Source organism: Lactuca sativa, chromosome 5, assembly GCF_002870075.4.
Source record: "Lactuca sativa cultivar Salinas chromosome 5, Lsat_Salinas_v11, whole genome shotgun sequence".
NCBI classification, from domain to species: domain Eukaryota; kingdom Viridiplantae; phylum Streptophyta; class Magnoliopsida; order Asterales; family Asteraceae; genus Lactuca; species Lactuca sativa.
In genome coordinates this window covers 220,771,730-220,843,818 of record NC_056627.2, presented here as the reverse complement: position 1 = coordinate 220,843,818, position 72,089 = coordinate 220,771,730, and the positions used below count along the sequence as shown (strand labels likewise).

At 37.7% G+C, this 72,089-nt stretch overlaps 2 protein-coding genes across 2 annotated transcripts; both read right to left on the bottom strand.

The window, feature by feature from the left end:
• Nucleotides 1-30,659: 30,659 nt before the first annotated feature.
• Nucleotides 30,660-32,573, bottom strand: LOC111920903 (putative F-box protein At3g16210). Its single transcript, XM_023916475.3, has one exon. It carries the CDS (start codon nucleotides 31,960-31,962, stop codon nucleotides 30,781-30,783), a length of 1,182 nt encoding a protein of 393 aa, XP_023772243.2. The 5' UTR covers nucleotides 31,963-32,573; the 3' UTR covers nucleotides 30,660-30,780.
• Nucleotides 32,574-42,142: 9,569 nt separating this feature from the next.
• LOC111920793 (putative F-box protein At3g16210) lies at nucleotides 42,143-43,267 on the bottom strand. Its single transcript, XM_023916357.3, has one exon. The coding sequence runs from the start codon at nucleotides 43,265-43,267 to the stop codon at nucleotides 42,143-42,145; it is 1,125 nt and encodes a 374-aa protein (XP_023772125.3).
• Nucleotides 43,268-72,089: the final 28,822 nt, after the last annotated feature.

The following is a 72,089-nucleotide window of genomic DNA, read 5'->3' as shown; positions in this document are numbered from 1 at the left end:
ACAGGTGTACCCTTTTTTTGGAGTGATAAGCAAGAAACCGCGTTCCAGACGTTGAAGAAAGCCTTGTGCAGCGCGCCTGTTCTGTCCCTACCCGAAGGGACAGAGGACTTCGTTGTCTACTGTGATGCGTCTAATCAAGGTTTAGGCTGTGTGCTTATGCAAAGAGGAAAAGTAATTGCTTATGCCTCTAAACAGCTGAAAGCACACGAGGTCAACTATACCACACATGATTTTGAATTAGGAGCCATAGTCTTTGCATTGAAGATTTGGAGGCATTACCTCTACGGAACCAAGTGTACGATCTTCACTGACCATAAGAGCCTGCAGCACATCTTTGATCAGAAAGACTTGAACATGAGGCAACAACGATGGGTAGAACTACTCAGCGATTATGAGTGTGAAATCCGTTACCATCCCGGCAAGGCCAATGTGGTAGTAGATGCCCTTAGCCGAAAGGAGAGTTCGAGCCGAAAGGTGAAGACCTTGACGATGACCATCCATTCCAACTTACCCATACAAATCCGAGAAGCCCAGTTAGAAGCCCTCAAACCCGAGAACGTGTCGATCGAAGCCTTAAGAGGAATGGAAAAGAAACTTGAGATCAGAGGTGACGGAGTCTACTGCTTCATGGATCGAACCTGGATTCCAAAGTGCGGAGGATTCAGGGAGATTTTCATAGAGGAAGCTCACAAAACCAGATACTCTGTTCACCCGTGCTCTGGCAAGATGTACTTGTATCTCAAGAAACAATACTGGTGGCCAAACATGAAAGCTGAGATAGCTATGTTCGTGGGCAAGTGTCTGACTTGCGCCAAAGTTAAAGTTAAGCACCAAAAACCCTCGGGTCTGCTCCATCAGCACGAGATACCTGAATGGAAATGGGAGATGATCACCATGGATTTCATCACCAAACTACCAAAGTGTCCGAGTGGGTACGACACCATTTGGGTAATTGTAAATCGTTTGACAAAGTCCGCTCACTTCATTCCGATTAAAGAATCATTCAAGATGGAAAGACTCGCGCGAATCTACATCCAAGAGGTAGTTCGACTGCACGGTGTACCTGCATCCATTATCTCTGATCGAGATAGCAGGTTTACCTCCAGATTCTGGCAGTCTCTTCAGAAGGCTCTCGGAATCAAACTAGACATGAGCACGGCATATCATCCTTAGACCGATGGAAAAAGTGAGAGAACAATCCAAACCCTAGAGTACATGCTTAGGGCATGTGTCATTGACTTTGGAAAGTCGTGGGACACACATCTACCTTTGATCGAATTCCCGTACAACAATAGTTACCACACCAGCATCAGGGTTGCCCCGTTTGAAGCCCTATACGGTCGTAAGTGCAGATCCCCTCTGTGCTGGACCGAGTTGGGAGACACACAGCTAGCCAAGAGTCGAGTCCCCGACAGTGCTCTCACTGTTCCTGAAATCATCCGCGAAAGCACTGAGAAGATTATCCAAATCCAGGAACGATTGAAAGCTTCACGAGATCGCCAAAAGAGTTACGCTGATAACCGTCGCAAACCTCTGGAATTCCAGGTCGGAGACCGTGTCCTGTTGAAGGTATCGCCCTGGAAAGACACGATATGCTTCGGAAAGCGTGGGGAAATTAACCCGAGGTACATTGGACCCTTTGAGATCCTCGCCAGGATCGGTCCGGTACCCTATAAACTTCGTTTACCCCATGAGCTCAGTAACATTTATCCCGTCTTCCATGTTTCAAATCTCAAGAAGTGCTTATCTAATGAAACCTTAGTGATTCCCTTAGACGATATCAACATCAACGAAAGCCTCAACTTCGTGGAGGAACCGACCGAAATCATGGATCGAGAAGTCAAACGTACAAAGCAAAGCCGTATCCCATTAGTGAAGGTCCACTGGAATGCCAAGCGGGGACCAGAGTTGACTTGGGAGCGTGAAGACTCAATGAAACAGAAGTATCCGCATCTCTTTCCAGATCCATGACTTGTATCTTGTCCTGTATCTTAATTTTGAATTTCGGGACGAGATTCCCTCTAACGGGGGAATAATGTAACAACCCGAAATTTTGTATCGTTACTTGTAACCCTTTTTCGTAATCCAATTCGATCAACCAATCGTCGTTTCCAAATTCGTTTCCGATTTAGCTAATTAATTAAGTCATTAAATTATAATTATCTAAAATGACTTAATGGGTGTCCTAATACATTTAGAAATCATTCTAACACCGGATTTTAGTGATCGGAACATTTCTAGAATCGACCATATCGGGTTACGGCAACTTGGTCGGGTGCGACCAAAAGTCCCGTCTAAAGCCGGTATCGGGTAGAATTTCACTGTGTCCAAATCGCGAACACTATTTAAAGTGTTCTAAGCCTTCATTTGAAGCTTTTGCGTCATCTCACTACTCTCTCTCTCTAACCTCTCTCCTCATCCTAGATTAAGGTCCAAAATCAAAGATTTAAGGCTCCAAATCATAGAGGTAACCTTCCTAACTTGTTATTCAACCTCTTAGGACTTCAAATCCATGTTTAAATTAAGATTTTGGACCTGGAACATGTGTTTACGGCCAAGGAGCATGCTTGGGCCGTAAACATATAAAAATGGGGGTTTTTGAGCAATTTAACCCTTCCAAATCATTGTTGGGACTTAGATACGACTTTATGGCTTACAAACCCGGAATTGGAACACCTTAAACTTGAATTTTGAGGGATTAAAATGAGTTTATGGCCAAGGTATGTTCTTGGGCCGTAAACCCCTCAAACATGGGGAGTAAACTCACTTTTACATGTTAGAATGCCTTATAACTTAACCAATAGCCTTGTGGTAAATCCTAGAACCAACCAAAAAATAGTTTGGGGACCTTAAACATAGCAAAAAAGTTCATTTGAGAGTTTACAGCCATAGAACATGCTCCAGGGCCGTAAACTCCTAATTGTGTGTCATTTGATGCCCTAAAGTCATATAAGGCTTGGAAAATTAACTAGAATCACATGTGATTGCCCTAAACATCACAAATTAAATATGGTTTGAGCATGGGAGAGTTTACATCCATAAACTCCAAGTTTACAGCCATGAACTCCCATATGTGATGTATATGTTGATTCAATTCAATCCATGGCACTAGAAAAATCCATTCTAGCATTCCCCATGTCCATATAAGCCATTTAACACTCAAAATCACCCAAACATGAGTTCACGGCCATGAACTCATGTATGTAGGGTATATATGGCCGCAAACTCCATTAGGGAGTTTACTCTTATGGAGTAAACTCAAATCCCAAGTCCCTCGCATCAACGCAAGTCCGTAGATGTCACCCTGGTCACTCCAAACACTCGTTTTGAGGTCTTTTAGCTCATTGGAGTGTAATCTTCCATCTAATTAGTAATTGTAAATCTAATTAGATATATTTGGATATTATTTCATAATACATAGGAACCTCGCGTGTAATCAAGCCTCGAACCAACGTTTAGCATCCGAAATCGTCACATTTCCTCGTCTGGTGAGTTCATACCCCTACCCTTTTTCACTGTTTTCAGGGGGAACACAAGCAAAGTACAAGGGATTACTTGTACTCAAAAACTGTTTTCATGTGTGTGTTTCACATTTTATATGCTTTTAACACTGATTGTTATAACTGATAACCGTTTGAACATGCAGATCACATAAACATATATTTGTGAAATGGATTTTTAAACTGTTATGTTCTATAGATATTTCACAAATGGTTTTCCACATTTTATCAGTTAAAAGCATGACATTAGAATCATTGAACATAAAACCTGTACACTGTTTTGTCCTCGGTAACACTCCACAGAGATACGCAAGTGGAGGACTATCATATTATTACTAGTAAATTTGTTAGTCCTGCATGATTGGAGACACGTCCTCGGTGAACACTCCATAGAGATACGCGAGTGGAGGACTGCACCCGTAACCAGAATCTCTAGGATAGGGAGTGTGACTTGAGTGTATAGATCTATACGAGGCTAACTACCCCACACCTGGCTGCTAGCTACAACCGAATCGAAATGGTTCAAGGGTGACGAAAGTCATAAGGTGATGTGGACTACTTATTGCCACATCTAGTCTATCGTATGGTTACGGAACTCGCAATTAGGATAACAGAAATTTACTTAATAGTAATAATGAATAAAGTAATACATTTCACAAGATAACCAGGTTTCAGTATACATCTTTCACATTGGTAACCAACAGTCAGGAAAGTATGGGACTTTCCTGGGGAACATTTTACATAACTAGAAAAGGGTAACAAACCAGGTAACTTTACATCTCAGAAGGGTAAACATGTTTTTTAGAATACATCCTTTACAATTGATAACCAACACTCAGGAAGGTATGGGACTTTCCTGGGAATACATTTGTACATAACCAGAACAGTATAACAAACCAGATAACCTAACTATACATTTCCACAAGAATATACGTGTTTTCAATGTACAACTTTACTTTTCATGTTGAGAAACAATAACCAACCTTTTTAAGAAAATATGGGATTTTCTTGGTGTGTGTAACATTTTCAGAAACAGAAAGGAAACTTGAACATTTTCACAAAACAAAACCGCTTATGTTCTCAGGTCAGTGTTAGAACAGGTACCCGAAGATCCTTTTGTCCAAAGATGGAGTGCGCAGAAGACCTGTTTCATTTTGTTTATATATATACTATGTATCACAACTGTACAACTTTGCTTTTGAAACAATTGGAAAACTTTTCAATATGTAATGTAATGGTTTTTTTACTTTACTTACTATGTGCATTGGATTTGATACTCAACGTGGAGTCAACCCCGTAAATGTTTCCGCCTTCGGTTTTCGGGGTGTGACAGTAGGGGTGCATGTTGCATGTGATAGACCTCATATACTTTAAAAGGAAGTATTTGTGTCTTCATTTTATACAGAAATCATCAGCCACTTCCTCTCTTACTCTTCCCTCTCCATTCTTTCTCTTTTATTGGTTTGGAACGCGACACCAATAACCACCACTCCACCACCGTAAACCACCATATCCATCTCCTTTTACCTATATTTTCGATTACCAACCACCACCACCTTATGCCAACTTTGTGTTGATATATTTTTGTGATATTTCCTAGTTTATTATGGGTTTCAATCAAGTCCAAAATAGCCCCGATTTAGATTGTTCCTAGTTCAAGTTTTCTCGAGGTGTTTCTCAAAGATAACCGCACTCACAAATCTAGTTCACAAATCATCCATTAAGGTGAGTGCTAACAACCTCTTTTTATGGTTTTTATATATTCCATGGGGGGAGTACATGTGATCACATATTTCATTTATGCAAAAACACTCTGGAAAAATATACTACAAAATGCTACGATTTTATGTGAAAAATTATGGTCCATTTAAGGCCTGTTTTGCTCATCTTAAACACTATGGTTTGCAAAACTATTTTGTACGCAGATAGTTAAGGTCGATGCCTTTCCAGGGACTACTCGTACTTTTTCATAAATTATTTATACAATTTACTATGATTTGTTTCAAAATTGCGTATTTGTTGCAACCCTTTTCGGACCAATCAGTAAAGGATGATCGTTTTCACCTTAGTTAAGGTTCATATCCAGTCAGGAAAAAACTAAGGACAACATAAACTCAATTTCGAAATGAAATGTATTATCAGAAAACCACTAACCTATAACTCTCACCAACCTTGTGTTGGCGTTCAAAACGACATGTGTTATCTGGAAATCACTAAACAGACATTCAAGACCGATTGGATTAAAGGTGACATAGTTTACTAGTTGTTGTAATATTTGCCTATCATGGGTTTTGGTCTTGTGGTACACATAGTATTTCCCTTTCTCTTTGTCGACCATTGGAGGTGTTTTCTCAACTACATGCACCTTAGCTTCGTTGGCTCCAGGGCTCATCTTTACCAACTCGATGAAATCTGTAAGATGGTTGTTTTGAGGGCTGGTTGTGGTTGGCATGGCTTCCGTCGTGTCTTATATCAAGGTGATCTCGGAGGTTGGGGCTTGCGTGGGAGTTTTCTTCTTCTTGCTTGATGTATGCATTTTGTATGGCTTTTAGGTTGGTTTCATTCATTTCCTCACCCTCGATCTATCGGAGGTATTTCTCAATTCTATAATTGAACTCGTCTCTCAACTCAGGTAGCGTCCTCTACATCTTCTTTTGCAAAAATCCTTGGAGTAGAACTTGTTCGAAGGTGCCAATTACAAGGAACTCTTCATGGCCCGGGACGTTGAGTGTCGCCAAGTTTAATCTATGGTCATATGCCCATATTGACTCTCCTTCTTTTTGCTTACATTCTATTATGGAGTTCTCATCTCCCTTACCTTTCGTCAGTTAAATAAAATTGTTGAGGAAAAGGTGACATAACAGTTCGAAACTCAAGATGATGCCTGGTCACATCGCCTTGAAGCATCTTTTGGCATTTCCTAATAGCATAATCAGGAAATACGTTCAAATGAAGTGGTTGTCCATCGACAGTGATGTCCGTGTCCACTATGAGGTATCGATGTGCTCATTGAAGTCAGTTTTTCCATCATACCTGGGGAAGTTTAGTGTCATCGTCGAGTGTTGGATCTTATTGTAACATCCTGCTATGACGCGAAATCTTCCCACGGGTCACCCATCCTTGGATTGCCCTTGCCCGGGCACGCTTAACTGTAGAGTTCTTATGGGATCGGATGCCCTCACGGCTTTAAAACGCGTTTAGATAGGGAAGGTATCCACACCCCTTATAAGGAATGTTTCGTTCTCCTTTCCAGCCGATGTGGGATCAAGTGCAACCCACAATATGATCATACCTGCTGGAAGCGGTGTTACAAATTGTATCAGAGCTAGGGCATGGGTCGATGTTTTCGACGTGGACAACGGACACTATAATGGAAGGGTGAAGGTGGGTCGCACCTGATCCCACATTGGCTAGGAAGGAGAACAAAACATTCCTTATAAGGGGTGTGGATACCTTCCCTATCAGAACACGTTTTAAAGCCGTGAGGGAAAACATCCTTGGCTAGGAAGGAGAACAAAACATTCCTTATAAGATATTTTGACATATTATGGATAAGAGGGTAGGCCAATTGTTTTTTGAAGGCCAAGATATTTAGGTGGACGAACATCATGTTGTAAGCCAAATGGAGCATACCGGCTTGATGTTGTAGGCCAAAGGGGAAAACAAGCCTTATTTTGATAACCATTATGTGCATGCATTATACGTGTATTGTTGTGTGACATATTTTGGGGTAACTAATAAGCTTTTGATTATAGTTGTAAATTAATTGTTTCAGGTACTTCATCAGATCGTGGGAAGGTGTGGGTGTGATTGTACACTCATAAAAGTGGTTTCATGATTTGAGATTCCATGACACTTTTGTGATAAATCTGCTTTTATGGATTTTGGTTTATGAACAAATGGTTTTGCTTTGAATGTACCTTTATGAAAATGAGTGTTTGTGCTAGTTTAAAAATGATAAATTTATTTTGAAAATTAGGAAGTTACATGCTCACAAAGCATCCACAGGCCATTCACATTGGTCGAGTGAGGAAAATTAGACACATAAACATTAAAAGAAATATCCTCATATTTCTTGTAGTTTGATTGATTTTTATTTCCGCCAATACTTCTCATTTCGACATCATCAATTCGTAATTAATTTATATCTTGCGTTTCGCTTTCTAAAGTATGATCTTATTTCCACATATTAAAAATGAAATAAAATAAATTTGTATGAAGTGAAAATAATTGATTGTTATGAAGAACTTTAAAATGTTCACAAAATTATTCCTTGGATATTATTTGGTACTTATATAAGAGAAACATTGACGTAATTAGAACAAAAGCTTTCAAATCATATAAAGTAAACATCGCTTGAAACATCTAGGGCATTTTGGGTTGGAATCACACAGCATCACATAAAGGTAGCAACTACAACAACTCATTAAAACGAGCTCCGACTCATTCAAATCGAAAGTATAAAGGTTTGACGAGTTATTGTTGAATAGTTGTTAAAAATAGTTGTTGCAATCTCTTTTCACGTTGTTTGCGGGAGCCATTGGGATCTACAAAAGTACAAAGGGTTGATAAGTAGCCAATTCTAATTAGAAATGTGAGGAATTGATTGAAACACTTGCTTTAAATTCCTACTAAGTTGATTTTTATCCAATAAATAATGAAATAAAAGTTAACAATTAATTATAAGCGAAAAAGAATAATGAAGTGATAGTTACCTTATCTAACTTCTGCCTCTTTGCGGAGTTGTAATTGCCATGGAAAACCATTTTAAACTCCAAAAAACTTATATTTGAATCACACTTTCTGATTTCTGATGAAAGGATTGGATTCAATCCACTCAAATATATATGATTGTGAGACCTTTCTTATTCTTATATAAGAGTGAAGATGGTGTGATCATTATGAAAATTGTTGCAATAAAAGCTATGACGTAACAGTTCGTTTATTTATGATAACCATATTTGTGACTTTGTCAATTTCACACATGAAACATTAAATGGGAGTTTATCCATATCAATGGCAATCGTTTATCTTCTATGATATAGATCATTAAGAATTGTTATAAAAAAACTGATAAATGTGACAAAGTCCACATGAATAATGTGAATATATAAAGATGATATCAAAAATTATATGCAGAAAAAGAAAAATATTCATGGCTAACACTATAGACTAGTGAACCTTAAAAAATTGTGTACCCAATAATATATAACATCCCACAATCACCTATTCGATGTGCCGGTAAACCACACACGCTCCATCGAAGTATGATAAACAATGAATCACCATTTGCCACCTTTGCTTAGAACCAATTAGTGTGCCGGTAAACCACACACGCTCCACTAACTTCTTAGCAAGGGTGCAAAGTGTAATTTCATGGGATTGCATCAATTCACTTTTCCTAAAGTAACTAAGATTGGAAATTTTGAAAAAACATGTAGTTACTTTGTATTTCATATTATACTTTTATTGAGGAGACGAGGTTGCCCTATCCTACCCGTTCGGCTAACGGCCCTCCACCGATCAAGCAAGCGGTGGGTGTGAGTGTACACCCATTAAGCGCCATTTTATAGGCCGCAACCTTATACCCACCTTATAGACCGGCTTCGTAAATGAGGCCTACTAACGGTAAGACTAGCATTTTAATTAATTAATTTTATATATATATATATATATATATATATATATATATATATATATTAATCTTGTAATATTATATTAGTATATGGTTGAATTTTAATCTTGTAAAATTCTAGGGTTTGAATTTTAAATTGTCTAAATTAAACTTTTAATCACAAAACATAAATTTCAAAACTTGAGGGAAAGTTTTAAACTTTTCAAAACACAGGGGATAAAATAACAAATAATCCAAATTAACATTTAATCACATAATTATCCATATTTGATTTATTTAATTATTTCTTGCAAAACAATTTACCAATTTAATTAAAATAATTAATCAATTATCATATAAGGAAATTAATATTCAATTAATTGATAAATATCTTCAATTAGGTCAAGAATATACTCAAATATATCTTAAAATCGGATTTATATTGACCTATTAAGATTAAGGTAAGTATCCAAAAGATAAACAGCAAGAAATCCCGAAATTAGCTATTTCTGACGCTCGAACTCGCCGAGTACCACAATGGACTCGCTGAGTTGAGGCCTACTCGCCGAGTCCACTATGGAACTCGCCGAGTTCATCAGGCAGAATCAGAAAATTCGAATTTTGCAAGCAACAAACAAGCAATCAATGCATCAATTCAATAGAAACCAATCAAGGCTCTGATACCACTGATGGGTTTTAGCTATATGAACATTCCTATGTGCACATACAAACCCTAATGCTTGGATCTAGGTTTCTCTCATTGAACATGCATTGAATCCAAGACTTCTAATGACAAATCTAGTATAATAACATAGGAAATCAGATTAAGATCATTACCTTGAATCACTTGCTTGAATCTTCTTGTCCTTGGAGCTTTAGAGTCACAAGTGTCACTCCTCTAATGGCTTACAAACACCAAATAGCAAGAGGATGATTAGAGAGAGAGAGAGGAGGGAGCTAGAAATCGGCCAGGGTTCTTCCAAAGGCAAGAGTTCCGATTTCAATGACCCCTTGGGTCTATTTATACTTGTAAGGCTCCTAGGGGTTCACCCTTAATCCCTAATTGGATAACTTAAGCCCTAAGGAATCCAATTCCCTAATGATAAGCCTTGGACGATTTCAAGGTCTATCCTAAGCCCCAAAACCGTCCCCCTTATCCATAAGGGATTATAGCCCAAAGTACAACTATCATATAATTGACAGTTTATGCCCTTCTATTTAATTAATCTCTTTAAGTCACCAAATTAATTCCTAATTAATTTATGACTTATATTAATCAAATAACAATATTATTATTCCTTATATTATTCTCATAATATATTAATAATATTTCTTCTCTCATTACAAATCATCCTGTCATGTTGCTATGGTGAAGGCAACCCAAAAGGACCATGCTCAGTCGGGTCAAATACTTTCCTAATATAGTTGCAGCCTTAGACACTATTCCAATAGTCTCCCACTTGGATAAGTCTAGTAACTAGATACAAGTACATTCTGATTAGCAATCGTGGCTCTCAAAGACGCTGTGAAACTCTGATCTTATCAATCTTGTCCTTTAGATAAGGGATCGTACAGCCCTCTGTTTAGATATCATGCTGGCAATTCTATGGAACCAATTTGTTCAGCAATTGGTTTCTCGATCTCAGATTTATTCGACATAGAACTTAATCGAACACATCAATTTAGTTCTGACCGGGCCCGGCACATAAGTCAAATCAAATCATCGAGCGGCCGAGATATTGCTTTTACCCTCTTAGGATAAAAGTAACAGATAAACTTCGACTTATATGCATTTACTTATTCATTAATCAACTATACATAATAATGCGTTTTATAACATCAAGTTACTGATGCGGTTTCGCATTATCAATGTACAACCAATTAACAAATAACAAACCATATATCTTGGTTTTAAGACCATATGATATTATCGTCTTGCGATCACCCTTTTTATCACATTCCATAAGGTGATTCCAGCAAGTGCGGGTTTGTTCCAATGCTCAAAACCAGTTCATAAGCACTCATGAACGTTGTAGCAAACTTTTGTATGTATAATACCATTTAGACAATTTACACACCAATTCATGACAATCTTCATTCATACCTACTTCCAACATATGAACGATTGTGGACAATTTGAATAATTCTATTATTCTTAATAAACTCAATTATTTTGGAAGTCAAATCATGCAAAGTGAAACAATAGTTAAACAATTAACATAAGACAGTAACATTACTCATAAATAATACTCCTTTATTTAATCATCAAATGTTAATTACATTTATCTATTACACATTTCTAATACTATCTAATCTATACTAATATCATCCTTCAGCCTAATACTCCTAGCATGCTGCAAGTGCTTAACCCTGCTCAGTCCCTTCATAAGCGGATCTGCTAGGTTATCTTCTGATGATATCCTCTTAACCACGAGTTGTCCTTCTTCTACTCAATGTCTAATAAAGTGATATTTTCTGTCGATATGTCTAGATCTACCATGATCCCTCGGTTCCTTGGTCAAGGCAACCGCTCCTTCATTATCACAGAAAATCTCCATGGGCTCCTTTATGGCAGGTACAACTCCAAGATCACCGATGAAGTTCTTCAACCATATTGCCTCCTTCGACGCTTCGCTCGCTGCAATGTACTCTGATTCGCATGTTGAATCAGCTACGGTTTCCTGCTTGGAACTTTTCCAAGTCACTGCTCCTCCATTCAAGGTAAAGACCCAGCCCGATTGCGAACGGTAGTTGTCCCTGTCGGTCTGAAAGCTGGCGTCACTATACCCTCGCACATTCAAGTCATCACTCCCTCCGAGGACTAAAAACCATTCCTTCGTCCTCCGAAGGTACTTAAGGATATTCTTGACCGTAATCTAATGGGCTCTGCCAGGGTTCCCTTGATATCTACTAACCATGCTCAAAGCAAAGGCTACATCAGGGAGAGTACAAGTCATAGCGTACATGATTGAGCCAACTACGGAAGCGTATGGAACTCGGCTCATTTCTGCTATTTCAGCTTCGGTACTCGGACTTTGAGTCTTACTCAACTTGGCATTACTTTGTATCGGTAATTCTCCCTTCTTCGAGTTTTCCATACTAAAACGTTTCAGTACTTTATCTAAGTAAGTGTTCTGACTAAGTCCTATTAGTCTCTTACTTCGTTCTCTCACTATCCTTATTCCCAGAATATAGGAAGCCTCTACGAGGTCCTTCATAGTGAAGCACTTCCCGAGTAGGACTTAACCTCCTACAGAGTCGGGACGTCGTTTCCTATGAGTAGTATTTCATCGACATACAAAACGAGGAAGCTTACTATACTCCCACTGGCTTTGACATATACACATGATTCATCTTCGCTTCGTACAAATCGAAACTCTTTGACTTTCTCATCAAAGCAAAGATTCCATCTGCGAGACGCTTGCTTAAATCCATAAATGGACTTCTTAAGCTTACACACTCTATTTGGATGCTTCGGATCAACAAAACCCTCTGGCTGAGCCATGTAAACATCCTCAGCCAACTTTCCATTAAGGAAAGCGGTCTGACATCCATTTGCCAAATCTCATAATCATGAAATGCGGCAATCGCTAGCATCACTCTAATAGATTTTATCTTCGCAACTGGTGAGAAGGTCTCATCATAGTCAACTCCGGGAGTTTGAGTAAAGCCTTTCGCAACCAATCGCGCCTTATACGTGTGTACGTTTCCATCCACGTCAGTCTTCTTCTTGAAGATCCATTTGCACCCAATGGTGTAACAACCCGAAGTTTTCCATCGCCGAAAACCCATTCTACCCGTATAACTCGCCATATATCGAAACGTTCCGATGTCGTTTTTGGGTTTAGTTAATTAAATTTATATGATTATTATGATCCAATGAGTGTCCAAACCCTTTAGGAACTCATGAAACAAGCCCAAAAATAATTATTTCATAAGTTTTAGAAACGTCCCCACCGGGTGACGGAAACTTAATCGGGTGCGACCTAAAGCCTCGTTTAAGGCCGGTATCGGGTAGAATTCCACCGTGTCCAAGTTTTGGGAACTATATAAACATGTTAAACCTTTCATTTGAAGCTTTTTCCCTTTCTCTCTACTCTCTCTCTAACCTCTCTCCTAAATCCAAAGTTTAAGGGTCCAAAACTCAATTTTAAGGCCTCAAATCCCTAAGGTACCTTTCTAACTTCATTGTATAGCATATTAGACCTTCAAATTCGGGATTGAATCATAAAATTTGGCCTTGTATGAGAGTTTACGGCCCAGAAAGATGCCTAGGCCGTAAACACTAAGTTTGAAGGGTTTTGAGCCCTTAAACCCCTTCTAGACAAATTTGGGACCTAGATATGACTTAATGACTTCATGAATTGGACTTATAACAATTTAAACATGAATTTTGAAGGCTTTGAAGGAGTTTACGGCCAAGCCTCATGTTTGGGCCGTAAACTCATATAATTGAGGTTTTCATGACCTTAAACCCTTCCAAATCACTAATAAGGCTTAGGTATGAAGTATAGAATATTGGTTTTAGAATTTGGACACCTTAAACATATCATTTGAGGGAAAAAAGAGAGTTTACGGCCAAGCCTCATGCTTGGGCCGTAAACCCTTCATAATGGGGGTGTAAACTCATCTAAAAGTGTCAAAAAGCTCCTATAACACCCCTAAAGCCTTGGATTGAATTTTAGAAGTCCTTACAAACAATTTTTTGGCTTTAAAACATATGGAATCACTCTATAAGAGAGTTTACGGCCATGAGGGGGGTCTCATAGGCCGTAAACTCCAAAAACCCCTCCTAAATTTCAAGAAAATGCATGAAAGGCCTAGGAATAAATTTAGTAATCACATGTGATTTGTTTTAGCATCATTTAATACAACTTTCATGGGTATTAAGGAGTTTACGGCCAGGAGTCCATGCTAGGCCGTAAACTCCCATAAATAAGTCATTTTGATGTTTAAAATCCATTCCAAGCCTTTGAACCAAACCTAGAAAAATTCCCTTAAGTGTTACAAGCCAAGTTGTGCCATAACTCACCCCACCATGAGTTTACGACCGTAAACTCATGGGGAGAGGGTCATTATGGCCGTAAACTCCCTAAGGAGTGTTCCTTTGAAGTCCCAATTCAATATCCTAACTATATGTGTCCCTAAATGTCACCAGGGTCCCTCCAAACACTTGTATCGAGGTGTTTTCGCGACTAGAAACAATTGTCCCTATCAAATAATCAATCTAAGTCCTAATTAGATACAAATTTGTATCTTTACATTATAATTAGGAACCTCGTGTGTTTGCAAGCTCCGGACCAACACTTAGCATCCAAATCGTCACATTTCTCGTCCGGTGAGTTCATACCCCTACGGCCTTTTCCGTGTTTTTCAATGTTTTCAGGGGGGGAATACAAGCAAACTATAACTGTTTTCAAATCATAACATTGATATGTTTCTAATAATATCTGGCAAATTTATAAACACTTTTACTCCTTATGTATTATGCTGAGCATAAGGAATGATTTATCAATTACAACTAAATAGATTTTAGTTAAGAAAATAACCAAACTAATCAAATTATTATGGGAATAATTTGGGGTTCTATATTCCTCTTTATATCATGTACTGATATTTGTATAAAGTTATTAGATAAACTATGTCTGATTCAGTTTATCTCCGTATCATTTGAATGTATTGCCAGATAGTTTCTTTGTATGCATCTATTTTCACTGTATCATGTTTCATAATCTTTGTATGTTTAATATCATATGAGAATCTTGTGAATAGTTTAGTAATAGTTTGTGAGTAGTCACTACCCTTTATGGATGATCAGTAAATCCTCCCCGGAAGTGTAACCAGAGTCTCCTGGAGGGAGAGCGAGGAATTTGTGAATAGATCTATTCGGGACTGACAGTCCCACACCTTAACTGCTAGCTACAGTTAAGCGGGCACGCCTGGGGTGACAAATTCTGGATATCGCCCGACGTCTGACTAACGTCAACGAGGTCTCGTTGTCGTATCAGCATGGTTACCCGACTCACAATATGTATTAATATAAATTTATTCACAGCTTTGATGGTTTTAAATCTATATCTTGTTCGGGATAGTAATCCCATGGTTATGAATCTATATCTTGTTCGGGATAGAAATCCCATGGTTATAAATCTATATCTTGTTCGGGATAGTAATCCCATGGTTTTGGATCTATATCTTGTTCGGGATAGTAATCCCATGGTTTTGAAACTATATCTTGTACGGGATGATAATCCCATGGCTTTATCGATCTATCTTATATCTAGTTTCGGGATAGTGATCCCATGGTTTTTATCAAACTATCTTGTAACTAGTTCGGGATGTTAGTCCCAAGATTTTCAAACTACTTTCTATCTACAGTTCGTGTATATTATGGTATTTCATATCGTATTCGGGATAGTAATCCTATGATTTTCAAATATATAGTTTTGTGTATTAAACTATACTCTGTGTTATTCAATCAATCTTGCATTTAGGAAAATATGGGATTTTCCTGGGGTTAACTTATAACGCGTAACTGAATTGTATTGAAAGATAACTAAACTGATCAATATAAGAAAATATGGGATTTTCTTGGATAACAAACCTTTTCGGAAAACTAAAGGAAATCGATACATTTTCACAAAACAAAACCGCTTATGAACTCACCAGCTTTATGCTGATTTTCAAACTGCTTGTATTCTCAGGTCCGAGTTAGACAGGTACCCGGCGATCTCTTTTTGGTGAAGACGGAGTGCATGGAAGACTCGTCTCGTTTTTTTCATATGATATATGTATAACTTTTGTACAATTTACTTTTGAACCAAATGTAAACTTTCATATATATGTAATGTAATGGTTGTTTACTGTGATTACTATGTACATTGGATTTGATACACAACTTGGAGTCAACCCCAGAAATGTTTCCGCCTTTGATTTTCGGGGTGTGACAAACGGTCTTACGTCCGGGCACATTATCAACCAAATTCCAAACTTGGTTGTCATACATGGATTGGATCTCGCTGTCCATTGCCTCTTTCCATTTCGCAGACTCCGGGCCTACCATGGCTTCCTTATAGCTATTAGGTTCATCTAGATTTATTAATGTACTATCACTAATATACGTGTCCCCTTCGGTAGTAATATGAAAACCATATAACTGGGGTTGAACTCTAACTCTTTCGGAACGTCTAAGAGGTAATGACACGTCAATCGGTTCAACCGGAGTTTCCTCCTCGGGTTGAGTGCCAGCGGTAGAGGTTCCTTCATCAATCGACTCTTGAATCTCTTCAACCTCGATTTGCCTCCCACTGTCTCCTTGGCTTATGAGTTCTCGCTCTCGGAAAACTCCTCTCCTCGCAACAAAGACAACATTGTCCTTCCGTCTATAGAGGGGATATCCAAAGGATTTCTGCGGGTAGCCGATGAAAATACATTGCTCCCTACGAGGTTCGAGCTTGTCGTGAGTATCTCATCTTACGAAAGCCTCGCAACCCAAAACCTTGATATGTGCTAACGAGGGAGCTTTCCCTATCCACATTTCGTGAGGTGTTTTGGCAACCTTCTTAGTAGGGACTCGGTTAAGGATATGGGCGGCAGTCTCTAAGGCATACCCCCAGAACGAGATAGGTAGTGAAGCACGACTCATCATAGAGTGAACCATGTCTAACAAGGTTCGATTACGCCTTTCTGCCACACCATTCAACTGCGATGTCCTAGGTGGCGTCAATTGTGAAACTATTCCACACTCCTTGAGATAATCGTGGAATTCAAGACGTAGGTACTCTCCTCCTCGATCGGATCGAAGCATCTTGATTTTCCTGCCCAATTGATTCTCCACTTCATTCTTGAACTCTTTGAACATTTCAAACGTTTCTGACTTTTGCTTGATTAAATAGATATACCCATATCTACTATAGTCATCAGTAAAAGTCACATAGAAGCGGTTCCCATCCTTTGTGGTTGATCTAAACGGTCCACATACATCGGTATGTATGAGGTACAATAGACCCTCACCCCTTTCACATGTACTAGTGAAGGGTGACTTAGTCATTTTTCCAAGTAAACAAGACTCGCATGTGTCATCTTCCCTAAGGTCGAATGACTCCAACACTCCATCCTTTTGGAGTTGGGCTATGTGCTTCTTGTTGACATGTCCAAGACGACAATGCCACAAGGATGCTCTATCCATACTATTGGAAGAATCAATGCATAAAACATCATTTCCTAGGTTATCGACAATCATAACAGTTTCATAAATTCCATTACATGGTATTGCTTCAAAATATAAGACACCATTTAGATAAGCATAAATAGAAGCATTCTCATTATTAAAAGAAAATCTAAATCCTTGTCTAAAGAAACCATGAAATGAAATGATGTTTCTTGCCTTTTCTGGCGAATAGCAACAATTGTTCAAATCTAAACATAAACCATTCCTAAGCACTAGAGAATACACTCCAATCTTGGTCACAGGCGACGATCTTCAGTTCCCCATGATTAGATTTATTCTTCCATGCTCCACATCCCTATTTCTTTTTAGTCCCTGCAATTCAGAACAAATGTGGTAACCACACCCGGTATCTAGTACCCAAGAAATAGCATGAGATGAATCATTAGATTTAATTGTGTATATACCTGCGAAAGACAGCTTGGGCTTTCCTTCCCTGATGGCTTGCAGGTAGTCTGGGCAGCTTCTATTCCAATGCCCTATTTTGTGGCAATGGTGGCACTCTGCCTCCTTTGGGTTTGGGTTAGGCTTAGCGGGATGAACTTTGGTCCCACTTGAAGAGGAACCATCTCAGTACTTTCCCTTGCGGTGGCTCTTAGACGGAGCCTTCCTCTTCTTACCCATACGTTGACCAATTGCAAAAACAGGAGCAGCTGGTAGATTGGGAGTTGGTGCAACAGACTTGTCCTTAAGGTTGCTCTCAGCAACCCTAAGGAGACCTTGGAGCTTACTTAGGGTGACCTCCTCTTTGTTCATGTGGTAGGTCATCCTAAATTGATTGTAACACGAAGGCAAGGAGTGAAGCACCATGTCGATAGCCAAGTCTTCCCCAAATTCAACATTCAACTTGCGAAGATGATCGACATACCTTTGCATCTTTTGCAGGTGCACGGTTAGAGATTCTCCATGACCCATCTTAGCGGAGATCATGTTAGTGAAGATCTCGTAACGTTCCTGCCTCACGTTTTTGGTGGTATCTCTCCAACAAGTCTTGGTGCATTTCGTACGGATACATGTCCTCGTAGGACTTTTGGAATTCGGCATTCATTGTGGCTATCATGATGCAATGAACCTTCGTTGCATCACATTCATGATTCTCAAAAGCAGTCATTTCAGCCAGAGTAGCGATTTCTGGGTTGATCTTCTCGAGCTTCTCATCGAGGACATACTCCTTGTCCTCGTAGCAAGCAATCGTGCGAATGTATCTTATCCATTCGCTAAAGTTCATCCCATCGAAAGTCATCTTTTGGCAAAGGCTCATCAATGTGAACGAGCTAGCAGCAGCGTTGTTCGCGTTCGACATCTACAAATAGAAAGGACAAAGATAGATTAGAATTTGAATCCCTAATTATCACCCAATAAGAAAAATCAGGGCTAAGATCCAACAACAATATTTACATATTAGAAAAGGGATGCCGTAATCTAACATGCAAACAATTTGAAGGTAAGTGAATGACGATTCACTAATTCTCCACCATGAAAACATAACTTTAAGTTCTAAATGTATTGAGAATTCCTAGGTTTCGAAGAGATTCATTGAAATTTTCAATGGCATGTTTAAATCTCAATATGCCCCTCTCGTTTGTGACTGGGATACCGAGGATCACAAAGTCGATGTGAATTACCATGCAAACTTACACGAAGCCTTCATTGTGACAATCACTTATTCGATGTGCCGGTAACCCACACACGCTCCATCGAACTATGATAAACAATGAATCACCCTTTGCCACCTTTGCTTAGAACCAATTAGTGTGCCGGTAAACCACACACGCTCCACTAACTTCTTAGCACGGGTGCAAAGTGTAATTTCATGGGATTGCATCAATTCACTTTTCCTAAAGTAACTAAGATTGGGAATTTTGAAAAAACATGTAGTTACTTGGTATTTCATATTATACTTTTATTGAGGAGATGAGGTTGCCCTATCCTACCCGTTTGGCTAACGACCCTCCACTGATCAAGCAAGTGGTGGGTGTGAGTGTACACCCATTAAGCGCCATTTTATAGGCCGCAACCTTATACCCACCTTATAGACCGGCTTCGTGAATGAGGCCTACTAACGGTAAGACTAGCATTTTAATTATATATATATATATATATATATATATATATATATATATATTAATCTTGTAATATTATATTAGTATAGGGTTGAATTTTAAACTTGTAAAATTCTAGGGTTTGAAATTTAAATTGTCTAAATTAAACTTTTAATCACAAAACATAAATTTCAAAACTTGAGGGCAATTTTTAAACTTTTCAAAACATAGGGGATCAAATAACAAATAATCCAAATTAACATTTAATCACATAATTATCCATATTTGATTTATTTAATTATTTCTTGCAAAACAATTTACCAATTTAATTAAAATAATTAATCAATTATCATATAAGGAAATTAATATTCAATTAATTGATAAACATCTTCAATTAGGTCAACAATATACTCAAATATATCTTAAAATCGGATTTATATTGACCTATTAAGATTAAGGTCAGTATCCAAAAGATAAACATCCAGAAATCCCGAAATTAGCTAATTCTGACGCTCGAACTCGCCGAGTACCACAATGGACTCGCCGAGTTGAGGCCTACTCGCCGAGTCCACTATGGAACTTGCCGAGTTCATCAGGCAGAATGAGAAAATTCGAATTTTGCAAGCAACAAACAAGCAATCATTGCATCAATTCAATAGAAACCAATACAAAGAAGTAGTGTTTACATTGTAGATAAGTACAATTTCAACTTATATAAATATATACTTTTAAAACCAAAAACAATGTTTTCTCTCTATATATATATAAATGGTTTCCCATCTTATATATAAATGCATTCAGAACGCTCACAACGTTACAATGAGTCCTTATAAAAAAGATGTTTCTAGATCGTGCCCCTCTTGATGCTTTGCAACGTCCCGATTTTGAACCCAAATCTTTCATTATATTTATTAAAATATATTAAAGTGTAATTACATTATGTGGAAACATGTTGCGAATGCACGTGTGTATAGTATAACATTTCCCTTCTCACAAACCAATTATGCTCCTAAAAAACATTTATTAACAAGTAGCTAAGCACGAAGCTTAGTGAGTTCTCCAATATACCATATACCATAATACATATTCATGCATAAAAACAATGTCTCACGATCTAACAACAATATGTGTACTTACGACCTTCACACCATTTCATTAACACATGTATATATTTACTTACGACCTTCACGCAATTTCGTTAAAACAAGTCTATATGTACTTACGATAGGGCTGACATTTCTCGACACAACCCACAACACGACCCACGACACGACACAAAATAAATGGGTTTGGGTTGAATTTTTTTTAACCCGCCAACCCACCAACCCGTTTATTAAACGGGTAATATATGAGTTTCCAAGAAAATATTTTATTTTTAAATGTATTAATGTATCAAGTATTAATATTTAATAAGTATTATATAATCTATACCATTGATTCATAGACCATTCGACTATTTTGTGTAACGCCCGCAAATCCGGGCTAGTCAAATTAGAGGCAATAGGGGCCGAAAAAGACTTTTCGAGAAAAGATTATTTAGAATAAATAATCTTAACCAAGTGGTAGATTATGTCACAAGGTTTCCATACATATAAGGAACGCCGAAATCCGAGTTATAACGAAGAATTATGACCCGTCAAAGTTTCGCGACAAAACCGGCACGATACCGGAAAGCGTAAATGGTGAATTTACGATAGAGCGAGATTTAGCCTTAGCAATCTAAACGAAAGTCGTAGAATATGTTAAACTAAGAACATCGATAAAAAAGAACGCCCAAATCTGACTTCGTATGAAGAAGTTATGATTTTTCAAAGTTTCGGAATAACAGTGTACAGCCCGAAATTCGAATATTAGATCGAGCAGTTTTAAGCCGACACGACCTAAATGAGAATCGAAGATCTCGTTGAGAGTAGAGTAACGAGAAAAAGATGGGCGAAAATGGATGTCGGATGAAGAAGTTATGAGGATTTAACGGAACAATCGTGTCCCGGCCCGTTAATAATATAAAATTTAAAATTGAGCCAAAATTAGCCGACGGAATCTAAACGAAACTTGTAGAGTACGTTCCCACCTTCGTGTGGATATAAAGAACGTCGAAAACGAAGCTCGTACGCGAAAGTTACGAATTTTGAAAGTTTGTACTCGATTTTGCGAGATCTGATACGAATTCGATGACGTGGCGCTTTCCCAGCCGTCCGATGATGATAGCTGAAGTCGCCTTGGATGAGTGACGCGTTGCCCCTCGCTACGCCCAGCGTTCGGTCTCGTACGCGTCGCGTTCGCTTAGCCGTTCTCGGTCCAAAAGAAGCCACGTCGCACCACCGAGCCTTCGCCACCTGGAGGTTTGATCCGAAGCTACGCCCCGTGTAAGGTCCTCGGTACGCCCAGCATACTCTGAGGCTGCGGTCTATAAAAGGGAGGTGAAGCCTCTCGGATTTCTCACACCATCCACTATAAGTTTCTCTCTCTACTTTCTCTCACTAACCCCCAAACCCCCCCTAAGCCCTAGTTAAACCCCTAGCACCCTAAGGAAGCCCCGAGGCTCCCGGAGTCCCGAGAAAAAAGAGTTTTTCGGTTTCGAAACGCTGCTCCAATTAAGTTCCGGTTTTCAATAAAATTCGCTGTAAGTGTGCTACGCTTACGCAATTTTTAATATAGCTTTCAAATAATTATAGGAATGTTATTAAGTCCTTAAAATGATTATTTGGGCTATTATTATGAGTTATATTAAGCATTATTAACGCTTAATAATAGTCAGACTAATTAATTTGTCGCGGTTATCGTTAGACTAAACCCTAGTGGTATTGGTACTAGGTTTTATCGAAGGAATATCATTTTGAGAGTATCGAAGCGTTGTCCGAGTGCTGAGTAACCACCTACTCAGGTGAGTGCATAGTTACTTTCAGCTTACACATACATATGAAGTATCTTATATAAATTACGTGCTATGTGTGCATATTATCTGAATACTTGCTATCTATGCTGGATGAACGTTTTATACATGTTTTCAATGATTTAAACTGTATATGTATTTTATATCTACAAAATGTGTTGGGTAAAACATGGGTAGATGTAGTAGTTGCTGTGTGACAAAATAAAATAATGAGAGGCCTCGTTATAGCTGTTCTTGATGATCTAGTCATCTAGCGGAGTATAGATGACAACCACGGACTATTCTAGACAGTCCAGTGGAACACTAGCAGGCTCGCAACCTGTAGGTGTTTATTCGAACTGTGTGTTTATTTGAACTGTGTGTTTATTCGAACTGTGTGTTCATTCGAACTGTGAGAACTGTGTGCTCACCAGGTACACTCCATCCCAATGATAGTCCTTTGACTAAGTCCCTTGTGTTAGATGTTTTAGGGACGTAATGTGAGGATAACGGGAATGGGTAATTGGGTTGATTGTTTGATGTTTAAAAATAATAATTATATTATTGTGGGTTGAAAACCCTATGTGCTCACCAGGTTTCCTAACCTGACCCACTCAGTTTATTTATATCACAGGTGTTGATATGAAGTGACATTACACTGAGAGATTTAAAGAGATGTAGATCACTAGTGTAAATAATTGTAAGTTTTGTTTATGCTTATGTTTCTGTATTAACGATGACATCTCAAACGTTTTAAAATGAAATAAATACATTTCTTCGAAAATGTTTTAATAACGTATTTACCATGTTTTTCTGGGAACAAATTCCGCAACATTTTTATAAAATGAAGTACTCTGATTTTTATAAATAATAAACAAAATCGGTCTTTTCTGGCCGTGATTTTGGGGATGTTACAGTTGGTGTCAGAGCATTAGTTTAAGCGAACTAGGAATATGGATTTATTTCTAGACTTAAACTTAGAATGCTAAGCGATGATTGTGAGGTGTGAGCACTAGCTTATTTTAGGAATTGTGCCTAAAATGCTTTTATGTGCTAAATGCTTTGTGCATGATATGTTGTTAATTGTTCGGATCTATGGTCTGTTGCCGACCGGATCTGGAAACCTTATGTGTTTAGGATTCTAAACGTACGACTACGATATTAGAACTAGCATGTAAACTTTTCGAAGTGATAAGGATGATTTAACCGTCAATCCTAAGTAAAGATCTAGATTCACCTTATTCAGTGTATAGATCAAGATGGCAAGAACCCGTAGCGGAAACATGAATGAAAATGGGAACAGAAACCAACCCCCAGTGATTGAGCAAATACCGATGATGGAAGCCGCTGTTGAGCCAGTCACAATGGCCGGAGTGCAAGCGATGATCCAAGCGATGTTGGATCGTCAAATGGAGGAAACTAGACGTTTGCTCCAGCAAAATCGAGAGGAAGCGACTATTCAGATCGAACGGCCCGTGTTGAATGAAGGGCAGACTGAGGAGGAGAACTACAGTGGGACCGTTGGTCAAGTCAACCCACCAATAGTTCTACAAAACAACCAAGATGACGAAGTCGAGAGGAAAGGATGCAAGTACAAGGATTATCTGACTTGCAAGCCATTGACTTTCACTGGAAAGGAGGATCCAATCGGGGTCATGGATTGGATCTCGGAGATGGAGTTAGCTTTCATGACATGCGGTTGCAGAGGGAAGCTACATACCACATTTGCAGTGCGTCAGTTTCGAGGAGGCGTTGTATGTTGGTGGAACACCTTGGGGAAGACTCTGAGCCCCAACCAGCCCCTGCAACTGACATGGGCAGAATTTCTGGTGCAATTCAAACGAAGGTACTGCTCAGCTCAAAACCTGCTCGAGCTAGAGAACCAGTTTCTAACCCTGAAGAAGGGAAGCATGTCAATCGATGAATACACAAACAACTTCACAGAGAAGATGGAATTTGCCTTGCGACTTGTTGCGGATAAGCTGACAAAAGTTGACAAGTATGCAAAAGGACTTCCATGGGAGTACGCGGTGCCAGTGCGTCAGGCACCTACCTTGGAGGCAGCTATCTGGGCTGCCAAGTCGGTTGAGGATATGATCAAGGGAAGAGCCGCCAAAAAGACCGAGGTTGGTGAAAAGAGGAAGTTTGAGGGGTCTGCAAAGCCCGATGAGAGAAGCAAGACCAATACCAGGAAGTTTAGAGGAGGGAGCGAAGAAAGATGGTGCGAGAAATGCAAAAAAGAAACACTCTGGAAAATGTGGTGAGGAGTTGACTTGTTTCAAGTGTGGGAAGCATGGGCTTTATTCCAACGAGTGTAAATTCAACAAAAGGGTGTGTTACGAATGTAACGAGGAAGGGCACTTCAAGCAAGATTGCCCAAAGAGAGAAGGGGCTACGAAGCCAAATGTGCCGCCAAAACCAAAGGCAAGAGCATTTCAAATGATCCTTGATGAAGCAGCTGACGATGCAAGGAATCAGGAGTAAGGATGGATATATAGAGATCGAGTTATGAAGAAGCCATATAGATAGTGTCATATGATGTAGCCTGTTAGAGGCATAGTCTAGGGTGAACTTGAACACCCATGTAATAGTTTCAAGAAATAATAAAATCTTCGTTTTGTTATCTGGTGTGTTAAATTGTTGGGTGATTTGCTGCATGGTGACTTGGGAAAACTGCGGGACAATAGTTGGGACGAGTATGAGTAGGTGTGAATGGTAGTAGAGGCCTATACTACCGGAAGCACAGGACTCACACTTGGATCAGGGAAAGTCACAAGGTTACCAAGAAGCTAGTAAATGATTTCGTTTTATTCAAGTATGTCGTTACCATTATTTCAGTAATGACTAAGAAGATTGTTGTTATCCCGACCCTAGTGGTCATATCCCATTGAGTCCGACTACGATGAGTAGGTTACGTGGTTCAGAGAACCAATTTTGATGTAGCGTCCGACTTAAACCAAACGATTGAAATCAAAGCGATCAATAGAAATATCACGCTCGTTGTTAAAGAAGTTGATAGCTAGAAATGCCTAATGTTAAAGTGTGATTATATCACATTAGAACATGAAGGAAGGCGTAGTCTATTTTAGAATTTAACTTTAGGAGACCTAAGTCTAAGTGCTGCAACGTACGATGATAGGTCATTAGAATATGACACATCGATCTATAGTAGTAACAAAAGAACTCATCTTAAGTTTGTACCCAGTAAGGATCGAGATTGTGACTTGAAGGTCATGATTTGGAGTCTAACCTATGGAAGAGAGCAGGTGCACGATCGAGTACTGCTTACAGTCAATGAGTCTAAGAGACAGACTTAAAGGAATATAGAAGTTATAATTATTACCTAGGATGAAGAGATGACGTATGGAGTCACTATATGAGCCCTGTTTCGTTGATGATTCCGGGACGTAATCATCCTAAGGGGGAGATAATTGTAACGCCCGCAAATCCGGGCTAGTCAAATTAGAGGCAATAGGGGCCGAAAACGACTTTTCGAGAAAAGATTGTTTAGAATAAATAATCCTAACCAAGTGGTAGATTATGTCACAAGGTTTTCATACATATAAGGAACGCCGAAATCCGAGTAATAACGAAGAAGTTATGACCCGTCGAAGTTTCGCGACAAAACCGGCACGATACCGGAAAGCGTAAATGGTGAATTTACGATAGAGCGAGATTTAGCCTTAGCAATCTAAACGAAAGTCGTAGAATATGTTAAACTAAGAGCATCGATAAAAAAGAACGCCCAAATCTGACTTCGTATGAAGAAGTTATGATTTTTCAAAGTTTCGGAATAGCAGTATACAGCCCGAAATTCGAATATTAGATCGACCGGTTTTTAGCCGACACGACCTAAACGAGAATCGAAGATCTCATTGAGAGTAGCGTAACGAGAAAAAGATGGGCGAAAACGGATGTCGGATGAAGAAGTTATGAGGATTTAACGGAACAATCGTGTCCCGACCCGTTAATAATATAAAATTTAAAATCGAGCCAAAGTTAGCCGACGGAGTCTAAACGAAACTTGTAGAGTACGTTCCCACCTTCGCGTGGATATAAATAACGTCGAAAATGGAGCTCGTACGCGAAAGTTACGAATTTTTAAAGTTTGTACTCGATTTTGCGAGATCTGATACGAATTCGCTGACGTGGCGCTTTCCCAGCCGTCCGATGATGATCGCTGATGTCGCCTCGGATGAGTGACAAGTTGCCCCTCGCTACGCCCAGCGTTCGGTCTCGTACGCGCCACGTTCGCTTAGCCGTTCTCGGTCCAGAAGAAGCCACGTCGCACCACCGAGCCTTCGCCACCTGGAGGTCTGATCCGAAGCTACGCCCCGTGTAAGGTCCTCGGTACGCCCAGCGTACTCCGAGGCTGCGGTCTATAAAAGGGAGGTGAAGCCTCTCGGATTTCTCACACCTTCCACCATAAGTTTCTCTCTCTACTTTCTCTCACTAACCCCCAAACCCCCCCCCCCCTAAGCCCTAGTTAAACCCCTAGCACCCTAAGGAAGCCCCGAGGCTCCCGGAGTCCCAAGCAAAAAGAGTTTTTCGGTTTCGAAACGCTGCTCCAATTAAGTTCCGGTTTTCAATAAAATTCGCTGTAAGTGTGCTACGCTTACGTAATTTTTAATATAGCTTTCAAATAATTATAGGAATGTTATTAGGTCCTTAAAATAATTATTTGGGCTATTATTATGAGTTATATTAAGCATTATTAACGCTTAATAATAGTCAGACTAATTAATTTGTCGCGGTTATCGTTAGACTAAACCCTAGTGGTATTGGTACTAGGTTTTATCGAAGGAATATCGTTTTGAGAGTATCGAGGCGTTGTCCGAGTGCTGAGTCACCACCTACTCAGGTGAGTGCATAGTTACTTTCAGCTTACACATAGATATGAAGTATCTTATATAAATTACGTGCTATGTGTGCATATTATCTGAATACTTGCTATCTATGCTGGATGAGCGTTTTATACATGTTTTCAATGATTTAAACTGTATATGTACTTTATATCTTCAAAATGTGTTGGGTAAAACATGGGTAGATGCAATAGTTGTTGTGTGACAAAATCAAATAATGAGAGGCCTCGTTATAGCTGTTCTTGATGATCTAGTCATCTAGCGGAGTATAGATCACGACCACGGACTATTCTAGACAGTCCAGTGGAACACTAGCAGGCTCGCAACCTGTAGTTGTTTATTCGAACTGTGTGTTTATTTGAACTGTATGTTTATTCGAACTGTGTGTTCATTGGAACTGTGAGAACTGTGTGCTCACCAGGTACACTCCATCCCAATGATAGTCCTTTGACTAAGTCCCTTGTGTTAGATGTTTTAGGGACATAATGTGAGGATAACGGGAATGGGTAATTAGGTTGATTGTTTGATGTTTAAAAATAATAATTATATTATTGTGGGTTGAAAACCCTATGTGCTCACCAGGTTTCCCAACCTGACCCACTCAGTTTATTTATATCACAGGTGTTGATATAAAGTGACATTACACTGAGAGATTTAAAGAGATGTAGATCACTAGTGTAAATAATTGTAAGTTATGTTTATGCTTATGTTTCTGTATTAACGATGACATCCCAAACGTTTTAAAATGAAATAAATACGTTTCTTCGAAAATGCTTTAATAACGTATTTACCATGTTTTTCTGGGAACAAATTCCGCAACATTTTTATAAAATGAAGTGCTCTGATTTTTATAAAGCATAAACAAAATCGGTCTTTTCTTGCCGTGATTTTGGGGATGTCACATTTTGCTAGTGCAGGCACATTTATACTTTCCACTCTACTTAAGCCCAGAGAGATTATATTATTATTACTTACTCTGCTTGCTCTCTATCCTAACACACATAAATATATATATTATACCACACATGGACAAAGCATACATAGGGCCAGGGGGCTATGGCCCCCCATAATTTTTTTTATATATAGTCCATAAGTATTAAAAAGGTTACATATTATGCCCAAAACTATAAAATTTGACTTTGGCCCCCCTGTTCTTCAATTTTTATACGTATTCTATCCCCCCCCCCCCATAATAACTTCAAGCTCTGTTACTGATACCACACTAGCTCTCTATCCTAACACACAAAATTATATATTGTACCACATGGTATAGTGAGGTAACTCAGCTGGATATTAGTCCGAACATTGACAGTTATCTAGGCAATTCCATTGTTGGTTCAACTGGAGGGTAACGTGCCTAACTAGTACTAACCTATAATATTATAACTTATTAATTAATATGACAATATGGTATTGAAAGCTAGATATTTCTGAAATCCAACATGGTCATTCTAGACACCTCTCCCGTAAGTAGATCCATCAATATTATAACTGGAGTTACTGATAAAAGTTTGGAAATCGCATTGACAAAACTCTAACTTGAGAGCTTATTCGTCGAGCTCTAAAATACTCCCAACAACCAAAATACCATAGAATCTAAAGAAAAACCGGAGGAAAGGTTGAATACTTCAAACGAAAGGTTCTGAAGTGATGTGAAGAGGAATGAAGGTTGAAGGGGTGTTTATAGGCTGAATCTCGACCATCCTTCTACATCCGATTTATATTCATACTTCTAATACTAATTCTCTTTAAGCCTACTGTTGCACTTAATTGATCATCTAAGATTCTCAATAATCTTAGAGTATTATGATCTAAGATTTGCAAGTTGGAGTTCTATTTCATATTGCGATTTCATATTTGCAAGTTACCATGAAGCAAACCTCTTAGGGAAACCGACAACGAAAGTAGAAAGTTAGAAAGGTCTTGTTGGATTTTTCGATTTGGTTTCTCTTGAACTGGTTCCTTGACTTTGATTTTTCTTAATCTTTTTCTAATTTCATTCTAAACTCGTTGTAATCAATCTTCATCAATTAATCTGGTTTTTGTGTACTGTGGTTATGGTTTGTTTTGGGAGTTTGATTTTTACCTGTTTGAGTTCGATTATCTTAGATATCACGATTTTTTTTTCAACTGATTTTTGGCTATCGGGTGAGTTTGATTTTTATTAATGTGATTTTAATTTCTCTATGTACCTACTATCATATCAGAGGTCTGATTTCTCACTTTTATGGTATGTTGTAGGAGTTGGGTTTGTACCTATTTAAGTTTGATTACAAGAGAAAGGATACGTTGCAGTTCGATCAAGTCCAGAGGTCCAATTTCTTTTCTGTTTGAGTATGAAATTTGTTGGTTTATGACTGATTTTTGAGGTTTACTTCAGGTAAAACTTTTCTAGAGATATATTCTAAAATATTATGTTATATTTCTGTTATTTAGGAGTCATAGTTTTTTTATTTATTCTGAATATTTGGAGGCAGCCAAGCTTTATGATTTTTCCATTGTTTCTTATTGACAATAATGTAAAAAATGGATTCATATGTATGATGTTATGATTTATTTTCCGGATCACTTTTCGTGTAGAAAGTGGAAACAAAACCATAGTCTGTTATTTATTTCTTTGCCCATCTTTTTAACTTCATTTGTGTTTTAAATATGTTTCCCCAAAAACAATTATTGGTTGCTAAAACCAGAAAATGAAAACCAAAAAGTCAAATCATTTATGAGGGAGAATGAATAGATTTATTGTTAGAAATCAAAATGTTTTGTAATTCATATGATCCGACTCTTGTTCAATTGAAAGGTAGATTATAACAAATGCAACATTGTGAAAGCATACAAAGGTAAAAGGATGGAAAAATTTTATTTATCGAGTTACAAATTTTGTTGAAAATGAAAAAAACAAAGGTGAAAGTTTTTGGACATCTATTCAAATAATGGAGTACGCAAGAAGAATGTATGTGCTCCCTAACATGTTGGTTGCATATAAGATTCGTCGGAAATAAATTTTCAAAACTGAAGCTTTTTAAATTGTATCTCCAAAGTACCATGACTCAAGAAAATTTGAGTAGATTGGTAATTTTTAATATCGAAAGTGATTTTTTACAAAATATTTATATTTGAAAATAAGAGATGTTTTTGCTTAAAAAAATGCATAAAGACATCGTTTTAGGTGATTTTTATAGGTTTTTTGTTTATATTACTTGTTTGATTATAAAATTACTGCATTTTGTTTTTTTATAAAAATTTTAAGTACCTTTTTGTCTATTGTACGGTACTTATATAAGTGCATACAATTATTATCTCGCCCTGGGTATTAAAAACCAATGCACCCGGCGGATTAAAGTAAATGTACATGTACCTTGTGTATATGTGTTGATTTACCACAACAAATGAAACAAGTCCAATGATTAATCGGACGAAACCAAAATGTTGAAATGCTGAAAATGTTTCTACTGCATTTTAATGTTGAGCTACAGTTTTGCATCTAACAAACAAATTGCAAGAATTAGCCAATACGTAGCTATGCTTTCTTATCACGAAGTTTAAGCTTACCATTGATGGTTCATTGAGTGACATCATCTCATGTTGAATAAGAGTGTCAAAGGAATTAGAAAAATAATATAATAAATCATCCAAATACCAAATTTTAGTTGTCTTTTTTCCTCAAGAAACCAATAGTTGATTTGCTTCGCAGGCGTTTTCTAACAAATGAAGGCTTTCGACACACTGAACAATCTCGGATATGAAAGAAGCGGCATGGAATTCCACTAGTCTTGATTGTGTCCCCATCTTAATAAGATAAACTTCCATCCCCTGATCATTCATAGCGGAAAGCAAAAAATCTCTATTGATGGTCGGTTGCAAAACTCCCATAATTGATCCTCCTTTAAACTGATTTTCTTTCGATTTATAAACGACAGACCAAGAATCATCTCTCCTCACCCAAATCCAACAATCTCTATAGTAACTGTTATTATCATACGTAGAAATCATTGCTAGAAAACCTTGGAAGGTTGTTAGTCTTGTCAATCTCTGAAAGGGTTCAGGCAATGGAATCATGCCAAAAACATGAGTGCTCAAATCAAATGTCATTATACAAGGAATCTCACTGTGATGTGATTCTGTATGATAACGATCTACCACCCAATGCAAAGCTCCATTCACAAAACATGACCCCCAAATGCCTCTCCTTACTTCAGAAAAAAAAGGTGTAGGGGAGGCAATCGCACACCAAGTGCCTGTCTTTAGTGAATAAAAATATGAACTTTCTCTGGGGTATGATATCTGGACAATCTTGTAATCATCACTGATTGGGTCGAAACCAAACCCAAGCGCAAGCCCAAACCCTTCCAAAGGGTCTCTAGGTCTCCACGGACAATTAGGCAGGCTCTGTTTGCGCCTTATTGAAGGGTTCCATAGACTAATTCCCTTCTGATGTTCACTCAAACAGAATATTCCATCACATGAACCAACAATTATGAAATCTCTGCTACATGGAAACTGGACTGCTGTTATACCATTGTATCCTTCTGTGGGACACATTGGCAACTGGTCTTCTGAATGTAATGTATAAAAGTCATCTGACAATAACGTACGGAAGTATTCAAAGCCATAACGAAGATGATGTCTGAAGAGGAGCTTTTGTGTGGATCGAGAACCGTGCATGCGGATGAAAGAGGGACTAGAGATATAAGAATACCATGATTTGGAGAGTGATCTAAACCGGAGGAGGGATTTGGGTGGTAGTCTTGTGAAGATTGCAATTATCAACTCTTGGCATAGATAATCTGACATTGTGTAATCCTGCATTTTTCCAAGGAGATGAAACTTCAGTACTGATAGCATGCACTCAAAACCATCTGTGTTTCTATTTAAAGATTTTTCAACAGGATCATGTTTCAGTCAAATCGTAAATTTTCTTAAATAAAATCAAACTAACTTATGTTCTCATCGTAATATCATTTACATCATCCATAAAATGGAAAAAGTAATTGGTTGTGAATGAAACAGGTATATATCGGGCTCTTATATATTTAGTGAGTTGCTTATCTCTGCATACAAATATTCAATAGAAAAAAAAAATGATCGTTGTTATCAACTAAAATATCTAATATACTTTCAAAAAGGTAACTAGGTATATTATATGAATCTTAGCCATCATCACATCAATTAAAAAGGCAAGAAAATAAAAACTTGAAGGGGAATCGACGATTAAAATCACACACCAGAGAAAGGAAGGAGAGGAAGAGTAAACTGATGATGAGGATGCTGCGGAAATCTTGTTGTGATAGCACTAAAACATCGACGATCGACCGAGTCTTTCTGGGGCTTAATTAGGTTTCATTTGGGCCAACGTTTCCCATGTTTTCTTTTTGTGAATAATGAAATTCTTTTTGTGATAGGATTTTAATGTACTTGTTTTGGGATATCTTTTTAAACAACTTTTTAACTTTATCTTTTTCAAAAAATCAAAAAATCTTAAAAGTTATTTGACAAATTGGAAAGTGCTTTTCATTTTAACTTTTGGCCAAGAAGGAAATAAAGGCTAGATAAAAAACACGCATTCTTATCTTTTTGAGATTTTTTATTTTTACATACCAAACACATTTTAAAAGCTTACTTTTTGAGAAAGTCCTTTTAAGGTATAAAAGATATCCCAAACACCCCCAAAGATTTTATTCCTTTAAAGATCAATGTTTTACTTGCTCATTTCATTTTTGCTCTAGCTTAGCGCAAGTCATATTCCCACATCTCTCATTCACTCTCCTAATTCTTAAACCTTGGAAATGATCACCTTTTATTCCTTTAGTTTCTATATTTTAAGTAAATATATAAAGATTATAATTTTATTTTAATAATACAATAAATATAGTAAAGGTAAATCAACTAAGAAGTTTACATATTTAGACCTTATAACCGATTTAGTATTTATCTTTTTTTTAATAAACTAAGTTCAAAAAACCAGAAAATATAGACATTTTGACCCCTTTACCCGGTAAATAAGTCATTCAACTTTCAAAAATTAAACTTTTGACTTAGATTTTAATTTTTATTACAAATTTGTCCAAACTTTACACTTTTGACGAATATTCAAAATTTATAACAAATTTGGTCCAAAGGTTACACTTTTGTCCTATATTTCAAAATTTTGTTACACTTTTGGTCCAAAAAATGTATTTATTTTTACATCTTTTTATTCAAAATTTTCTTTCGAATATGTTTTTTTTTTGCTTTATAAAATCATATTTATACAAAAAAAAACATATTTTCACATAAAACTTTCTTTTTTCTATATAAAAACTTTTTTTTTAAAAACTATTGTGTGCCAAACACATTTTATAATAAATACACATATATACAAAACCGTTTTTATAAAAAAAAATGTGTATACAAAGATGTATTTTTATACAAATGTATACAAACATGCTTTTATAAAAAAATATAGAAATACATATTTCATAGTAAATGTATTTATATATATATTTATGTATTTACATGCATACAAATAGGAGTTTTATACATTAATTTCGATATTTTTTATAAACACCTATTTTAAAATAAATATATTTTTATGCAAACATGTTTTTTACAAAAAAAAAAAAAAAAAAAAAAAAAAAAAAAAAAGAAGTATACAAACACGTGTTTTATAAAAATATATACAAACATGTTTTTATAAAAACAATGTATACAAACACCTATTTTTATAAAAATGTATACAAACACGCTTTTTAAAAAAATATATAGAAACACATATTTCATAGTAAAAGTATTTTTATATATTTATTCATTTATATGCACATAAACAAGCGTTTTATACATTTTTTTATAAAAACAGGTTTGTATAAAAATGCAATTATTATAAAATGGGTGTTTGCATATTTTTTTTTTATAAACTACATGTTTGTATACATGGTTTTTATAAAAATATGGATATATATATATATATATATATATATATATATATATATATATATATATATATATGCACTTAATAAATACCTAATTTTATAAATAGTTATTTCATATACAAAAATGTTTTTTTAAAAAGTCTTTATATAGAAAAAAGAAGGCTTTTATGTGAAAATATGGTTTTTGTATAAATATGACTTTATAAAGCCAACAAACATCCAAAACAAATTTTTGAAAAACAAAGAGGTAAAAAACTAAATTTAAGATGAATTTGTAACAAAATTTTGAAATCTTGGCCAAAAGTGTAAACGTTATACCAAATTTGTAATAAATTTTGAAATCCAGGCCAAAAGTGTAAATTTTGGAAGAAATTTTAATAAAATTTAAAATCTAGGCCAAAAGTGTAATTTTTGAAAACGTATTCAGTTTGACTGGTAAAAATGTCAAACTGAATACATTTTCCGATTTTTAGGACTTCATCGACTAAGGCTATGTTTGGCACACTAGCTCAAAAGCTGGTTGTTACCTGAAAAACTAGCTGATAGCTGAAAAGCTAGCTGTTAAATAAAAAGTTAGCCCATAGCTGAAAAACTAGCTAATAAAAAATAACATTTGGTAAAACTAGCTGAAATATATAAAATTACATAAAGGACATGAAAGAATATGTGTTTCTATAATTAATTAAGGGGTATATTTAGAAAATTTCAAAAAAAGCTCCTAAAAAGCTAGTCTAAGTAGCTTTTCAAAAAAACTAGCTTATAAGCTACTTTTTGGCTTACCGAATACGATAACATAAAAAAGCTAAAAAAAAAAAAAAAAAAAGAAGCTAGCTTATCAGCTAGTTGTGGCATTCCAAACATAGCCTAAAAATTTGTAGGACTTCATTGACTAAGAAAAAGACAATGACTAAATTGGTTATGAAGCCTAAATATAATGATTTTTCGATAGATTTTTGAACAAAATTTTTCATTAATTCAAAAGTAAACTAAATATTGCATACATATTAAAATGAAATACAAACATAATAATAATTAAAATAAGCCCAATTGATATATTTTTTTTCATAATTTCGTTTTTATCCTTGAAATCAAGGTGAATTATTCTCCCGAAAGATGATGGGTGCGTTACATCAAAAGTTTCATATCTCTTGAGTCTTTTCCATCATGAGCTTCGACATGACACGGGGCTAACTCGGACGAGAAACAACTGCAACAAGATCTGAAGGTTTTCAGAAGGTCGGACACATTACATAGAGTTTCGGTGAGATTCAAAGTAGGACTAAGGATAAGGCTCTGATATCATGTGAATAATCTAAAAGTCTAGAAAAAAAACTTGCTTATAGATAAGCCTCAATTTATATACACATAACAACCTAGTGTTAGGTAATCTCACTGTTGTAAAAATTCCGACTAGGTCCCGATTAATTCATAGGCGCTACTCGATCGATTAGAGGACGTCTAACGATTAATCCTAGCATACATACTGAATGAAACATTATAAAATGATGAACTTGTAACATTTTGAAGAATTTTTATCTCATTGGAAACTACTGAGGCACGATTAGTGTTGTATTAATCATATTCACCTATTTTGTTATCATATCAGTGGTATTTACATACTTTGATATGATATTAGTCATATTTAATTTTTTAAAATTCAACAAATTAGCAATTAATGGACCCCGATTAATCTCCGCCTAGTCGGTTAATCCCTTGACCCCAGTCCACCGACTAGCTTATGTCGAGCGTTTTTTACAACCTTGGGTAATCTTGACATGGATATGCTATTTGAATTATGGGTATGGTTCAAATAGTTAGGTTTGTTTGTTTTTCTGGGACAAAATATATGCAGTTTGCGGACCACATCTGTAGACCGCTGCAGTAAAAGAGGTGGATCGTACGTCTGTAATCTGAAAGAAGAAGACTGTTTGTTTTTTTAACACCTGCGGGCATCTAAAATAAACTAAAATCTAAATAAACAGTTTTTTAACATCAAAGTGTTTTTTTAATCTTTTTATGAAGTTATTATAGATAATTAACAAATATGGTCAAGTTTTATGTACTATTGTATAAAAAATGAAAATAAAATGGTACGAATTAATGTATATGTTTGATAAAAACTAACAATTTTGGTCGCAAAGTTACACCTTAACATTTTAATTAGGGATCAAAGAATTTAACAAATAAGATGGATGGAAATACACAGGGCCGGACCAAATGTATATAGGGTCCGGGGCGAAAAGAAAAAAAAGGGCCCTTTATAGATAAATATAAAAAATATTCAAACAAATATAATTTATTATTGACTATAAACACATTCAATTAACAATAAGAAGCAGACTGAATTGTTTATCTTTTGAGCTAGTTTGAGTTTGAACCAACTTTAGGTCCTAAAAATCATATTGCTAATAATTTTATATATATATATATATATATATATATATATATATATATATATATATATATATATATATATATACACTATATAGCCCATAAATTTTGGGCCCTCAGGAGTCGTGGGCCCTGGGCGGTCGCTCGGGTTGCCCACCGTCTGGACCGGCCCTGGAAATACACTTCGATTTTAAAATAAAAAGTTTCAAAATTCTCATTTTACTTGTCTATTAAATCAATTAAAAACGTACCGTAAGTATTTTTTTCCAAGAAATTAATGATACTGCATTAAATAATAACTTATAAAATTTGGCACAAAAATATAAGTCAATATTATCTTTTATCATATTTGTAAAACCAGATTCAATAACCATTATTGTAATAAATCTTTTGTAACATCCATAAAAATAAAGCCAATTTAAACTTTTTAAAACATTCAAAAACCATTAGTCATTACAAATCTGTTTTCAAAATAGTTTCATATCAGAGTATCCCAGAAATACAAATCAAAATATGAGGAAATGTACGGTCACGCCTTCGCCTTCCCGCAGTCATCCGCTGTACCTATAACGATAATCGATAAATGTAAGCTCGAAGGCTTAGTGAGTTACCCCCAAAGTACCAACCTCATATAACCATAACATATCATATAACAAATACAGAACAACCATGTATCTCAAGTCTACAATGTGACTGGTCCGCCCGCACCGAGCCTTTAGTCCACCTGGTCCACTCTCTGAGTCTACAGTATGACTGGACCGCCTGCATTGGGCCTTCAGTCTATCAGACCCACTCTCCGAGCCTTGACACGTCTAGACCGCCCTCTCGGGGCCTTCAGCATATCCGGACCGCTCGCCGGGCCTTCAACCTGACTATGTTCCCTCCCTGGTCTACAGTCTATCCGGTCCACCCTGAGTATGTTGGCCTACAACACAAAGCAGGACCCACCTCAACCCAACCTCTATACCAACAACATGTGCACATAAACAGATAATCACATAATAGTCCATAAATAACCAAATCGATATAACCGGCCACTAACATAGCAACATCCTAACCAGGATACCGACCTAACCGGTCGCTAACATATCATCATCCTATAAACAAGCATACCGACCTAACCAGGTCACTAAGCATAGCATAGCATATCACCATCCTAACTAACAGGATGTAAATCAGTAAACATGACATGCAATAATTTGAACACAATCCATAAAGGGTCGGCCTTGGTGCCTTAGACCCTATTGATAAAGTGAGGATAACTCACCTCGCAACTGACGAACTGAACCATGAAATCACGCTCCTGAAGCAATGCCCCAAACTCTAACACTTATAACCATCAATGATCCATTGCCATAAATATCCAATTTACCAAAATGCCCCTCAGAAGTCAAACTCAGTCAACCCTGTTCAAAGTCACAGTCAATGGTCAAGGTTAACAATCCATGTTGACCTCAACTCGTCGAGTACCCTCAGCCACATGTCGAGTTCCTTGCATAACTCGACCACTCGCTGAGTCACTCATCTGACTCGTCAAGCTCACATCAATCTTCAACGGACTCGCCGAGTAAATCATCTGACTCACCTGGTCTACGACAATCTCCATTGAACTCGCTGAGTCCCTTCAGTCCTTCATCTATACAGAGGCTTTTTAAGCCATGCTAAGGCTCCAAATTGTAGATCCATCTTCCTAATGCATGTTTATCATGTAAAGTTGCAAACTTTACGTGCATGTATGGCTCTAATGACTCATTATGCCAAATCCAACTTGAAATGGAGTCTAACTAAAAAGGAAAGCTTCATACATGACCAAGCTCGAAACTTTATGAACCTAGAACCCAAGAAGGGTCCAAATTTGAAGTTGCAACCTCAGATCTAGCTCATACACAACCATAACTTCATAACCAAGCCAAAATAACCCTAAACTTCACCCATATGAGATCTAGAAATAAAAGAGGCCAAGATCACGAATTGATACCTCCAAGGAAGCTAACTGAGGTAGATTTTAAAGATCCCCCACGAGTCCCTTGTTGCAAGCTACTTGACCTTCAAACATTCTCCACAAAATGCACTCTCCAAAGCTCAAAACACACGCACAAAAGCTCTCACACGGAAGAGGGGTCTTCTGGGCTCTCAAGGGGTTGTAAAAGGGCTAAAGGAGGCTTATGATCCTTTAAATAGGGTGTAAAACCCTGGAAATTAGGGTTTCATCCTCTAGCACCTACTTGTCGAGTCCCTTCTTGGTATCGCTCGCTGCTACTCGGTGAGTCAGGCAACCAACTCGTCGAGTAGCCCTGAACTCATGGAAATTTATAACCATAAATTGATACTCGGGAAATCGGGGCGTTACAATTCTCCCCCACTTGAACTAGACTTCCTCCTTGAAGTCTGCTATGGTGAACATCATCAGATAGTGCTCCCACATCTCTGCCTCCGGCTCCCGTGTCCACTCAGATCCTCTATGGTGCCCCCACTGTACCTTTACCCAAGGTACCTCCTTGTTTCGCAGAACCTTCACCCCTCTTTCTGGAACCCATAAATTTGGAATTCCCGAACCCAGTCTGACTCCCTGATAGACCTCATCTACTGAACCGATGTCACTTCCATACCATTTATCCCAACTTTTGATAATTCGAGGTTCCCATCAAAACAAAACCGCAGATTACCTTCTGCGACAATTCAATGCCTCCATAGATCACCAACTAACATACACCGAGCCTTCGGCATGACTAGGATGCCTCTTAGAGCCTACAGCCTCCTCGGGCTGCTCATCGGGCGTTTGACCTAACTGGGCCGTCTACTAGGCCTTCAGTCCAATTGGACCTTCCTGGCCCACTAACCCTCTGTTCGAATTCTACTTTCCCTTGAACCTTCGTGCCTACGACTTACAGTTGGCTCGCTGCGACTTACAGTTGGCCCACACCGGGTATCTTGGCCTACTGCATTGAGCAGGTCCGCCTTACCCTTCCCAACCAGAAGTGTTGCGATATATAAATAGGAGCAAGATCTAACAAGGTTCTCAAAACCTGTCGAACAGGGAAGCTTTATCCAAGCAACCCTCGATTTCCGATAACGACATTATACTTTTCCCCTGCAATTTGGGCCCACACTCATACTTAAAATCCAAGGACCTATCCTTGCATCCCACTCAACTCCTCTGATTCGATGCAACCTTTCGTTATCCTGGGTGTTAATATTCTTTCACCCACCGCTAAGACTACCAGTCTCTTATCTGTTCAAGCCCCCAGGTCTACGGAACCAGAAAGATAGGACAATCTAATCCCCAGCCTTCCTAAGCCGAAGAATATCCATTCGGATCTACTCCGAGTCCCGAACTGAAGCATTAATGTTCGATGAGATTACCAAGATCCTCTGTACTCCATCTGATTTCTAATAACCACTTCCGATCAGACCAGAATTGCACTGGAGTCTTCGGTCTACTCCAGCAACACGCTCAAAACTTGGAACATCCCTACTGACTACTATAGCATATCAGTCTATTCAATACTCGCACATAGATCTACAACCACATACAGAGTATGCAACATGATTGGACCGCCTCACCAAGCCTTCAGTCTATCTAGACCACTCTCAGAACCTTCAGCATGTCTGGACCGCCTTTCTGGGCCTTCAGCCTGTCTGGACCGTTCTACGAGCCTTCGGCCTGACTGGTATGCCCCACCGGCCTTCAGTCTATCCGGACCACTCTAAACTATTGAGCATCACCCGGGGCCACCCCTCACGGTGCTCCCTCTCTCCTATACAGCCTGTTCTTACCCATTTGGGGCTTCGAACTCCTGATCCATCGTGTGGATCATAACCCCAGTCTAACCCTAGGCGTCATGTTGATCGCCCACCCTCTCGGAAAATCATGGTATGATTCTTGACCCGCGTATCTTCCATTAACAAAACATGATTTCCCTGATAACACTTTAGAAATCAAAGGGGTAGGGGAGGCAATCGCACACCAAGTGTCCATCTTTAATGCATAAAAATATGAACTTTCTTTGGCGTATGATATCTGGACAATCTTGTAATCATCACTGATTGGGTCGAAACCAAACCCAAGCGCAATCCCAAACCCTTCCAAAGGGCCTCTAGGTCTCCGCGGACAATCAGGCAGGCTTTGTTTGCTCCTTATTAAAGGGTTCCATAGACTAATTCCCTTTTGATGCTCACTCAAACAAAATATTCCATCACATGAACCAACAATTATGAAAGCTCTACTACATGGAAACTGGACTGCTGTTATACCATTGTATCCTTCTGTGGGACACAATGTCAACTGGTCTTCTGAATGTAATGTATAAAAGTCATCAGACAATAATGTATGCAAGTATTCAAGGCCATATAATTCGTAATAAAGTTGATGTTGGAAGAGGAGTTTTTGTGTGGATCAAGAAGTATGAATGCGGATGAAAGTGGGGCTAGAAATACTAGAATACCATGATTTGGAGAGTGATCTATACCAGAGGAGGGATTTGGGTAGCAGTCTTGTGAAGATTTCAATTATCAACTCTTCTCATAGATAATCTGACATTATGTAATCCTGCATTTTTCCAAGGAGATGAAATTCAGTTCTAATAGGATGCTATCAAAACCATATATATGTAATCCATGCAATCTCCGCCATCAAATCTTAAACATCGTTAATTGACCGGAAACTTTTACAGTTTCTTTTTTGCGTTGTCTCATCCCATTGGATGGGGAGGTGGTGTAATCTCAACCGAGTCCTCACCGATGTTGAGTTCAAACCTGATAGGCTGATATGACCATCTGACGATGTGTGAGAGGTATCAAATGCTCTGGTTCATTTGGAATCACACGTAAAGCATTATGATCTCTGGACTTCATGTCACTTTTTGCATTCTTTGAAAATGTTGCAACTCACGGAAAATTGAAACATTTTGCATGTTCACGACGGTAAATTTTAAGTGGCTTGCCCAAAATGGTTGCATCATTATCACCACTACGCCAATCTCACTTCAAGTTATTAAACAAAGTGTTAAATTCCATAACAACTTTGTTCATATTTCTCCATTTTGCGTGGAGTTGATCTTTTGTCCGATACTATTGTTTTTTGATTTCAACAACGAAGCATTTTGTTATTTTTCCTCAAAAAGGTTACTATTATTGGTCGTTGCTGATCGTCGAGTCATCGGGCATAATGACCCAAGGCTAAAACCTTCTCTTATGCTTTTTTAAATAAGGAATAAGCCCTTAAACATTTAACAAAAGGACTTATGCTATTTCAAATAAGAAAGTTTTTATATAATGTCGTCAAACTATTCATTTTGTTTTCATTTTTCTATTTTTTAATAATATCTTATTTTATCCATTTAATTGTCGTTAAATTATAAATCCTTGTGCTTTTTTACTAATTAATCTATTTTGTTAAAATATAAAACCAAAATGGATTTATTTTTCCAAAAAAAAAAAATACTATAAAAACGATTAAAATGAACAAATATCACATGATTGAAAACAAATCAATCATACAAAATTTAGAAGACCAAGATTTTGCTAGGTAGGGAACACGAGAAACAAATGAAACCAGTCGCATGAATCATTAAGATTATGCATAAGGCTAACCTTTTTTTGAATGGCTAATCTAATCTACTCTTAATTCCACCTTATGTCCCAGTCTGGAGTTGAACAAGTGATATCGTCAGATAAGAAGCCTTTTGGTTACCTGCATCGCTCAACATCTCATGTCCAAACAAAGATTAAAAGAATTCAAGTCCATCTAATACCAAATTTTGCTTCTCTTTTACCTCACAAGCAGTCCCCATGTCTAACAATTGTAGACTCTCAACACACACAACAATGTCATCTATGCAAGAAACAGCACTGAAATCCACTAATCTTGATCGAGTCTCTATATTGGGCTTACAAACATGGAACCCCTCAAAAAAAATGTTGAACAACAAGTCACCATTGTTGGTCAGTTGCAAAACTCTATATATTCTTCCTTGAACTTGATTTGTTTTCAATTTAAAGACCAAAGACCACGAATCAACTCTCCTCATCCAAATCCAACTTTCATCATCATCCTCACGATAATCCATACAATAAGAAATCACAGCTAGAGAACCTTGGATGGTTGTTAGTTCTCGTGTTTCCCAACTGGTGTCTAGCAATGCAATCGTACCAAAAACATGAGTGCTCAAATCGAATGTCAATATGTAGCAAATATCGACTATGCCATTTGATTGACTAAAATAAGGTTCTACCTCTACAACCCAATGCAATGCTCCATTCACAAAACACGCATTCGATAACACCTCGTGAAACAAAGGAGTAGGGGAAGCAACTGCACACCAAGTACCTGTCTTCATGGCATAAACAAATGAACTTCGGTTGTGTATACTCACAATCTTGTAATCATTGGTAATTGGGTCGAAACCAAATCCAGTGTGTACCCGAGAAAAGGATCTATGAGGACAATCAGGTAAGGTTAATTTGCGCCTAATTGAAGGGTTCCATAGACTAATACACTTTGCTTCTAAATAATCGAACACACATAGAATTCCATTACATGAACCAATAATACAGAAATCTCTCCTAAAAGGAAACTCAACTGCAGTCATACCAATGTATCCACGTTCTAAGCACAATGGCAATTCATCTTCTCCATGAAATGTATAAAAGTCTGGTTCTTCATTTTTGTAACTACTTCCGTGTCTGAATAAGAGTTTTTGCTGGGATTGAAAAGTGTGTATGTGGATGAAATCGGGGCTACAAATATAAGAATACAATTTTTTGCAAAGTGATCTAAACCGGAGGAGGGATTTGGGTGGTAGTCTTTTCAATATGTTAACAATCAACTCTTCACATAGGTAATCTGACATTGTGTAATTCTGCGTTTTCCCAAGAAATCATATTCAGTAGTAATATGGTGCAATCAAAACTAGTGATGTTGTTTGCTCGGTTTAATAGGATTTTTTTCATGATTTTTTACTATCGATGATATAGAAAGGTATCAATAAATTTATCTATAATTTGATGTCTCATGTGTGACAACAAGTATTTTATTATGCCAAAATAAGATGAAAAAAGAATCTGAAAACAAATTAATTAAGGATTACTACTCGATAAAATCAAAAACATTATCCCGAAAGAGTGTTTTTTTAATCAAATCACAAATTTTCTTGAATGAAATCAAACAGAATCAATCTAGCTCCGTTATATATATTTCAAATTTACTAAGTGTGCTAACTCTTAATCAATGTAGACAGAAACGTTTGTTCGAGTTTAATCAAAATAGGAGTACAAATCATTAGATTTGAAATGAACTTATACTTCAAATTCAAAACCTGTTCCAATATTTTGGATATATTTTCTACCTGTAAGCATATACCCTAATTTTCACATGGTAAGTACATATAATCCATATATATAATTCAAGAAAATTATTAGAAGTTACCAAAAACTGTATTGTGATATTGTCACACTTTTTTTTAAAAAAAAAAGAAGAAAAAAAAAACTCTGCCATATGAGCAGCCCATATCAAACATGCCCCAAAGGAAACGCCAACGTGGGAGGTACTTCCCAAAACACTACTGACTTTCCAGTGTAAAATTTCATGATCATCATCACCATAGTTTTGGAACGGGTTTTTGTCAAATATTAAATATCAAAAATTGGTCATGGCGCAAATAATTAAAAAATGTATAGTTTTACAAAACGCGAATCCCGCCTAACCTAATCAACATCGCATATATTAAAAAACAAGAAAATTTAATCTTAAAAGGAATCAACGATCAACAATATCACTCACCGGAGAAAAGGACCAATACACGATGATGATGAAGAAGGTTTTAGCAAGAAGACGTCGGACGATAGACGGGGTAGTTGTCGACTTCTCTCTAAAGAAATGATCCGGAGACAAGGATGACTGGTTTGGGCTTAGATGCACTAACCCTTAAATAGGTTTGATGTGGGCCCAGTTCAATAAATGAGTAATATAACACATGAAGATTTTGAAAAAAATAACAACAAATTTATTATAGGAAATCTCTAAAAAAAATCTCAATAATTACGGAAGAGTTACATTTTAGTCCCGATATTTTTTATAATGAAAAAAGTCCTGAAAACCGACAAAAAAATTTGCATTTTAACCATTTTTGATTGGTTGAAACCGGTACCAAATTAATTTGGAACTATTTCGTAAACTAACACAAAATATTTGGATTGTTCTATAAACAAAAATATTATGACTTTTTTGCAAATAAAACCCTAATTATTATTATTATTATTAAAAATATTAAAAAAAATACTAATTTTCAAACTTGTGATTATTAATATTGTTAATAATACTTATATATGCATTTAAATGAAAAAAATAATAATAAAGACATTGTTTAAAGATGGAGGTAGAGGAGATGATGATGCTTTTAGCATTGAAATCATGAATGTATGTTTGTATATTTTTACTTTGTATATAGTCAATTCAGAATATTAATGCTTAACAATTTAGAATAAGTTACTTTTTACTAAACAAGATATTGTAATTAATACTTTTGAATTTTGATATGGACTACCTTAAACTATTTATAAACAATTTTACAAATATGCAACTTCTTGTAAATTGATAAGTATTAATATTTTGAATTGAAAACAATAATAACAAATGTGAAATGATCAAAGTAAAAATATACAAGCAAACATTCATGATTTCAATGCTAAAAGCATCAACATCTCGTCCACCTAAATCCTTAAACAATGTCATTAATATTATTTTTCCATTTAAATGCATTTATATGTAATATTAACAATTTTAATAATAACAAGTCCAAAAAATAGTCTTCTTATTTATAACTTTAATAATAAAGATAATAATAATAATAATAATAATAATAATAATAATAATAATAATAATTTTGTTTATAGAAAAGTCATAATATTTTTGTTTACAGAAAAATCTCAATATTTTGAGTTAGTTTACGAAATAGTCCTAAATTAATTTGGTACCGGTTTCAACCGGTCAAAAAGGGTCAAAATGCAATTTTTTGTCGGTTTTCAAAACTTTTCATTAAAAAAAAATCTTGGGACTAAAGTATAACTTTTTCGTAAATATTGGGACTTTTCTAACAAGTTCCCAATTTCTTATCTTTGAAACATGACCATTATGCCTCGAATGCATTCCAGAGCGAACTTCAAGATAACGAAGCACTTTGGAGTGTCGTTCCGAAACAATTAATATTTTTTGTTTGTGTTTATTTATGTTTTTCTTTTTATAAAATGTATATATTACAAAAAATAATGGTGCTTGATAATTTTTAAATCAACCAAAACTAATAATTAGTAAAGCTGATATGTTTTAAATAATTACATATAAATCTAACAGAACTAATAATTTTTAGGGAAAATTTCATCCATATATTCTTATAACCTTTAATTTAATAATATTTAATACGTATTATTTTGAAAATAATTAATTTGTAACATTACAATATCACCATTATCCCACATTGTTATTCTTTACCTATTTACTTTACAAATCCTTACAAAATATTGACACTCACATTCAAAATAGTTTATTAATGATTTTACCTAAATTAAAGAACAAGAGGAAGAAAAAAATTTGTTTAGAAGAGAATAACCACAGGTCTTCTAAATCGATTGTAGGAGATGAAATATTTTTTAGCATTCGATTATGAATATGCAATCATTAGGTTTTGTTAACGATTATGTGGAATATGAAACAACGAATAATAATTAGGTTGTGAATAACCATATAATGAACGAGGGTATTGATTCTGGGAGGGATTGCATAAGGGTACTTTTAGTAATTTAGTTATAATCTCATTTAAAGATAATTTTTGTAATTTTAAATATATTAATTTCATTAAATTAAGTATTTAGGTATAAATGTGAGTTTATAGGTTATATATATATATATATATATATATATATATATGTATGTATGTATGTATGTATGTATGTGTGTGCGTGTGTAATTTTAAGTTTTATAATAATATAAATGTAATTATGAAAATTTACAATGATATATATGAAATTCTCCTTAATTTTCAAATATACCAAAACTAATTACCAGTGTTTCATATGTTTTAAATAATACTGATGTTTCATATGTTTTTTGTAACACCCAGAATCAGAAAGAACAAGAAAGGAAAGGAAACCATAAGTCAAAAGGGGTCAACTCGTCGAGTCTAGGGAAGAACTTGACGAGTCGGAGCAGGATCCGTGAGCAAGATTAAGTGACCAACTCGGCGAGTTAGCAAGTGGACTGGCGAGTCAGGTCTGGGTTGGGAAACCCTAATTCCGGGACTTGGTATCCTATTTAAACATCTTACTCTCTTCCCTAGGGTTCATTACAGCCTCTCTCGTCCAGAACCCCAAAACCCTAGCCCCCAACTTTATTTTTGGAGCTTTTGGTGAAGATTACGGTCCATTGGAGTGGATTTTGAAGGCTTGGAAGAAAGGAGCAAGGAAGGAAGTGTAGATCCAGCCTTCATACTGTTTTGGCAACTTTTAGAAGGTAAAAAGTTTGGACCTTGAGCTTTTAATTGATAGATCCCCTTTCTAGTTTGCTTTTAGTCACATTTGGATCATTTCCAAGGTTAATCCGAGTATTAAACCCTTGAGGTTGGATTTGGACAACAGATATGGACACTCTTGTGCTTTAGGAGCTCAGAGTTGCTGGCTTTATCCAGCTAAGATCCCATTTCATGACCTAGGTTTTCTTTGAAGCTTGGATTAAGTGTTTTAGCCCCATAACACCTTGCATGCACGTAAAGTTAGCAACTTTAAGTGCAATGCTAGCATGAGGAGTCCAGATCTATGAGTTGGAGGTGTTGGGATGGACTATAATCGACAAAATAAAGATGTCACAAGATGGACTCGATGTGACAACCGTCAAATTCAGGTCATTCTCGGACTTATGCATCTTTTCATTAACCATATAAACACATCATGTGATGGCCTAGTAGTAGATATTAGTTCATAATCTTGCAAAAACTTGGATCCAACAAAAATCTAGGACTAATATACTTGACTCTTACAATTCAAGTGAATTGTTCAACTACTATAGAGAACGTCAATACCCGAATTTAAAAAAAAAATAAAAACATTGATACAATTGAAAAAGGTTATGAAACCCTAAAATAAATTAAAATCTTCTAATTTCACTTCATTATATTTTTAAATAGCTAACAAGGTCCTAAAACCCTAAAAAGTCGTAAAAACCTAAATTTTATAAAAATTAACACCTTAACTCCATAAAAATTTATTATGAACCTTATAAGATCAATTTAAGTTAAAAAAATTAGTAAATATAATCATGGAAAGAAAATTTAATTATTAACATTTAACCCTAATCTACAAGTTGAATGTCAAGATTTTATGAAAAGAAAACTAGGTTAATGTATAGTTATAAAAATATGGAAAAAATTATAAAAATAGGAGAGATTATAATTAGAAGAAATAAGTGAAAGAGAGACTCTCTAATACCCTCAAAAAACTCGGTCTCCCCTCTCCCAATACATCCTTCCCCTTCCCAACACACCTAAATCATTTTCACCACATTTGCACTCTAACTTCTTTCTCACTCTCTTTCATTTTCTATCACTTCAACCACTCAACACTCCCATTCTCCCTCTCCAAACCCACAAAATTCTCCAGCCAAGAACACCTCTCAACCTTCAAATCTTCATCTTCTAGGGTTGTTCTTCAAGGTAATCACGAAAATCCTTTATTTTTCTTTCTTGTTTTAAAGGTTTTTCTTGTTCCTTCTCATTCTTCTACGCCATTCTTTATGAACATTCATGAACATATCCATGAATGTCGAGTTTGATGATGATGGTGGTAGGTTTTCACCCAAGAACAACATGCATGTTGTTTAATGGTGAAATCCATGGACCAAAACCTATGTCAAACCCTAAAATACAGATTTTTACAAGTTTTAAAGGTTCATATACCTTATGCATTCAAGCATTTCCTTTGAAAACATCACTAGGACCAACATATATCCATGCATGGTCTTCAAACCGTGATGCATGTGATGAACACCAAGCTAAAGAGCTTGATGATCAAAGTACATTGTTAATACTGCATGTAAATGATTTTATTTATAAAAAAAATCTAAAAATCCTTTTCAGTTGAAAATAAAATTTCCCCAGATTCCCAGTAAGATGATATGAATATCTGAAAAATCCCAAGAGTTTTTATGATTTCCTTGATTTATTAAAATTGTTACAAGAAAACAAGGGCTTAAATCATATAAAATATTTTATGAGGTCTATAAATCATAGATAAATTCTTGGAAGACCCCTAAAGTAAATGATGGTACATAATTAAGTTTAATCGATTTTTTGTTGCAGTTTAGTATGACTTTTGATTTTCTTTTTGTTTAGCCACAATAAATCATAAAGCCACTTTAGAGAATGTGAAAATGATATGTAATAACTTTCGCAGCTCTTAGTAGATGTACCAGACCCACAAAAATATTTTGAGAATTTTTCATCATGCATTGTTATTTTTCCCAGATTTTTGTATTTATAATGAACTAAAAACAAATAAAATAGTTCTACTCATCCCAAATTCACAAAAATTTATAGAAACACCTTAAACTACATTAGGATGCTACATAAAAAGTTTTATGATTTTTAGATACTGTATGCTATTTTTTCCTATTTTCCAAAGATTAAATACACTTAAACCCATTTCTTATTAGAATAAATGCACAAAAATCATAAAATTGGGTTAAACAGTTTATAAATCCATTTTTATATTTTTCCCAACTTAATAATGTTTAATAAAAATAATACAAAAAGTTTGGGTAATGTTGGAAACTGTTTGCTATTTATTTCATTTTTTATTATAATAAATGCACAAAAATCATAAAATTCGGTTAAACAGTTTAGAAATCAATTTTTATATTTTTCACAGCTTAATAATGTTTAATAACAGTAATAAAAAATTTTGGATGATTTTGGAAACTTTTTTCTACTTATTTCATTTTTTGTTATAATAAATGTACAAAAATCGTAAAAATGAGTTAACCAGTTTATAAATCCATTTTTATATTTTTCCAAGCTTAATTATGTCTATTTGAAGTATTATAAAAATTTTGGAAATTTTTATCTTTTGGATGTTATTTTTCATGAATTTATATTGTTATGAAGGCTTAAAAATTTGGAAAAATAGTTAATCTCATCAAAAGTTCAAGGGAAAATTTCTGAAAGACCTCTATTATATTTAGAATGAAAATAAAATGTTTTACAATTTTTAGAAACTTTTTGATAATATTTTACATTTTTAGGAGTTTAAAACACCTTTAAATGTGTTGAAATACTCTCAATTAATATTACAAAAAAATATGGAAAATTAATATCCAAAATTGTCTTAACCACATGAGTTGTAAAATTTCATAGTTTCAGAAAAATAGTAACCAATTAATATAAAACCAATATTAGAACAAAAAATTTGGCATTTCTAATATATTAGCATTAGATTTCGACATAGAAACTCACGAGTGTGTGTTTGATGTCGTAGGATCCCGGTAGTAAGGCGTTGGTGTATTCCGAGGCACCACTTGTACATACTTGAAACATTGTGAGTATTCACGACTCCCCCTATTTTTGGTTTTTATGTTTTGGTGTGGAAAAAATGTCCTAAAATATTTATGTTTGTTGTATTTAATTTGACTTGTATCAAACTTGGTTGTTATATGTTGCTATATATGTGTATGTTATTGTTAATTCATGAGGCCTTATCGCATTTAAGTCCCTGGAATCAGTTCACACAACTCATTAACTCATTTGAGCCTATGGTTATTATGGATAACGCTATTAGGAGGTAGACAACTCCTCACTCGCACGATTCACTTGAGTGCATTTTTACGATATTTCCCTATGTTAGCGATAGACATAGAAGAGGGCACCCTCGGTCATTAGACTTGGGTTGTGAACTCATGGTATAATCATTATACACATACTTTATTTCTCATGATGGCAACGAACTTATTTAATCATTTTAGCAATGTACTTTTTATGGAAACTTCTATCAAAACTTTGATTATATTTCATGAAACTATATTTTTGTAAACATGTGAACTCACCAACTATTTTTATAGTTGACACTCGTTTTACATGATTTTTCAGGAAATAATTAGTAAGTGGTCGAAAGATTCATCATCATACGTATGTTGCATCAAGTGGGAAAATGCTTTTGTGTTCCTAGTTTTTGAAATATGATGTTTATTTTGAGACCTATCTTGGATGTGTTTTCTTTAAATATGTATTGTAAACTACAAACATTTTTATGATGGTGATGTATCTTTAACTTTTTCTATGAAACCGTTACTGTTGTCATGCTTCGTGTTTCTGCTTTAGCGGGGTGTGACACTCGGTGAGTCAGTTTATGGACTTGACGAGTCGGGCCGCAAACCCAAACACTTCTGTTTATGATTCGGGTCAGTGAGTGGAGTTAGTAAAGGATTCAGCTAGGTTGGGTCCGTATTGGACATGAAGATCAAAGTACTCGATGAGTTCAAGGAGGAACTCAGCGAGTCCAAGACAATCTCCTTAGTTATGAAGATGGACTCGATGAGTTGTTCATACAACTCGACGAGTCATGGTCTAGACATTCATGCGATGATAATGAACTCGACGAGTTCAAGGGTGAAATCGGCGAGTCAGTTGAAGGTAGTCCCGAGGTGTTAGATGAAGGAGAAATCGTCGAGTTCTCGCTAGACTCGACGAGTGGAGTCGAGGTTATTTAGGATTTGAGGAGCATGGACTCGGCGAGTTGGTAGAACAACTCAACGAGTCGAGTCAACTGGAAGGTTGACTTTGACCGGGACTTTGACCTTGAGAAGGACTTGACCAGAGTTGACCTAGTTGACTTCTAGAGGATAGTTAGGCTAAGTGTTATTATTGGTATTGGTAGCTCGGGTAGCTAGAGGAGCAGCGGTTCGGAGAGTTTTCGGATAGCAGCCAAAGAGATATCAACAGAGTTCAGCAGTGCATATGAGTTTTCCCTTTGTGTGGATGGGTCTACGGCCACAATGCCGGCCCATGTAGTTATGAGTAGGAAGACCCGGGGGTTAGACCTAGGCATTGCATGCTACTATGATATTCAGGACCAAGGTCCAATGTTAGCAGGCAGGTGGCCAAGGATCGGTTTACATGATAGTTTATACTTGTTGTCTGTGTGATACATGTATGTACCTGATAGGGAGGTGAGTGTGGGCGAGGTCCCGTATCTCACCAATAACAGAGTGTGGACGGTGTTCCATATCTCATTAGCAGCAGAACAGGGGTGAGGCCCAAGGTAGGAAGGAAGTGAGTGTGGGCTGACTCCGTATCTCACTATTAGTAGGAGCGTGGATGGAGTTCCATGACTCATCAGTAGCAGAACAGGGGCGGGGCCCAGGATAGGCGAGGCCTTAGAACAGGAATCCAGTAGTATATGTTTAGTTTATGCGTTATGTGTTATGGTTATATGTTTGTATGTTAGTATATGTTAGCAGGCGGGGCCCAAAGACAATCCGGGCCTAAGGAAAACATATATGTATACTGAGCGGGGCTCGAAGCCAGGCGGGGCCTGAGATTGGGCGGGGCCTGATGTAGCGGGCGAGGCCCGAAATAGTGGGTGTGGCCCAGTGCTTGCAGTATGTTGTTATGCACGGTATGTGGTAGGTTGGGGAAATAACTAAGCTTCGTGCTTACAGTTTTCAGTTTTGGTTTCAGGTACTTCCGGTAGCAGAGGGAAGAGCTCGGGGTGATCGCATAGCACACACCATTGTTTAGTCAGCCTGGGATGTTTTACTCTGATAATAAGGATATGTTTTGAATTAACACTCTGATTTTATGTTATGATTTATGTCATGGATTGGCAAATGTGGTTTAAGTAATGTTTAAAAATAAAATTTTTAGTCATGATTTTTGGGTCGTTACAAGTTGGTATCAGAGCTTTGGTTTGAGGGATTTGGGCACACTTTCGGGTGTGTCTGAACTCAAACTAAGGAATTGGTATAGAAATTTTCAAAAGGAAAAATCTATTTTTGTAAAAAATGGATTTTTTTAGAAAAGAAAAGAGTTTTAAAAAAAGCGAAAAGAACTTTGATAAAGAAAAGAACTTTGAAAAGAGAAAAGGGTGTGGTGCATGCAATCAGCTGAGCTCAAGTAAGTACCCTAAAATACCCATACAAGTTATGTTATGATTATCAGTTAGTAGAACAACATGCTAGATTAGGATTGAGGATCTAGGAAGGATGCCTTATGTGCCTAATATATGTGTATGAGCTTTATGAATTGCATATTAGTACAGATTCTTGTTATGTGGATATAATTGCTTGATTATGTCCTGGTTAGAATTTTCCCTTCTGTCTGAATGCTACTTGCTTTGTGCTTTGTGGGACTCTAAGTGATGGAAGTTAGCCGTTAGGTGAATACGTCAACTCACATGTGATCAGGGTTAAATAATCTCAGAGTGCTGGATCTGGCCCTATTGCGCAACTCTCGTCTAAGTCTAACCGTTGTAGGGACGAGACATTTACTCGAAGGATTATCTGACCCTCGTCACATGTGATGGCATTCTGATAGTGGCTAATTGACATTATGAAGATACCTTCAATAGCTGAGGACTGGGTGCCGGTTGGAGGTTACCCTATGGCAAGCCTAGGATGAGAGTAGTGCTGGGAGCAGTAGTAGTAGAGAAAGGGACTTGGTGGATTTGAGGCAATTCTCGAGGAAAGTACGGATAGATGTGGAAGGTAGTATGGGCCCATACTACTGAAAGCAGAGGATTCGTACTCGATTCAAGAACGGTCAAGATGAGACTGGAAAACTTGTAGTGTGTGTATGATCCCTCAGCAGTGAGGTGTATTTTGATAATTATTGTAATCTGTTTTCAGCATGGTGACATTGCGTGAGAGACCAATAGGCGGATCAAGCGCCGGAGAGGGATCAAGCTCGGGTTCAGGGACCGAGCAGCTCGAGGAGCGGATTAGAGAGTTTGTATCAGCTGAGATCACGCGCAGTATCTTAGACCAGACTCCTGTGATCTTTGGCACGGTCAAGGAGGGCATACTAGTGATTTTAGATGAGAGGCTTGAAGCCTTTCGCACAGAGATGATGGCTTTGGTAGGAGCGCAAACCTTGACATTCCGAGAGTTTAGAGCTTGCGGAGCACCAGATTATCATGGGGCTAGGGGCCCCATTGCTAGCAACAGGTGGTTGGCCTGTGTTGCCAATGCTTTCCGCACGAGCTGGTGTCCCGAGGGGGACAAGGTCAGACTCGCCTCCTGTCTTCTGAAGGACAGAGCGCGGTATTGGTGGGAGGAGATTGGTCATGCCTTGGGGGATGATGTCGCATTGGACGTTATGACATGGAGTAATTTTTCAGACAGGTTCAGGGTGGAGTTCGCACCAATTATTGAGGTGCAGAAGTTGGCACGGGAGTTTCAGGACCTCCAGCAAACTATTGGGACAGTGGTGGAAATCACCGCCAAGTTTAGGGAGAGGGATCTCCTCGTTCCGCAGTATGTGGCAGACAAGGAAATGAAGAAAGCCCCATATCATGAGATGCTGAGGAGCGACATCAGGCGGTTTGTGAGCAGGTTCAGCTGCAAAATGCTGGAGGATATGATTGCACGGGCTAAAGAGAGGGAGATTGACCTGGAGCAGATTAGGAAGAGGAAGTCGGATGAGATTCAGGTAGCCACGGATTCGGGTAAGAGGCCCAAGGGGTTAGATTCGAGATCGAGAGATTTTCAGAGTCGCAACCCATGCGGAAAGTGTGGCAGGACGCACGAGGGTGCATGTAGGAGTGGTAGTGGTGGTGATTCTGGCTACTTCAAGTGCGGTCGGACTGGTCATTTCAGTAGGGATTGTACTGCTACCACCACTCAGGGATCATATTTGATCTGTTTCCACCACAGTCAGCGAGGCCACAAGAAGGCCCAGATATTGACAGATTAGTTGGGACTAGGGTGGTCTCAGTTCATCCAGAAGGTGGATAAGGGACAGCAAAATTTACAGTTAATGGTGGTAATGATAAGAGAAGTATGGTATTAGACATCTGGTTGACCGAGGAGTGCTACGCCTCTCACGGCAGGGTCGAATAATTTCATAGGGAAGGATTTGACCCTGTTGCGTAGCTCTTGTATGAGTCTAACCGTTGTAGGGATGAATCTTTTTTTCGAAGGATTATCTGATCCATTCATTGGGATGGGTACCCAACACTAAGTTATAGTAGTAAGAAGTATTAAGTATGTATCGGCAATAGTGACCAGCACCGGGAGTGACTGGAGTAATGGATATCGCGAAGGATATGTCCTTCATAGTGATGGAGGAAATGATTAGTTATGGAACGTTGCCTTGGGAAGGCCAGTAAACGTGCAAGGAAAAAGGGGGTGAACCCCCAGGATGTCCAACATAAGTACTCGGGGAGTACCGAAAGGATTGTCAGTTGAGTAAGTTGTGTTCTCAGGATTAACGGGATCGGAGTGCACTTGAGGATTGTTATTTGCAAGGACTAGTGTTATTCTGAATGACTGGGTGGAAGGTCAATGGGAGTGGTCAGCATGAGTTAGATTCATCGGGCAGGAAGGTTGAAAGAAGATTGCAGGATAGTTGGCTGTAGCGGACTTCGAGGACGAAGTCTAGTTCAAGTGGGGGAGAGTTGTAACACCCAAAATCAAAAAGACCAAGAAAGGAAAGGAAACCCTAAGTCAAAAAGGGTCAACTCATCGAGTATAGGGAAGAACTCGACGAGTCGGACCGGGATCCATGAGCAAGATTAAGTGACCAACTCAGCGAGTCGGCAAGTGGACTCGGCGAGTCAGGTCTGGGTTGGGAAACCCAAATTCCGGGACATGGTACCCTATTCAAACATCTTACTCTCTTCCCTAGGGTTTATTACAGCCTCTCTCGTCCAGAACCCCAAAACCCTAGCCACCCAACTTCATTTTTGGAGCTCTTGGTGAAGATTAAGGTCCATTGGAGTGGATTTTGAAGGCTTGGTGTAACGACCAAAAATTTCAACACAATTTAAACTTTTCAAAAACAATCCATTTTAATAACGTTATTACAAAAAGGTTTTCAATACATTTATTATCAGAGTATTCCCAGAATCATGCCATAAACACAAACATGAGGAGCGGTACGATCACGCCTTCGCCTTGCCACGGTCTCCTGAAGAACCTGAAAAACATTTAAACCACAACTGTAAGCCCGAAAGCTTAGTGAGATACCCCCAAAATACCAACCACATATACGCCCTTCCAGGCTACGACCTTCCGGTCCAAAACATATTGCCTTCCGGCCATAACATAAATAGCATACATAACATAACAGAATATAGAACAGCCATGCATATCGGGTCTACTGTGTGACTGGTCCGCCGTATCGGCCTTCAGTCCACCCTCCGTGTCTAGTCATGTCCTTCAAGTCTGCAGTGTGTTTGGTCCGCCCGCACCGGGCGTTCAACCCACCTGTTCCACTCTCTGAGTCTACAGTATGACTGGTCCGCCCGCATCGGGCCTTCAGTCGGCCTGGTCCACTCTCTGAGCCTCGGCACGTCTGGTCCGCCCTCGTAGGGCCTACAGCCTATCTGGACCGCTCGCTGGGCCTTCGGAACAACCGGTCCGCACTGGGTATCTTGGCCTACATCACAAAGCAGGACCCGCCTCAACCCAACTCCAGTCCAAACAACCATGTGCACATAAAATACAAACATATAACAGTTTATAGTCCACAAACCGATCAAGCAGATCATATAACATATCATTACCCTAACCAGGATACCGACCTAACCGGTCACTAGCATAGCATCACTCTACATATCGGGAAATCGACCTTTACCAGGTCTCTAGCATATACCATCCTAGCTACTAGGATGCAGACATATCAAAGCAATAGCATAACAACCATATCCGAATCTCAATCCAATAAAGGGCCGGCCTTGGTGCCTTAGACCCTGTCGATATAGTGAGGATAACTCACCTCGCGAATGCCGATACTCTGAACTGAAGAAGCAGACTCTCGGACCACCAACTCACCGCAAATCCTGAACTAACCATCATAACAAAATAAGCATTAGGTCAATCATACTTCCACTTATCGGGCCGTGACCAAAGTCCAACATTGGCACAATTTACCAAATTGGGCCCACTTCACCAAATGGGCCTAGAACCAATGTCCATAACAATAATTGGGCCCAAAATACTCTATCCATAAATTCCCAGACTTGGCCCAATAACCAATTGTCCATCAACGGTCCAAACTCAAAGCCCAAAAATACAAGTCCAACAGGAGGAGTACGATGGGCGTACCCTCCTTGGTACGCTGGGCGTACAACAATGAAACGCAAATGAGGATCGGGGCTTTGGCCCGCTATGCGGGGCGTACACAGAGGTTACACGGGGCGTAACTCAAATGCTCAATAAGTCCTTTTAACCTCTTAATGGCTTAAGCTCTTAAGCCCAAACTTCAGATCCATAGGCCAAATATGATTATAATTCATAAAGTCTCAGACTTTATCACTTGGGACGTCCTTAAGCTCTTAATCCAAGGTCTTAATCCATTAAGACCTATATATCTCACACATGGAACAACTACAGCCCTTGGGACCTCATTTTTCTCACTCAAGATCTCTCCAAAGGTCTGAAAGGACAGATAATCTTGACCAAATCGAAATATGCAACAAGGTGAGGACTTTTGGGACAAGAATGGTGACAAAGCTTCAAAATACATAGATCTATACAATATGAAGGTCAAGCAAGAAGCTTTATACCTCAAACAAGCTCCAAAGGATGGTATATCTTCAGATCTACAAGCTCCACACGATCTTCTTCTTCTTTGACAACTTCTCTTTTCCCCTTCAAGCCTTTCTTTTGCCAAAAAGAGTTTTCCAAGGTCAATCACACCCAATAAAGGAGAGAACACGAGATCTAGGGTTTCTCTGAGGTTGAAGATGAGCATAAGGAGGCTAAGGGGTGAACCAACATGTTCCTTATATAGTGGATGACCCTAAAATAGGGTTTGGGGTTCCTCTGAGTACGCTGGGCGTACCTACCTGGTACGCTGGGCTTACTCACCCAACCACCTGCAACTTATCGCTCCCATACGCTGGGCGTACGTCCAACTTACGTTGGGCGTACCCAGCCAGACTTCAAAAGTAAATGCTTGCATGCATGCCATGCATGCATGGGACCATTTCTTCCAATTCCACACGGAGCTATAACAATGATCAATTTCAAAACACCGCAACTCCTCTAATCTAAACCCACTCCCAATTAACTTATCCTTCGTACGAGAGTGACGAGAAGCCCAATGCTTCTAACACATACGCCAGCCCGAAACCTTCTCGGATGAAACTCATTTCTCGTAAAAGGACCAGAATTACCCTTCCTCTTAAATCTCAGGGACTCAATATTTAAACACTTAAAGAACGGGGTGTTACACTTGGAAGAAAGGAGCAAGGAAGGAAGTGTATATTCAGCCTTCATACCATTTTGGCAACTGTTAGAAGGTAAAAAGTTTAGACCTTGAGGTTTCAATTGATATATCCCCTTTCTATTTTGCTTTTGGTTACATTTGGATCATTTCCAAGGATAATCCGAATATTAAACCCTTAAGGTTGGATTTGGACAACAGATCTGGATACTCTTGAGCTTTAGGAGCTCAGAGTTGCTGGCTATATCCAGCTAAGATCCCATTTCATGACCTAGGTTTTCTTTGAAGCTTGGATTAAGTGTTTTAGCCCCATAACACCTTGCATGCACGTAAAGTTAGCAACTTTATGTGCAATTCTAGCATGAGGAGTCCAGATCTATGAGTTGGAGGTGTTGGGATGGACTGTAATCGACAAAATAGATATGTCACAAGATGGAATCGACGAGTCAATTAATGGACTCGACGATTCGGGCCGCAAACCCAAACCCTTCTATTTATGATTCGGGTCAGTGAGTGGAGTTAGTAAAGGATTCAGCCAGGCTGGGTCCGTATTGGACATGAAGATCATAGTACTCGACGAGTTGAAGGGTCCAATTAGTGGTTTGGTCTAGGCTTTCATTGTAATAGTTATTTTGAGTCTTTTTGGTGGTTTAGTAGGTTGTTAGTGTGTTTACGACCATGTAATGAGTTTACGGCCGTAAGCCTGTTTACAGCCATAAACCCAGTGTCCGGCCCAAGTCCACTATAAATAGAGGTTATTTAGGTCATTATTGGTTGTTGTTGCTAGACAGTTCACGGCCAAGTATAAACAAGTTGTACCCGACGTTTTCAAGTAATAAACATGTGCAAGCTTGTTTCAATTCTTTTTCTACTCATATTCTTGTTTCTATGATTGTGTGATTGCTTGATCATTGGTAAAGATCCATTTTAGGACCTTGCAATTGGTATCAGAGCAAGACCGGTGTCAAAGAATCATTCAATCGAGTTTTCAGCAGTTTAAACTCATATTCTTCATTGTTCGAGATTAGGGTTTGGTGTTTTCATTGCTAAAGGTGTTAAATCTACCTCAAACTTGCGTTTACTGAGATTTTTGGGAGTTCACTTCCAAAAGATTACGACTGTAAACCCTAATTACGGCCGTAAACTCAAGAACATTCAAGAGTCGTACATTGTGTTCTTTGACCATAATCAGTGCATCTTCTTGACCGTAAACACCCCGACCGTAAACTGTCTGGCCGTAAACTCAGTTTACGGCCGTAAACAGCTTTCCCATAAACTAAATTTTGAATTTTTAAAATCACAATAACTTTAAGTTTTAAAATCATAATAAATGGATTCTCAAAGTCAAACACATCATCATGAGCTGGATTCTGTCATGGGCACAACTACACACATTCCAAGATTGCTGTCTGCAGATGGTTTTCCTTAATGGAAATACCAGATTGAAAAGTATATTAAAATGAAGGACTTCAAAATCTGGTGAAGCATCATCAAGAATCCTGTCAGAATTACGACCACTGTTGCAGGACAGATAGTTGACAAAGCAGTTGAAAACTATACAGATGAAGATAAAGTGGAAGAACAGGAAAGGGCTTTGGCCACTCTGACCATGGCTTTATCTCCTGATATAGCTTAAGGTTTCAGAGAGTATACTTCAACAAACGCTTTGTAGGAAGCCTTGATTGAGGTATATGAAGGTAATGAAGACATGAAGGAAAGCTGCCAGGATATGTTGCGTCAAAGGTTTAACATGTTCAGCTACATTCCCGTAGAAACCCTGGAGGCACAAATGCAACGATTCACCACTCTCACCACTGAGATGAACATTTCTGGGATCTTCTTGACCAATTCAGAGATAAACAAAAAGCTATTGAATGCTCTTCCAAAGTCATGGGATATGAATGTAGCTGTTATTAAGAAGACCAAGGATTTGAATCGTCTCACTCTTGCTAAAACAATGGCAATCATCAAAGCCTGTGATATTGATGATAAACAGCGAAAGATTAATCATGTGAATTCGTATTCGACTGCAAACCTCGGGATTTCCTCTAACAATGCTCTTTCATCAGTCATTCCTTCCTCGGGTCAAGCATTTTCTCTTTAGCAGCCTCAGATCCAAACAATTACTGCTGCATCATCCATGTCTCACTCACAAAGCCAGCTGCATGTCACTCCTCAAGCTGCTCCCTCCTCCAATGTACCAGTTATGGCATCTTCCTCAAACACAAAGGAATGTGAAGACAATCTTGCCTTTGCCACAGGACTTGTGAACTACTATAATGCTCTTCTTGCTGGAGAGCTTCCATCTCAATTTTCATTTCCTGATCTGGATCAGATTCATCTAGAAGATGTGGAAGAAATAGACATCACATGGCAGATAGCCATGACAATATTCAGGGCTAAGCAGTTTGCCAATAAGACTGGGAAGAACAACTGGGGCATGAATGCTGAGAAAAATGTAGGGTTTAGCAAAGGGAAGCTGCGTTGTTTCAACTGTCATGAGCCGGGTCATTTTGCTTGTGAGTGCCCGAAGCTAGATAGAAGATTAAACAATGACAGGACAATGGTTGCAGTGGGAAACAATCGGGGAGGTGCTCAATTCAACGACGAGAAGGCTATGGTTGCTCAGTCATTTGACTGGGAGGACCAGATTCAGGCTTTGAACATTTCAAAACCTGAGAATGCTCACCTGGCCCAAGTTAATGATGAAGCTCCCATGAAGGATGTTGCAGATGATCCAAAAGGAAAGACGATGGGGCTGCAGTTTGCGCTGATGGTATCTTTTACTTCTGAACCAAATAAAAATGAGGTAAGCTTACCTTCTTGTTCTCAAGAATGTGTTGAATATGTTAAAATTCTACGTGACAAAATAGAATCTTTGCGTAGAGAAGTAGGGGACCTTAGATATAAGGGCTACCAACTTAGAAAAGGACAAAAACCCTTAAAGGCCCAGTTAGAGACAAAGATAAAACACTTTAGGAGACTTTAGGAAGACTACAATAATAAATGTGAAAACTATGATTATATCAAGAGACATAATGTTGAGTTAATTGCTGAGCTTGATACATTAAAAAACAAATTTGATACTGCAAACTTTGATTTTAAAAAATATGATGTATCAAGCGAGGTAGTTGCTAACATTATTGACCATTGCCTGCAGTTTAAACAAAACCAGAAAAAGGGTTTGGGATACAATAAAGTGCCTCCTCCTTTTAATCATAATTATCAGTATCACACTATCACTGATGAGGATATTGCCAACGAATCTTTCATGGTTAATGGCAAGCCAACTGGTTTTGTTTCAGGAGGAGTTATTAATGTGGAAATTTCTAACATTTCTACTTCCCTTGCAAATCAATCCTTAGATCAGTTAAAGCACGAAGTTGAAGGATTTGTTTCTGATAACAAAACTGAGTCTGAACCTGATGTTTTTGTTCCAAATAAAGATTTTATTATTTCTGATGTTAAAAGTGACAATGTTTTTTGTGATTTTTCGGCACCTGTTGATACTGGTTTAAGTTGTTTTGAAGTGTTTGATGAGATGTTTGATAATTCTGATGTTTGTAATGATACTAATAAAAACTCACCATTTCCACAAGTCACTCCATCTGATACACCCTCACTTATCTCACAACCTGCTTCTTGTTCATGTTCATGTGAGAAAAGTAAGGGTGTCAGTATGGAAAATAAATCTAAAAAAGGTAGTACATGTTTTAATAAAAACAAACAGATTTGTTTCAATTGTGGTATTGGTGGTCATATAGCTAGGAATTGTACAAATAAAATGTTTGTACATTATACGTCACAAAGAGGAGAGAACTAATTTAGAGGAAGGTCTTTAACTAGAAAGTCCTCTAGAGCTTGTTCTCGGAATGATGATTGGAAGGATGATCGTAGTAGAAAACGGGCAGTTTTTCAAAATACAAAAGGGGTTTTCATAACAAAGTCACCAAATTTTGGCCAAAACCGAACAAGGCTCTGCCAAGATCGGTTTCGTTAAGAGCAAATCTGGGTCTTCAACCACTTCTGGTAGAAAACCCAAGTGCTCAATGCAAACTGATAAGAAACCTATTTCAAAACCATCGGTGACTGTTAGGAAACCTAATTACCAATGGATGCCAAAAATAAACTCCAATCCATCATCAACATCCTCTGAAAAAGGTTGTAAATAATGATAAATCAGAGAAAGAGAAGGGCCAACCCGGGAAAGTGATGACCTGGGTTCCCAGATCTAAATGATCCCGCACATTTTGCAGGGATAGTTGCAGAGGAATGTCGTCAGACCTTGGTACGTCGACAGCGGCTGCTCCCGACATATGACAGGAGACATCTCCCAATTGAGCAACATTCAATCCGTTAATGGGGGTATGTTTCCTTTACGGGCGGAGAAGGTGGCAAGATCACTCAGAGAGGAACCGTTACAAATAGAGTGCTAAGCTTTGAGAATTTCAACTTTGCTCCCGAGTTAAAACATAGTTTGTTGAGTGTGTCTCAGATATGCGACAAAGATTATTCTACACATTTCACCGACAAGGAGTGTATGATTCGCAAGCCAGACATTGTCATCCCGGAAGATTGGATTCTCATCAAATCTAAGCGGGATGGAAATGCTTACATTATTGATATAAACAACAACATTCTTGAGCAAGTTACTTGCATCTTTTCGAAGGTCTTAAAACAAAACGCAATGCCGTGGCACTTAAGACTCGGTCATGCTAACGCCAAAAACCTAAATCGTCTTGCGAAGAATGAGTTGGTCCGTGGCTTACTTTTCAGAGACTTTATAACTTTTGAGAAGTGTGTGTCATGTGCCTAGGGTAAACATCATAGAAAAACCACACCTGCCAAAACAAGTTAACTCAATCAGTCAGGTGTTCCAGTTATTACATATGGGCTTATTTGGTCTAGTCAACGTCCTAAGCATCAACAGAAGTTCATACTGTCTGGTTGTGATTGATGACTTCTCTCGTTTTACGTGGGTTTTCTTCTTATCCAACAAAGCTGGGGTTGCGGATCTGATAAAGAAGTTCATAGTGTTGATTGAGAACCAAACCAAAACCCGGGTGAAAGCGCTTCGTACCGACAACAGAACAGAGTTCAAGAATTCTATTCTAGATTATTTTTGCGTAGAAAAGGGGATTATGCGCCAATACAGCTCCGCTCACACACCTCAAAAAAATGGTGTTGCTAAAAAGAGAAACAAAACTTTAAAAGACGCTGCAAGGACGATGATGTGTGACTCCAAGTTACCCGTTTTCTTTTGGGCCGAGGCGATTAACACTGCTTTTTACGTTCAGAATTGTGTGTTGATCAACAAAGCTCAGATGAAGACACCGTACGAGATTCTATATGGTCACAAGCCATTAGTCAGTCATTTCCGTGTATTTGGTTGCCCTTGCACCCTTCTTCACATAGAGCCCAGCCCAAAGTTTAATGCCAAAGCCAATGATTGTTACTTCATAGGGTATGCTACACGCACCGCATATAGGGTCTACAATTAGAAGACGAAGCAAATTGTGGAATCCTATGATGTGCGCTGGTTGGAGGAGAATGAAACGGATGCTCGAGTGGGTTTGAATTGGTTATTTGATTACACATCACTCTTTAAGTCTATAAATGTGTCTTCAGATGGTTCATCTGGGTATTCCTCCAGTTTGAAGATTGTTTCTAAAGACGAAGATGAAGAAGTTGTGTACAGACCTCCAATGGTATCCTCTTCACCATCTGAGGGGGAGTCCTCTACTTCACCTGAGGAGGAGTCCTCTGCTTCACCTGAGGGGGATTCATTTGCTTCACCTGAGGAGGAGTCATCTGTTCTACTTGGTAGTTCAAAATCTCCAGTTTAGAATGATACTCCTGATGCTAATGCTACACCTCTTACTCCTATTGAAAGAGAGTTTATGTCTAGAGATGCTTCCACTGTCACTTCAACTTTTATGGAACTACTCTTTCCTGAAGACATTGCTAATGAGTTTGTAGCAGATTCATCTAATGTGGAACAATCAACAAGTGATGGAGGTTTCAACATTCACATTCTTCCCATTTCTCTCAATGATATCAGCCAAGAGATACCTTCCAGAATTCCACGCGATCATCCGATCGAGAACATCATTGGTTAGTTGGGCAATGGAGTTAAAACCATAAGTCAGAGTGGAGATGTCAATACATGTCTTATTCTTGCTTTATCTCTCAAATAGAGCCCAAGAATGTTGAAATGGCTCTGAATGAGCCCAGCTGGGTAGATGCTATGCATGAAGAGCTAAATCAATTCGAAAAGCTCGGGGTTTGGAAATTGGTCGAGTTACCAAAGGGAAAAAAGTCTCTTGATACACGTTGGGTCTATCGAAACAAGCAGGATGATTATGGAGTTATAGTGAGAAATAAAGCAAGATTGGTGGTTTGCGGGTTTCGACAAGTCGAGGGTCTTGATTATACTGAGGTTTATACTCTAGTAGCTCGCTTGGAGGCCATTTGTATCTTTCTTGCATATGCTTCCTACATGAACTTCACGGTTTACCAAATGGACGTCAAGGAAGCCTTCTTGTATGGCAAGGTGAAGGAAGAAATCTATGTTGATCAGCCCCCTGGGTTCATTAACTCGAAGTTTCCTAATCATGTCTACAAGTTGGACAAGGCGTTGTATGGGTTACATCAAGCTCCCGGAGCCTGGTATGCGACCGTTACAAAGCACTTTCTTGAGCATGAATACTCTCGTGGCACTATCGATCAAACTGTATTCATCAAGCATGTTGATAATTATCAGATTCTAGTCCAGATCTATGTTGATGACATCATCTTCGGGTCTACCAGTCCGCAGCTATGCAAAGAGTTTGAAGGCGTTATGAAAAAGAGGTTTGAGATAAGTTCATTGGGTGAGATGATCATGTTTCTAGGGCTTCAGGTCAAACAAAATTCAACCACGGAATCCTGCTCCATCAAGCTAAGTATGTGGAGGATATTCTTCAGAAGTTCGGGTTTCAAGACGTAAAACCTGCATCGACGCCGATGGCCGAAAGACCTCTACTGACTCTAGATACTGATGGCGAATCCGTAGAATAGACACACTACAGATCGATGATCAGATCATTGATGTATATTACTGCAAGCCGTTCAGACATCATGTTTGCAGTTTGTCAATGCGCACGTTATCAGGCTAATCCTAAATTTTCACATCTTATTGTTGTCAAAAGAATTTTTTGATATATCAAAGGCAACCCAAAATTGGGTCTTTGGTATCTGAAAATTTCCGAATTTGATTTATATGCTTTTGCTGATGGTAATTATGGAGGCTGTGAGCTTGACAGTAAATCTACTTCAGGAGGGTGCCAATACCTTGGAGATAGGCTGGTGTCATGGCAGTTGAAGAAGCAAAACACCGTGTTAACCTCAACAGCAGAAGAGGAATACGTTGTTGCATCTTCTTGTTGCTCTCAAGTTATCTGGATCCAACATCAGCTGTTGGATTACGGTTTGAATTATCTAGAAACCCCTATTTACTATGATAATGAGGTTACGATTCAAATTGCTAAAAATCCTGTCCAACATTCCAAAACCAAGCACATTGATATCAAAATTCATTTTATCAGAGATTGTTATAAACGTTCGCTCATTCGGCTGGAACAAGTTCCCACTACTAATAATGTGGCGGATCTGTTCACCAGGCCTTTTAGCAAAGCTCGATTCGATGTGCTTGTGGGATTTTTGAAAATGATTCGTTTTGAGGATTAATTTTTATTTTTATTTTATTATTTTATTATTTTTTAATTCTTATATTTTATTTTATTTTATGTTAGATTAGTTTAAATTTGCACATTTTAGTGATTTCATTCTCACCCATGCACAAATTTAGGGGGAGAAATAAACAAAAACCAAACAAAAAAATCTGAAAATTTTCAAAAAATCCAAAAACATTAAAAAATCAGAAAATCAAAAATATGTTGCTAATAGTTTTGCTTGTAGGTGATGTGTTGGGAAGTGATATCATCAAGTGATAACACGCACTCTGAATCTACGTAAAGTACCAAAATTAAATTGTCTACGCTCTGTGTTCGATGTGCTGGTAGGCACGAAAGATTCTAAATGGAATTGACTAAGAAGAGTTGAACTTAAGGAATTCAAGGTCTTGACAAATCTTGAACTAGTTAGATCCGTTTAGCCTAACAATATGACGCTCGGATAGGTTGAGCAGGGAGATATACATGGGAATCTACTGGTCACTTTAAAAGAACCCGTATCTAGAACTGTGGATTAACTTTTCCTTGATGTATGGATTCTGTCCTGAATTCCGGTATTGATGGGATGACTGGGGAATTCCAAGAAATTAGGTCCGTAGAAGGTTATTTTCTTTCTTTCTGTCTGTTAGTCATATGTTGCTTCCTCTGCGCGATCGAGAGATCCGACCTGGACTGTGACATATGCAACTCTATCTCTCTGCATCTTCTTTCTATGTAATTCTTTCTATCTGTCAGCCATATACTGTCTCTTTTACCTGACTTACAATCCGACCTGGTACACAGTATATGCATCATTCTTTTCTCAATCCCTCTAAAACTTTAGTTAGTCATATGCTTCACCCTCTGCGTGATTGGAAGAGATCCGAACTGGGTGTATAGCATATGCATTCCAAATCTATCTTCTCTCTTAATACTTGTCTGCTCACCCAATGTAAGGAGTATTTTGGAAGTCCTTGATTACTGGAGCATATCAGGAAGCGGGAAACATCTTCTAGTACAATTAAAATTGAACACTAACAGATTGTCTGTAGATCTCGTTGCTCAATTTAGGTGGACAACAATATCCCTGGTCGTCGTCAGATAAACGGTCTCTAGGAAATTTATCTAAGAATATAGAATCAAAAGTTTCTTGTCTTTATTAGCTTGTCCAAGTTTTATCACAATTTTTCTTGTTTAAGTGGATCACAATACCGGCGATCGACCAGACATAGACATGAATGTTAAAGGTACCGACAAGCGGACTAAGGTTGTCTAACAACTTTGATCCCTATGTCACAAAATTATATTCAGTGTTTATTGAGATAAGTTTAGTCTTCTTGTAATTTTATCTTAATTTAATTTAATTTTTAATTTAATTTAATTTAATTTTTAAAATTGTTGAAGTTTTAAAATTTTAAATTTTCGAAATTATTTTATTTTATTTTTAGTTAATTTTAATTTTTAAGTCCTCAAAAGTTTTATTTTTGAAAAATATTCGGGATTTGGACTGTGCCTTACACTGTGTGCACAACATGTAAAATTTGAACAGGGTATAAAAGGGAGTTTACAGCCGGAAACCCCTCCACTTCTCACTTTTCCTCTTTCCAGCCGCAAACTCTCTCCATCCTCTCTCCTCTCGAAAAAAAAATTTCTCTAATTTTGTGAAATCGTTCAGTCCATCTCAAAGGTACATCAAAATCGACCGTGGGAATGTGTTTTATTCATCAAATCGATGGATTTTAGGGCTAAAATTGAACAACAAAGGATCTGTCGGCGTTTACGGTCGAAGCTTACGGCCAGGAGTTTACGGCAGTGAACTCCGTTTGCGGCCAAGAGTTTACGGTCGTAAACCCAAAATTGACCGTAAACTCCTTTTAGTCAAAATTATTTTTGGGGCCAAATTTAATTAAATAAGAGAACCATGAAACTTTAACGGCTTTAATATATTTGTTTTCTCACTTGGTACGTTTTAGTGCAGATCAAACGGCTAACTTAAGATTCACAGACATGCACAACTTGGCCATCGTACTAGCAGATCCCCCAGTTGCAGATGGAGAATTCAGGTCGATGATCTGCCTAGCTTCTGCTATCACTATGAATATCGTGGTCTATTAGAACATTATAAGGGAATTCTAGCAGACTGCCAAGATGAAGAGAGATGACGATGGAGCAGTTACTGTTGATGCAATTGTTAAAGGATGCAAGATTGTGATCACCGAGCAATTCATTAGAGAAGCGTTGCTGATTAATGATCAACCTGGTTTTCCTACTGAGATCGGGATTGAAGATGCCCAGAAGATTCTCAAGAAGATGGGGTACGAAGGCAACTCTCCTCCCATTGTAAAGAAGCTTCTGCCACCGTACTGGAGATTCTTGGATCATGTGTTTGTGACCTACATCTCTGGCAGGAGGTCTAGTGCGGATGAGATCTCGTTGAGAAACACTTGAGCCATACCTTCACTTGTTGCAGGGATAGACTTCAACTTCTCGAGGTTTATCTTGGACGAGTTCGTGGTAAACATCAACGCTATAACCCGAGATACTTTCTTGCTGTATCCCAGGTTCATTCAATTGTTCATCAACAGTCAATTTCCTGAGATGGTGAAGGAGGGAGAAACCCTAGACATGAAGTCATTAGGTCCTCACACTGTTGGGCTTATCAAGCAGAATTGCAATGGAAAGGTCGTTTTCCAAGGACTATATCCGCTTGTGAAGTTCGGAAGATTTGTTGAGCTAAATGAGGCATCCAAGTCTCATGGATCCTCTGATAAAGTATCCTCTGAGCCTACTTCCTCAGAAAGAGTGATTTCAGAAGAGGATGTGATCACTGTATCAGACCAAGAAGAAAGAGAAGAGACAATTGCTCCAAATGTTTCCGTTGCAGAGGAACATGACCTGACATCCATTCAAGTTCAAAGTGACTATAATAAGGGGTCTTCAAAGAGTGTGACTGAGACTGATCTATATGAAGACCTTGATATTTCGGGCTTCGATAAGGATGAAATTCCGACAAACTTTGGAAGTAATGAAGATTTTTGTCAAATGTCAATCTCAACTCGCTACTTGACAATATCAATGATCTTGCTCATCCAGTAACGGAGATAAGGGACTCTGATGACGTTCTCGAGTCAACGTCTCTTACTACCGAACAAGTGGTTGATACGACAACTCCTATGGTGACAGTGTCAGGGATTCCTCCCCTTGATATTGTTTCACCTACCACAGAACCACTTCAGAGTGATGTCACACCCCGAAACCAAAGGCGGAAACGTTCCGGGGCGGAGGTGACTTCATGTGAATATCATAACCAATGTACATAGTAAGAGAAGTAAAACACAAAAAATTACATTACATTACATTACATTTCATTACATCAGTTGAAAAGTAAAGTAGTACAAGTTTCATAGATACATAGTTTAAACAAAAGAAAGACGTGACTTCCATTCGCTCCGTCTTCTGCAAAAGGACGCGGGGTACCTGTCTAAGTAGAACCTGAGAATACAAGCATTTTAAAAATCAGCATAAAGCTGGTGAGTTCATAAGCGGTTTGTTTTTATGAAAATGCACGAGTTCCTTTGGTTTCCTGAAAAAGCGGTTATCCAAGAAAATCCCATATTTTCTTAAAAGTAAAGTTTACCAAATCCAAATTGTAAGGTAAAAGATGTACACTGAAAACATGATTGTTCTTGTGAATTGTAAAGTTTAGTTATCTAACTTGTTACACTTTTGTGGTTACGTAGTACTGTTACTCAGGAAAATCCTATATTTTCCTACATGTGTGTGTGAGTGATCTGTTACCGATTTTGTGTGTGCGAACTATTATCGATTCCAATTATGTTCAATGTTATCCCCAGGAAAACCCCATGTTTTCCTGAATGTGTGTGTGTGTGTGTGAACTGTTACCGATCCTGTATGTGCGAACTATTATCGATTCCGATTATGTTCAATGTTATCCCCAGGAAAACCCCATGTTTTCCTGAATGTGTGTGAAGTCTCCTGAAAGTCCGATTATCCTTAAATGTACATTAGTTTTATTACGTACATAAAACTAATAAATAAGTGTAAAGTGTTAATAATCTTGATTGCGAGTCCTTAAACATACTTCAGTCTAGATATGACTCGGGTTGTGGCCAGTATCCTTTCTATGACTTTCGTCACCCTTGAACCTTTCGGTTCGGCTGTAGCTAGCAGCCAGGTGCGGGATTGTTAGTCCCGTATAGATCTATACACTCAAGTCACGCTCTCCTACGCTCGGAGATTCTGGTTACAGGGGTAGTCCTCCACTCTCGTGCCACGGGACGTGTTACAAAGGACGTGTCTCCAATCTTTAAGATTTCTCATTACTTCTCTTGTCTAGGGAAGTAGTATCTATGACTAACTATATTCTAATGGTGCCTGTCCTTACACTCGAGCCCAGGTGTTTTATTAAGGTCAATACGATTGTTTTATGTTTCCTAATGGTGTCTATCCTTTACACTCGAACGTAGGTGTTTTATTAAAGACATTACATATGTTCTATCTACTATCCTCCACTCACGTATCTCCGTGGACTGTTACCGAGGACAAAACAACTTATTAAGTTTCCTGTTCAAAGTTTAAAGGTTATGTTTTTAAATATTGAAATGAGGAAAATCGTTTGTGAAAATATAGAATACGACAATTTATAACGTTTTACACAAATACTATGATAATGAAATCTGCAAGTTCAAACGGTTATCAGTGTTATGATTAACAGCGTTAAAAACATAAGTAGTATAAAACACAACACATATAAAATAGTTTTGAGTACAAGTATTACTTGTACTTTGCTTGCATTCCCCCTAAAAACAGTGAAAAACATTGAAAAAGGGTAGGGGTGTGAACTCACCAGACGAGGAAAGGTGTCGACTAGGATGCTAAACGTCGGATCGAGGCTTGAAAATGTACGAGGCTCCTATGTAATATGAAATGATACACAAATGTATCTAATTAGACTTTAATTCACTAATTAGATAAGCAGTTACACTCCAAGATGCGAAAACACTTTAATTAAGTGTTAGGAGTGGCCCGGGTAGCATCTAAGGGTGTGTAGGGCCTAGATAAAGAGTTTACTCTTCAAAAATAAGCTCTTAGGGGAGTTTACGGTCCTATGACCATATTACCATGAGTTTACGGCCGTAAACTCATGGGTGGTGTGTTCTTGGATGCTAAATGGTCTTACAATGGACAAAGGAAAGTTCTAGGGTTGATTCTATGGCTTAGGAAGTGATTGGGACTTGAAAGGGCCTTGGAAAAGGAGTTTATGGTTTATGAAGATGCTCTTGGGGAGTTTACTACCTTAAACACATGAGTTTACTACCTTAAACTCATATTTGTCCATGAATCATGCGTTTTTGTGGTTGAAGGTTAAGCATACAAGGTTCTAGGTTGTATTCCAAGCCATACAAGGTGTTAAAGGCACTTTAACACCCATTTGAAGAGTTTATGGTCCAAGAAGATGAGTTTATAGTCTAAGGAGACGAGTTTACGGTCTAATAATGTTCTTGGACCGTAAACTCAAGTTTGATCCATTTACATAAGTCTTGGTGCATCAAATGAAGGATTATAAGGTTCTACACTCTCATGGAAGCATCATGGAAGCATTTGGAGGTGTTTAGGGGGCATTTTTGACACTTTAAAAGGAGTTTATGGTCCATGGATGTGGGTTTACGATCCAAGCATGTTCTTGGACCGTAAACTCATGTCCAATACTCAAATGGTACGAATTTGGTGTCCTAAGTTCATGCATGCAAGTTTCTAAGCCATATCAAAGCACTAGAATGGGTTTGGAGGGGTTTTGGGGCTTCAAAACCCTCTCAAGGGGTGTTCACGGTTTTAGGAGGGTCCCTAGACCGTAAACAGTTGTTCTTGGGTGTTTTTGGAAGTTTCAAACATGAATTTGCATGCCAAACAAGTTAAACAACAAGCTAGGATGAAGTACTTACCAAATTGAAGCTTGAAATGGGGTTTTTGGATAATTTTGAATTCTAGAGAGAGAGTAGTGAGAGAAAGTGTTTAGAGAGAGAGAAAAAGCTTCAAAATGATGTCACTCACTCCCTTATATAGGGGTTGAGTTTATGGCCCGGTGGAATTCTACCCGATACTGTCGTTAGACGGTGCTTTTGGTCGTACCCGATAAATTGCCGTAATCACGACTTAAATGAAACTAATAATTTTCCAAATAAATATGGAAAATATTTTAATGTTTTTAACCCATCCCGACACTTATGAAACTGAATTAAAAGTCACGATTAATTTAATTTAACGATAAGGTTAACAGAAAAATTTGAATACAAACGGTTTTATTTACCGGGAACGGTTTATAGTGACGGAATAAACTACGGGTTGTTACAAGTGATGATGCAACAATCCAGATCTCACAACCTCCTCCAAAAAGAAGAAGACGTGATCCTAGACAAGGATTTTCGGATTCTGGTTTATTTCAAGGCATCCCAATTACACTAACAACCACTCCTGCCATTGTCTCATCAGAACCTTTCATTGAAGGTCCTAGCACC

Bases quoted from the DNA above. Each gene is read 5' to 3' on its own strand.
- LOC111920793 (XM_023916357.3), bottom strand. From the start codon at position 43,267: ATGTCAGATTACCTATGTGAAGAGTTGATTGTTAACATATTGAAAAGA.
- LOC111920903 (XM_023916475.3), bottom strand. From the start codon at position 31,962: ATGCTATCAGTACTGAAGTTTCATCTCCTTGGAAAAATGCAGGATTAC.